This window comes from Felis catus, chromosome B4, assembly GCF_018350175.1.
Source record: "Felis catus isolate Fca126 chromosome B4, F.catus_Fca126_mat1.0, whole genome shotgun sequence".
NCBI lineage: Eukaryota > Metazoa > Chordata > Mammalia > Carnivora > Felidae > Felis > Felis catus.
Genome location: NC_058374.1, coordinates 132651318 through 132720027, shown reverse-complemented (window position 1 = coordinate 132720027; position 68710 = coordinate 132651318). Strand labels below are relative to the sequence as shown.

General features: G+C 56.1%; 1 protein-coding gene, 3 long non-coding RNA genes and 4 other non-coding genes across 11 annotated transcripts; 6 read left to right on the top strand and 2 right to left on the bottom strand.

Moving 5' to 3' along the window:
* The first annotated feature begins 21804 nt into the window (after positions 1-21804).
* RPL3 (ribosomal protein L3) lies at positions 21805-28465 on the top strand. The gene is made up of 10 exons (XM_003989271.4): positions 21805-21961; positions 22919-23111; positions 23645-23813; positions 24374-24509; positions 25625-25811; positions 26377-26537; positions 26979-27080; positions 27551-27646; positions 28040-28159; positions 28365-28465. Exons 1-10 carry the CDS (start codon positions 21908-21910, stop codon positions 28407-28409), a joined length of 1263 nt encoding a protein of 420 aa, XP_003989320.2. The 5' UTR covers positions 21805-21907; the 3' UTR covers positions 28410-28465.
* Positions 22454-22517, top strand: LOC111561565. The gene has a single exon (XR_002744207.1). It is a non-coding gene; the product is annotated as a small nucleolar RNA SNORD43 (small nucleolar RNA).
* Positions 24319-24373, top strand: LOC111561586. Its single transcript, XR_002744228.1, has one exon. It is a non-coding gene; the product is annotated as a small nucleolar RNA U82P (small nucleolar RNA).
* Positions 25861-25954, top strand: LOC111561581. Its single transcript, XR_002744223.1, has one exon. It is a non-coding gene; the product is annotated as a small nucleolar RNA U83B (small nucleolar RNA).
* On the top strand, positions 27340-27433 carry LOC111561580. Its single transcript, XR_002744222.1, has one exon. It is a non-coding gene; the product is annotated as a small nucleolar RNA U83B (small nucleolar RNA).
* Positions 28466-41212: 12747 nt separating the features above from the next.
* On the bottom strand, positions 41213-42084 carry LOC123386847. The gene is made up of 2 exons (XR_006601291.1): positions 41824-42084; positions 41213-41716 (listed from the first exon to the last, which is right to left on the bottom strand). It is a non-coding gene; the product is annotated as an uncharacterized LOC123386847 (long non-coding RNA).
* Positions 42085-42793: 709 nt separating this feature from the next.
* Positions 42794-50115, top strand: LOC109501805. 4 transcript variants are annotated; one of them, XR_006601134.1, is made up of 4 exons: positions 42794-44220; positions 44946-45314; positions 46901-47079; positions 50008-50115. It is a non-coding gene; the product is annotated as an uncharacterized LOC109501805 (long non-coding RNA). The 4 variants fall into 4 exon arrangements; XR_006601135.1 differs by having other exon boundaries at positions 42794-43970; positions 44071-44220; positions 46901-50018; XR_006601133.1 differs by having other exon boundaries at positions 43669-44220; positions 44946-45085; positions 45244-45314; positions 46901-50018.
* A 4-nt stretch (positions 50116-50119) lies between these two features.
* Positions 50120-52406, bottom strand: LOC102900613. Its single transcript, XR_440818.5, has 3 exons — positions 51929-52406; positions 51480-51648; positions 50120-51142 (listed from the first exon to the last, which is right to left on the bottom strand). It is a non-coding gene; the product is annotated as an uncharacterized LOC102900613 (long non-coding RNA).
* Between the last annotated feature and the right edge of the window lie 16304 nt (positions 52407-68710).

Below are 68710 nucleotides of genomic sequence, written 5' to 3'. Positions count from 1 at the left end.
AAAACAGATCAATGGTCGCTGGGGACTAGAAGTGCAGCTAGGGGGCACATTTTAGGATTTACTAGTAAGGGGGGGAGGGAGAATTGGGGGATGATGGATTTATTTTAAATTTTTTTTTCAACGTTTATTTATTTTGGGGACAGAGAGAGACAGAGCATGAACGGGGGAGGGGCAGCGAGAGAGGGAGACACAGAATCGGAAAGAGGCTCCAGGCTCTGAGCCATCAGCCCAGAGCCCGACGCGGGGCTCGAACTCCCGGACCTCGAGATCGTGACCTGGCTGAAGTCGGACGCTCAACCGACTGCGCCACCCAGGTGCCCCTGGATTTATTTTATAATTTGTGGTGATAGTGATACAATTGACTATATGTCCATAAAAAGAGTGATTTTCATTGTATGTAAATTATACACAATTTTTTATTAAAAATTTTTTAAAATATTTATTTATTTTTGAGACAGAGAGAGAGCTTGAGCGGGGAGGGGCAGAGAGAGAGAGGGAGAATCGGAAGCAGGCTCCAGGCTCCAAGCTGTCAGCACAGAGCCTGACGCGGGGCTCGAACCCACAAACCTGAGTCGAAGTCGGGTGCGTAACTGACCGAGCCACCCAGGTGCCCCTACACAAATTTTTTTTTTTTTTTAATGGAGAATAAATCTGTGTGAGTGTGATGGGCCAAATCAGTAAATAACATTCACTCGCTTATTCTTCCAATAAATCTTTATTGGAAGCCCACGTTACACAAGACTTTGTGTTAGACACGGGGCGCACCGGGGTGAAGAATTTAGAGACTGTTCCTAATCCTTCCAGCTTAAAGATTTCATCACACCAGTGAATTTAAATCTCAGAAAGGGTGGTGCTTAGGAACCGGAGCGTCAGACTCAGATATTCTTGGACGGAAGTCTTGGCTCCCTCCAACAGTCACTGAGTCACCTTGGCCAAACGGCTTCACCTCTCTGGGCCTGTTTCCTCGTATGAAAATGGAAATAAGCAAAAATACTTTATTATAAATAAACCTGAGGATTATGGTCAGGATTCAATGAGTGCATGCACAAAATATACCCAGCATAGTGCTGGATATATATAAAGAATGAGCTTAGTAACCATTTTTTTAATTAAAAAATTTTTTTAGTGTTTATTTATTTTGAGATGGAGAGAGAGAGCAAGCGGGGCAGGGGCAGAGAGAGAAGGAGACACAGAATCTGCCACAGGCTCCAAGGTGTCAGCACAGAGCCCAATGCGGGGCTTGAACTCACAGAGCCGTGAGATCACGGCCTGAGCCGAGGTCGGACGCCCAACCGACTGAGCCACCCAGGCGCCCCACGGGCATTTTCTTAGAAGCAGGAAGTTGTAAATGACGGGTAGGTTTCCAGGGTCACTCATGAATCTCTAACTCAATACCTATCATTGCGCGTTACGGAAACATCCTCCTTTTCCTCTTCCACTGCTTGTGTTTGTGATCCCTGTGAACGGCAAGGCCAAAGGAGGAAGTCAGGCTGTTCTTCGCGTGTCAAGATTTTGCAAACCCAGAGCTTCCTGATCTTGCCCTGCCCTGTCATTTGAGCTCCCGGTCCGGCCGGAGCTGCAACTCCTCCTCTCCTGCCCCCTTGAGGCCGCTTTGGTGTGGAAGGTGTCAGGTCTGTTTTCTGCGGGAGTGTGGAGCTGCCTGGGCAGAGGGGCGACGCTGTTCGTTGGCTTTGAGCGGATGAACCACAGCAGAATTGTGGTCTTAAAAAATCTGCTTCAGGTATCTTTCTGGAGAGCTGCTTGGCGGAGTGTTTCAGCTGACGTGGCAATCCCATTCTCTTCTCAAGGACGGGATGAAGGAAGTACCCACAGACCCAGTTAGCTCCGAGCCTCCGTACTAAATCCATCTAGTCATTTGCTCAACACATATGTGACACCACTGTGTGCCAAGTCGCTGAAAACCCTTGGGATCCAACAGCATATGGTCTCTCACCTGAAGGATCTCGTTGTCCAGGGGAAAACATAGCCTAGGGTGGCAGATGAACTATGGCCACAAATTCTGTGATCCTCTTCCCATGGCAAGCAGGTGCCTATGTCTCCTCCCCTTCAATACGGGCAGGCCTGTGATGGTTCATCAGTTGATCCGTAGAATGACATTTTGCCATTTTCCTAGCCCAGGCCTTAAGGAAACATAAGTGTTCACTTTTCCCGTCTGCTGGAACACAGCCCTACGCTGTCATGTAAGAGTCTATGTTGGTGGGGATGCAAGCTGGTGCAGCCATTCTGGAAAACAGTATGGAGGTTCCTCAAAAAATTAAAAATACAACTACCCTACGACCCAGCAATTGCACGACTAGGCATTTATCCACGGGATACAGGGATGCTGTTTCGAAGGGACACATGCACCCCCATTTTTTTTAAATTTTTTTAATTTATTTCTTTTTGAGCCAGAGAGAGACAGAGCATGAACGGGGGAGGGTCAGAGAGAGGGAGACACAGAATCCGAAGCAGGCTCCAGGCTCCGAGCTGTCAGCACAGAGCCCGACGCAGGGCTCGAACCCACAGACCGCGAGATCATGACCCGAGCCGAAGTCAGACGCTCAACCGACTGAGCCACCTAGGCGCCCCTGCACCCCCATGTTTATAGCAGCACTATCAACAATAGCCAAAGTCTGGAAAGACCCCAAATGTCCCTCGGTGGATGAATGGAAAAAGAAGGTGTGGTATATATATATACAATGGAGTATTACTCAGCAATCAAAAAGAATGAAATCTTGCTGTTTGCAATTACGTGGGTGGAACGGGAGGGTATTATGCGAAGTGAAATTAGTCAGAGAAAGACAAAAATCGTATGACTTCACTCCTATGAGGACTTTAAGAGACAAAACAGATGCACATAAGGGAAGGGAAACAAAAATAATATAAAAACAGGGAGGGGGACCAAACAGAAGAGACTCCTAAATGTGGACAACAAACTGAGGGTTACGGGAGGGGTTGTGGGAGGGGGGAGGGGCTCAATGGGGAAGGGGCACTAAGGAATCTACTCCTGAAATCACTGTTGCACTAGATGCTAACTAATTTGGATGCAAATTCAAAAAATAAAAAATAAAACAAGTTAATAAAAAAAAAAGATCTATGTTGGGACCACCAAGACCTCATATACCTACTCGGGGCAAGAGCCCCAGCTGAGCCCAGCCTTCTAGCCATCGCCGCCACTGTCCCAAACCCTCCAGACTGACCCATGGCCTCAACGCTACCAAGTGACCTCCGTTAGTGCCACTTGGGAAGAAAGAATCAATGCCCAAGTTCCTGACGCAAAACATCACAACGTATAATAAAATGGCTGTCGTTTGGGGCCACTAAGTTTCGGAGCAATTTGCTGTACCGCCACAGATGATGCCCATAACAAGTCAAGAAACACTTCTCCACCATACACAGAGCCATGGTGACCCAAATACAAGACGGGAAAATTTAACCGACCCATCCAGGCTCAAAAATAAACAACCCTGTGCGGTAGGAGTACGAAATGGGGAAAGGGTCGAAGCCGCGGGCTCTTGGACTCTGGATCCACACAGCCACTGAAGGTTTGGCTTTTGTAGAGTAATAGAGTCTAAGATGTTCCACAAGAGACAGAACCTGAGCCAGGCTCCTGCGTGAAGCCAGCTAGGGGGGTGGCGCTCTGTCACTGGGACAGGACGCAAAAGCTATAACTGCAAAGATCCCTCCCTGGGACTCTGATTTAGAGACAGTGGTGGATCCAGGGAGGGAGGATAAAGATTTATGGGGCGCCTGGGTGGCTTAGTCGGTTAAGCGTCCGACTTCGGCTTAGGTCATGATCTCACGATTCGTGAGTTCGAGCCCTGCATCGGGCTTCATGCTGACAGCTCAGAGCCTGGAGCCTGCTTCGGATTCTGTGTCTCCCTCTCTCTCTGCCCCTCCCCTGCTTGCACTCTGTCTCTCTTTCTCTCTCTCAAAAATAAATAAACATTAAAAATTAAAAAAAAAAAAAAGAAAAAGATTTAGCTTGCCCCCAGAATGCCAAGCAAGCCCTCCACTGGCTTTTCAGCTGAGGCTTCGGGGTCCCCTATACGTCCATCGAAGGAGCCCTAAAATATGAGATCTGCTTCTGGATTGTGCTCCTGGAAGCCTGGTAGAGGCAAGTTTCCTGGGCACAGAGGAAAACAGAAAGCGTAGGAAAAAGAAAACAAAACCCTTCCACTCCCAATAAAGCTGCAAACCAAAAATCCAGAAGCCTTATTGAAACCCTATAGGCAACAAATTCACCACTCACGAGCAGAAAATGAAGTCACTGCAGATGGGATGATTTATGGAAAGTGAAAGACTTTATCTTTTTTTTATTTTATCTTATTTTTTTAAGTTTATTTATTTTGAGAGTGAGAGAGAGGGTTGGGGTGGGGGGAAGAGAGAAAGGGAGAGAGAGAATCCCAAGCAAGCTCTACAGTGTGGAGCCCAGTCTGGGGCTTGAACTCAACCAACCATGAGATCATGACTTGAGCCCAAACAGAGTCAGACGTTTAACTGACTGAGCCACCCAGGTGCTCCCGGAGACTTGATCTTTAAGTGTTTGGAATCCTCAAAGGAAAAAATCTTTATAAAGAAAGAGAAAGAAAGAAAGAAAGAAAGAAAGAAAGAAAGAAAGAAAGAAAGAAAGGGAAAGAAAGAAAGAAAGAAAGAAAGAAAGAAAGAAAGAAAGAGAAAGAAAGAAAGAAAGAAAGAAAGAAAAGAAAAGAAAAGAAAAGAAAAGAAAAGAAAAGAAAAGAAACCAGCAATATGGATGGCCAAAAACCTAAAGTGATAGAAAAAAAAGAACAAAACAGAACAGGAATGGACCAAAAAGACAAAAAAGAAGGAAGGCTTGAACCCAGAGGGATGAACAGGCCCTGAAGTCAGAGCTTCCCTAACATAGCTCTGCTCCTTGGTGCGCTGAAGTTTTATTTATTTTTTTATTAAAAAATTTTTTTAATGTTTATTTATTATTGAGAGACAGAGAGACACAGAGCGTGAGCAGGGGAGGGGCAGAGAGAGAGGGAGACACAGAATCCGAAGCAGGCTCCAGGCTCCGAGCTGTCAGCACAGAGCCCGACGTGGGGCTCGAACCTACAAACCGTGAGATCATGACCCGAGCCGAAGTCGGATGCTCAACCGACTGAAGCACCCAGGCGCCCCAAAGCTCAACATTGTAAAGGTCTCAAGTTTTCCCAAGTTGATGTATAGAGTCAATGCAATTCCTGTCCACAAATCAACAGGATTTTCAGTGGAAGTTGATAAGTTGATTCTAAAATTCTTTTAATTATTATTATTATTTTTAAGTTTTTATTTAAATTCCAGTTGGTTAACATAGTATAATATTAGCTTCAGGCGTATAGAATTTAGTGTTTCCACACCTACATATGACACCCAGTGCTCATCAGAAGTGCTCTCCTTACTCCCTATCACCTGTTTCACCCATCACCCACCTCTCCGGTAATCATCAGTTTGTTCTCTATAGTTAAGAGTCTGTTTCTAGGTTTTCCTCTCTCCCCCCACCCTGCTCATGTCTGTTTTGTTCCTTAAATTCTGCATGTGAGTGAAATCATATGGCCTTTGTCTTCTGTGACTGCCTTATTTCGCTTAGGAGCTGATTCTAACATTCTTATGGAGAAACAAAGGGCCAAGAACTGCCAATCCGATTTCGAGGAAGAAGAGGAAGTTCTATCAGACAGAAGATGTAAAGGTTTGTTATAAAGCTGCAGTAAATTGGATGATAGACAAACAGAACAACGGAACAGAATGCAGAGCCCAGAAATCGAATGATGAACATTTGGAAATGTGATATACAGAAGTGACCCTGCAAACGGAAGAAGAGCCCATTTAGTACACGAGCAGTGCTGGGGAAAGAAATGAGGTTGGGTTCCTACCTCACACCGTTCACACAAATTAATGCCATGTGCCGGTTGGAAGTTGAAGTCAGCTGCGCTCCGGATTCATTCACTCACCCGCCTCTCCAAATTAGCAGGAGGCAGAAGGCCAGCTAGGAGACTGGTTCAAGGTGCAACCATGATTACCTGGGGGCAGTGTCAGCCAGAGGGAGTGCTTGCAGCTGTCTTGTGGACCCTGGAGCTTTCTGTCCCCGCCCCCCATTTCCTCTGCTCATCTTCCCCTCTATGTAAATTTCCTTGGGACTAACACACCCCAGGAACTGGCCTTTTTCTTCTCTCAATACACACAACCAGATCGAATAACTGAGATCCCTGTACAGAGGGGAGAGGAGCTCAGGGGCTGAAACGACTAGATAGCTGAGCCGTACAACTCCCTGAACACGCAGGTACCATTTGAAGCAGGGGTATTAGGACAAACAAACCAAGCATTTGAAATAAGCACGACGTGGAGACAAGGGAAGAAACTAGCAACATCAAAGAGGAACAAAAAGGAGGGAAAGCGAATCAAGCAGAAGAAATGAAAAATATAAATGTCGAAAGAAAGGTGGAGAAAACGGGAGCGTGGATACAGCTAAGAGACGAGTTCGTGAGGTGGGTGCTCCGAGCGAATAAATGCCTTGGTACAGCTCATCGATGGCTGTGGTGCCCAGTTGTTTGGTCAAACACTAATCTAGATGTGGCTGTGAAAGCACTTTGTGGACGTGATCAACGTGTACAGTGTGTTTGCTACGTGAAGGCGATGACCTTCAAGAATTGGGTGGGCCTCACCTGGTCAGTTGAAGGCCTTAAGCAGAGGCTTCCCCAAATGGAGACAGTTTGGACTCCAGACTGCAACATCAACTCCTTCCTGAATTTCCAGTCTGTCGTGCCTGCCCTGCAGGTTTTGGACCCAAGCCTACAACATCATCAACTCTCGCCTGAGTGTCAGTCTTGCTGGCCTACCCTCCAGATTTCAGACTTGCCAACTCCCACAGTCACATGACCTAATTCCTTAAAATAAATCAAATATCTACACACACACACACACACACACACACACACACACACACACACACACACACCATAGGCTCTGTTTCTCTGGACCCTGACTGACACAGTGAAAAATGGAATCTCACCACCGCAGAGGTTCCTCCACCCTCCTACTTTAGGTTATGGTCACATGTGTCACCCCCGTATGCACGGGAAACCCCAGCTGTGGGAGTTTCAATAAACTGAGGGGGGCTGAAATGGAGAGGTTGAGGAGGGACAGGGTAAAAGTGGAGGCTGGAGAGGCCTGATTGGCCTGTTTTCTCATGATTGCGCTTACATGGGACATGTGGACCTTAGCACATCACAGATGATGCCATGAACTTCAGGAGGGACCCCATGCCAGGTTGTCCCACCATGAACGTTGCCACTTGCTGAAAAGTGGTCCCCCCACCGTTGAAGTACACTTTCCCTTCGGAATGAGTAAGGAATCTGTACGTAATACTTTGCATGACTATACTGTTTTCTTTTTCTTCTTTTTTTTTTAATGTTTATTTACTTGTGAGAGAGAGACAGAGACAGAGTGCAAGCAGGGGAGGGGCAGAGAGAGAGAGGGAGACACAGCAGTGAAGCAGGTTCAGGCTCGGAGCTGTCAGCACAGAACCTGACATGGGACTCGAACTCACGGACCGCGAGATCACGATCTGAGATGAAGTCGGACGCCTAACGGAATGAGCCGCCCAGGCGCCCCTATACTGTTCTCTTTCTTCTTCTTCTTTTTTTTTTTTTAGTTTATTTATTTATTTTAAGGGGGAGAGAGGGAGAGAGCTGGAGGGATAGAGAGAGGGGGAGAGAGAATCCCAAGCAGGCTCTGCAGGGTCAGCATGGAGCCCGATTGTAGGGCTCAAACTCACAAACCGTGAGATCATGACCCGAGCCCAAATCAGGAGTCGGGAGCTCAACCGACTGAGTCACCCAGACACCCCATGACTATACTGTTTTCTGTGTTTCACCCAATGCTTTTAACATCTCTTGGAGATGCTCGCCTGACTCAATTAGGGACGACGAAGGGGTGATTTTCTACTTTTATTCTGTATTCAGTAGCGGGACAGTTATCTGGTGGTTTGTTTTTTTAGCAACATAGCAGTTAGGTCTTAGTTGGTTGGATTAGAAACACAACCCACTTAGAATTCCGCCTAAGTGGAAGGGACCTGGGACCATCCAGTAAAGAGATTCTGGTCCAACCCTCTCATTTCCCAAAAGAAGAGACTCAGACCCAGAGATGGGAAGGGATTTGCTCAGCGCCTCCCAATCAGAGCCGTGTGATGTCCCCACAGAGCTTTCTGGTGCACAGAAAAGACTTTTATAATTACTTGCATTTTCAGTTTAAGTCATTTGCCCCAACTTTCCCTAGTTGAGTGGTGCTTAAGGGGGGTGTGCCCGTCAGAATTACCTGGAGTTCTTTTACCACCTGGCTGTGCCTCCCCTGCCCCAGCTTCTGATTCAGCAGGCCCCAGGGCGGTATCTATATTTTGAAGAAGTCCAGATGATTCCTGTTTTGTTTCTTCTCAGCAGTTCTCTTTGATTTTTATTTTTAAAAATTGCGCAAGTAATTAACAATGAGTACATCCTCGTGAAGCACACAGCAGGCTCTACGGGACCATCTGGGAAAGCCGTCTTCACACCCACCCCTTAGGCCCACCGCGCTCCTCAAAAGTAGCCACAGTTTAAGCCACCTTCTGGTTGGCTGTCTATGAATTTACTCACTTTGCATGCGTGGACATGTATCTCGTTTTCAAATAAGTAGGATTGTAGCGTTTGTGATGTTCCCATGACTTGCTTTTCCCCCTTGACGATGTGTCTTGAAAGTCTTTTCACGGCACTCTATATAGAGCTACCTAATTCTGGCTAACAGACTGCAAACTATTTCACTGTACAGAAATATCATTGAAGGAAACTAGAATATGACACCCCAAAATATGCCTCTTTGACATAAGAATTATTTTGAGCTGAAGGCAATTAAAAAGTAGCAAACGCAGGAAGAGCTCTCTCCCCCTTCTTCCTTTCTAGGGTTTAACTTTTCCTTTACTGGAGACCGCTCTGGACTGTTATGAGCCCAATGGGAGCACGAGAGGAATCTGAAGATAAACCACATTCCATTTGATTCCCCCCCCCTCCCATATATTCCCTCTCCCATCATTTGCCACCCTTGGAAGCCTAACCTTTGCCCTGTCATTCTCTACACATGTGTTTATTCTTTGTTGAAGATGCCAGATAAGCCCAAGTTTTAATCGCCTCTTTGAGCTACCCATCCCTGGGTTTTCCCCACGTATACAGGAGATGTAGAGTGTTAACACAATTCTGTTTGCTTTTCTCTTGTTAATTTGTCACTTATTACAGAGCCCCAGCTGAGAACCTAGAAGGGTAGATGGAAGGAGGCACGATCATTTTCTTTCCCTACAAGCAGAGGTTCCCACGTGTGGTGTGCATCAGCCTCCCAGGGCGAGCTCAGAAAGAACGTAGAGGCTCAGGGTGGTGACAGGTGGGGCCTGGGCATCTGTGTTTCTACCATGTTCCCCACCTGATGCCGCTGCCCACGGCTCTAGATAGAAGGTGTGACAGTTTCAGATAAAGTTTGTTGAAGCAACTACTCAGGTTACGATGGTTGGTCTCCATTCCGGCTGTGAATCACTCAGACCGGGGGATTTGTGTGGCTGTATCTTTCAGGAAGTCGTGCATGAGGCAGCAAAGAAGTTTCTTGCGGCTGATGTTTGTTCAGGTGTCTTTAGCTTAACGTAACCCTAATGCCACTGGAGCGCACTTTGGATCCTTGCAACTGCATGGTTGACGAAGCCAAAACGTGTACTCTCTGGCCCCTTCCAGAAAGCCTTTGCGGACCCCGGGTTGAGCGCCCGCACTTTGGTCCCTGCCTCCGGGAGCTTGAATCTGTTGTCAACACTTTCAAGTGTATCTCTTTCTACGGCTCTGGTGCTCCATGTACTGACGTGCGGATACGCACAGCACCAAGAATGGTTGGGTAAAGAGGCGTAACATTTGGAAACACACAGAACAGTGCCAGGCACCTAGTGCGTACTCTGTGAGCGTTAGTTGTTTACAATGTCCTTCCCTGAAAAGCAAACCTTACTTTTGACACAGCCTAATACAATCATTTCCTCCCCCTCACGATTTGTGTTTCTAGGGCCTTATTTAAGACTTTCGGCATCCATAGGTCACAGGGATTTTTCTCCCATATTTAAAAATGACCTTTATCGTCTTTTTTTAAGTTTATTCATTTATTTTGAGATAGAGAAAGCGCATGCGAGCGGCGAAGGGGCAGAGAGAGAGAGGGTGAGGGAGAATCCCAAGAAGACTCTGCCCTGCCAGCACATCGTGACTGATGTGCATTTATTGTTTTTCAGGGGATTCTGTGCCCAAGAAGCACACCAGGGTAACCCTAGGTCCTGAGAAGCCTACCCGGCAGAAATCACCCAGCCCAGGAGCCTATAGGGCAGGCCACAGAAACCTTCTCACCTCTGAGGAGAGCTGCCTCCTTCTAGAAGACGTGCCTCACCTCCTCTTCCACCGTCAACCCTCTCCCACCTCTCCAGGTACCTTGAATGAACACCAGATGGATTCACCCCCCCAATCCCCCACCCCCAGGGCAGAACTGGGCACACATCACCAATCTGGAAGAGATTGGCTGGCTGGGCAACTGTTGAAACCTACCAACTCGACCCTCATGTGGAATTCTTCAATCCTGTGGTTCTCAATCTTGGCTACATTTTAGAATCATCTGGAGAACTTTTCCAAATGCCTCATGCCTGGGTTTCGCTCCCAGAAATTGCAATTTGTTGCGTTATAAAACAAAAATTCAACTGAGTACCTTTGGAGATCTAATTGGTTTAAAAAAGATTTTTTTTTTTAGCATTTCTTCATTTTTTGAGAGGTGGAGAGAGACGGTATGAGCGGGGAAAGGACAGAGAGAGAGGGAGACACAGAATCCGAAGCAGGCTCCAGGCTCCGAGCCGTCGGCACAGAGCCCGACGCGGGGCTCGAACTCGTGAACCGTGAGATCGTGGCCTGAGCCGAAGTCGGTCGCTTGAGCGGCTGAGCCACCCAGGTGCCCCGAGCCTTGCTATTTAAAGGGTGCCCCAAAGAGCAGCAGCAGACCTAGTCTTCATGAATCAGACCCACATTCTAACAAGCCTGGTGATTGGTTTGCATATTAAAGTTTGAGAAGTCCTGGTGTAAGGGATTCTGAAGATTGAGAGAATGGATATTATAATTATACAACGAATTATATGTAATGAGTATAACTGATGACAGAAAAGCTCTCTAAAGTCCTGAGACACGAGGGAAGCCACTTTAGATTTCCTCCTACCATTTGCAACTACGTGGATGGAACGGGAGGGTATTGTGCTAAGTGAAATTAGTCAGAGAAGGACTAATTAAATAATAAAAAAAAGATCTACTTCTAAGTCAGCATGACTGTATATAAACTTTGTTCAAACCAGAAGCCTGATTTATGGCCCGCCACACGTGTATCGGGCAGCTGCTTTGTGAATGAGTGCCCGAAGGAAAGCCATCTTGTCCTTTAAAAAAAAAAATGTTTATTTATTTATTTTCAGAGAGAGAGAGAGAGAGCGAGAGAGCATGAGCGGGTGAGGGGCAGAGAGAGAGGGAGAGGGAGAGAGAGAGAGAGAGAGAGAATCCTGAGCAGGCTCCACACGCAGCGTAGAGCCCAATGTGGGGCTCGATCTCACGACCTCGAAATCACGACCTGAGCTGTTATCCAGTCAAACGCTTAACCGACTGAGCCACCCAGGCACCCCATTTGAGATATCTATCAATGCTCCCACTCCCTGCATTCCTTTCGGATAAAACTTGGGATTCCCACCTATCTGCTAACCTATAATCTTTTGAGCTTTTACAAGATGTAAAAAAAAGTACATAACCCTGTTCATTCTCTGAAACACGTTCTTCCCTCTGAAGACCCTGTTTCCCAGGCAGCTGTCCTAACTGGGGCTTGAATAAAATTCTCTTTCTTACTTTTAGAGATTCTAAATTTGTTCCTTGCACATCAACTAACAGAATCTGGTGTGTAACAGGCAATCGATCCTACGTATTCACTGAATGAATGAATGAACGAATGAATGAATGACCCCTTGATTCAGATGTGATTCTTTCTACTTCACACCCGAGGAAACAAAGACTTGGGTGGCTATTAGGTCAGCTGGTCAAACGAGGAAAATGCTGGGGGTTCTGGGGGGAGGGGCTTCTCACCTTCATGTTCCCCCAGGGAAGAGAAATACATTTTGGTTAGAGGGACCCAGGATGTCCAAACCTGAGGCTCCACTGATAATATTTACATATCCCCAAACAAACAGGCTCACCGCACATTCATCCACAAGTATTTACGAAACCTGCCTATGTGCTCGGTGCTGTGCAAGACAGAGAGGCACCCTCTTTAAATCAGCTGACAGTGACCATTTAAAATCTGCAAAGAGGGGGTCACCTGGCTGGGTCAGCTGGGAGAGCGCCTGACACTTGGTCTCCAGGTTTTGAGTTCAAGCCCCAGGTTGGGCCTAAAGCTTACTAAACAAACGAACAAACAAACAAACACATAAATAAAATCCACCATGGGGGATAAGGTCTGAGGAGGGGAGGGAGACGAGATTGTACCATCAGGTGATTGGAGGAGGCTTCCCAAGAAGTAATGTATAAGGTACCATCTGAAGAGTGGAAGAAAAATTTAATTCCAAAAATTTATTTTGGAATAAGCAAACGAGATCGCTGGCTGTCCTTTTTGTTGCTGACATGCTCAAAGCTTTGGGGGATTATCTAGTTTGATGTAGTTTAAAAGGTTCTTCTTTGCTGTGAAACTGTTTTATGGCTCTGTGGATTGTAGATAAAGTGCAGCTACGAAAATAACCCTTATCTATACGTATGCAAATAAATCCGGTCCAGTGGAAGGACACCCTCCCCCCCCCCCCGGGAGAAAGTCAATTTTACATCTGTTTGTAAATTCATTTCGACATTTCTTTACTCCATATGAATGTGTGGTTCCGCATCTTTTCCTTTGAACCAGCTGTGGCATCTGTCTAGTTCTCTCATTAATTAATGCACTAAATAAAATCTTTGATATATGTTCCTTTTATACCTGCACCTGCACAAGAGTCGCGATCTTATCATCTCTTAACATTTATGCTTTAACAAGAGTGAGTGGAAGTCAGTCGGGCAGCCCGTGTTCCGGGCAGGGAGAGCAGCAGGTTCAAAGGCTCTGCTGCAGGGAGGGCGGCAGGTGGAATGGGGGGCGGGGCCTGGATGGGGCCCCTCCCCCCCGGGGGACTCAGGGATGCGCCGGGACCCAGCCCGGCTTCATACTATGGGAAGCCAGTGGAGGGTCTTAATCAGTGAAATAACTTGATCTGATTCACAGCGTGAGATCTTACCCCGCCGCCTGCAGGGCGGAGGATGGATTTTAGGAGCAAGGGGAGGACAAAAAAGGATGCTCCCGGAGGTCGGTGCAGTAATCCAGGCAGGAGGGGACAGTTGCCTGGATTTAGCATTGAGGGTTGGGAGGCAAGCAGGCTCTGTAAACAGCAAACAAGCAGGAATAGCACAGGCAGAAGTCTAAAAGGGGACACTGGCATCTGATGTCATTCATAGGATCATATAAGCATATATACGTATATATGAATAGATACGTATATACACACACGTATATCTATGTATATACACACATATGTACATATATACACACATATCGTATGCATATATATATATACACTCTTGGCCTGGGGACACAGCAGGGAACTCAGTAGAGCCTGTCTTCCTGACACCTCCATGCTAGTGGTGGCAGTGAAGGAGATGCCACAGAAACCCTGGAAAGAGCTCATTCTGAACAGGGATGTGAAGGCTAGCGGTTGAAGGTGTGAATTCTGCTGTGTGACCTCAGGAAGTTACTGAATTCTTTTTTTTTAAATAGGTCAATTTTTTTTTAATTTTATTTTTTTAATTGACATCCAAAGTGTTAGTGTATAGTGCAACAATGATTTCAGGAGTCGATTCCTTAGTGCCCCTGACCCATTGAGCCCCTCCCCCCTCCCACGACCGCTCCCGTAACCCTCAGTTTGTTCTCCATATTTAGGAGTCTCTTCTGTTTGGCCCCCCCTCCCTGTTTTTATATTATTTTTGTTTCCCTTCGCTTATGTGCATCTGTTTTGTCTCTTAAAGTCCTCATATGAGTGAAGTCATATGACTTTTGTCTTTCTCTAATTTCACTTAGCATAATACCCTCCAGTTCCATCCACATAGTTGCAAATGGCAAGATTTCATTCTTTTTGGTTGTCGAGTAATACTCTATTGTATCTATGTACCACATCTTCTTTATCCATTCATCTGTCCATGGGCATTTGGGCTCTTTCCATACTTTGGCTATTGTTGATAATGCTGCTCTAAACATGGGGGTGAACGTGTCCCTTTGAAACAGCACATCTGAGTCCCTTGGATAAATGCCTAGTAGTTCAATTGCTGAGTCGTAGGGTAGTTCTATCTTTAATTTTTTGAGGAACCTCCATACTGTTTTCCAGAGTGGTTGCACCAGCAAGTCTTTTTTTTAATGTTTGTTTATTTTAGAGAAAGACAGAGCATGAGTGGGGGAGGGGCAGAGAGAGAGGGAGACACAGAAGCCGAAGCAGGCTCCAGGCTCCGAGCTGTCCGCACAGAGCCAGACGTGGGGCTCGAACCCATGAACGAGGAGATCATGACCTGAGCCGAAGTCGGATGCTTAACCGACTGAGCCACCCAGGCACCCCAGGAAGTTACTAAGTTCTTCCGGGATGGTTTCCTTAGCTCTAAAATGGAGCTGATAGAAGAGTGCTTTCCTCAAAGGGTTGACTGACTGAATGAAATAAAAGATTCTTCTGCCCTCAGTGAAGGGCAGCTATTTCCCAAAGGCTAAGAAATGCAACTGGGCACATACAAATCATTGTAATAACATAAATAATACCCATCTGCATTGTACAGAGCCTCAAATTTTTTTGGACCTTACGTATAGAGCTGAGACGCAAAGTAAGGGTCTGTATTCGTTTCCTGTGGCCGGCTGTAGCAAGTTACCGAAAGCTTGGTGGCCGAAAACAACAGAGATTTACTCTCTCGCCGTTCTGGAAAAGTCTGAAATCAGGATGCTGGCAGGGTGGGCTCCTTTTGGAGGCTCTGAAGGAGAAGCTGTTTCATGCTTCTGATGGCTGCTGGCAATCCTTGACATTTCTTGGCTAATCTGTGTCTCTCTTTGCATGGCCCTCCCCTCTGTGTTTCTCTTTCCCTTAGTTTTTCTTATCAAGATACCCATCAAGGGCATCCGGGGGACTCAGGCGGTTAAGTGTCCAACTCTTGGTTTCGGCTCAGGTCATGATCTCACAGTTTCGTGAGCTTGAACCCTGCCTCGGGCTCTGTTCTGGCAGTGCGGAGCCTGCTTGGGATTCTCTCCTCCCTCGCACCCCCCTGCCAAATTGTGCTGTCTCTGTCTCTCTCAAAATAAATAAACTTGAAAAAAAAAAAAGATACTAGTCATTGGGTTTAGGGCCCATCCTAATTCAGGATGATCTAATCTCAAGGTCCTTGATTCAAAGAATCCTTTGCAAAGGACTTTTTCCTAAATGAGGCCGCATTGACAGGTGGACATATCTTCTGAGAAACACCTTCAATCCATTACAAGATCCATATGTATTTATTTTCTCCTGTCGTGAACCAATTTCTCCAACCCTTCTGCTGCATAATCCATGCTTTCATACTGGTTTGGGATGTCACTTTTTTCACGTATCGAGTTTCCGTGTGTACCCAGCCTATGTCTAGGGTTCTACATTCCATTCCATTCCATTCGTCTGCCTGTTTTTCTGTGCCTGTGTCACTACCGCATTGTTTTTACTGTTGTGCTTTGGTTATATGTCTTAATATTTGGTCAAGTAAATCCCCATCTTGGCTTCATTTTTTCAAAAAGCCCTAAATTTTCAAGGACCTTGATTTTCTCTTCTTTATGTTTATTTATTTCTGAGAGCACAAAAGACAGAGCATGAGCCGGGGGAGACCAGAGAGAGAAGGAGACACAGAATCCGAAGCAGGCTCCTGACTCTGAGCCGTCAGCACAGAGCCGGACGTGGGGCTCGAACCCATGGACCGCGAGATCATGACCTGAGCCAAAGTCGGATGCTTAAACAACGGAGTCACCCAGGCACGCCCAGGACCTTGATTTTCTATACACATCTTAGAATCGGTTTCTGAGTAGCCCCTGCCACAATCCCTTGGGATTTTGGTTGGAATCTCAATGACTGTATGGATTCATTTGGAGACAAACTGACATTTTTTAAGACATTAGGTCCGTCGATCCATGAACTGACTACATCACTCTATTTATCACTGTCTTCTTTTTATATCCTTTGATAGAATATGAAAGTTGTCTCCAAGGAGGTCTTATACATTCTGGTAGGGTCATTAAAGAAGGAAGAACACTCTACAATTTACAAATGGCCCATTTGTATATATCCCCTCTCCCTAGAGGCCTATCGTCTAATTTTTACAAAAAAGGAAACTGAGGCTAAGAAAGGTAAAGGAGCCTCCCCAGAGACACACAGTGGTGATAGAGCTGAGACCAGGTCCCCCAGCCTGAACACCTGGAGGCCATCTTGCTTGTCCTGCTGTTCTGGAACCTGGTGCTAACGGGCACCTCGGTGGCCCCAAAGCCATGGCCTCCTTCTCGCCCACGGGCATCCTTGTCCCCAAACACGAGGCACAGGCTGATGGAGGCCGGTGGGAGCCTGCTCCGGGTGGCTGGGTCAGGGCCAGGGATGGGGATGGCTGGAAGGATGGCAGTGACCGCATCCAGGTCTTTGGACTCTGCCCAGCACAACCTGGCCCACCCTAGAGGTTGGGCCCAGCACGGCCCGGCCTACCCGCCCCACGGCCGCCCACAGCCTGTCTAGGCAGCAGACCAGCAGGGACATGGCCACCTGCGGCAGCCCGGCTCATAGCGGCGGCTCCAAGGCCTTGTCATTCTCTTGGTGGAGGCTGGCCAGGCTGTAGGAGGCCCACTGGGCCATGGTGAGTAGGACCAGGCTGGACTCCCACTTGAAGTGTCACAAGAGCCGCGGGATGTGGTGGCAGGCTCCGAGCATCAGGATGGTGAGCTGCTGGGGGCCCCAGCCCCAGGCCACGGTCAGTGGCTGCCACAAGGCCCGTTGGATAGGCAGTGGCAACTTTATGCACAGCTTCCTGGCCTCACCCCCGGCCTACCTGCCGGCTACTGTAGCACAGGACACAGAGGCCCAGTAGATGGACTGAGAGGCAGTGGGAGGCCACGTTTGCTATGGTCACCTGCAGCCCCAGCAGGGGGGCGTAGAACTTCACCAGGCCTGCACCACACAGGGGAAGGGGCAGGAAATGCCACGCCCCCATGGCCAGCAGGCTCCCATTCTCTGGGGCATCATCCTCACAGCTGGTGGTGGAGGAGCAGGGATGTGGGGCCTCCATGGCCCAGAGCCTCTGTGCCCAGGCTCCTGCCTTGGGGACATCGAGCAGTGCTCATGCCACAAGCTCACATTAACTGACGCTCTGGCTCAAATACCCTCTCATCTGGGCCTGGTGGTTTTGCAACAATCAGTGACAGCACAAACGATCGGGGTGTGAGCTCATGTCAAAGAGGGGGCATTATTGCTTCAAGGGGACAAGGGAGGGAGCCTTTGAAAGTAAAACTGTGACGTTCTAGTTTGGGTCCCCCGTGTTCATGCCCTCACCTGACAGATGTGGCCCAGACCTCTGTGCTAGGCCCTGTACTGGGTGCTGAGAACGTGGGAACAGGATATGGTCTCTGCCTACAGGAAACTTCCGGTCCGGTGAGAGAGGTGGACGTTGAAACATCATGTGATCCCTGTTTGGCTCCTGCTCAGGTCCTCCTGACCTGCCACTACGGTTAGTCCACACCTAGAGCTTTACCTGGCCATACAGAACATCTGCCTGTTAGGTATTTGAGCAAAGCCTGAGACCTTTCTCTGCTGCTTATCAGAAGTTCCATTTTATTTTTTTATTTTTTATTTAAAAAAAAATTTTTTTTTCAACGTTTATTTATTTTTGGGACAGAGAGAGACAGAGCATGAACGGGGGAGGGGCAGAGAGAGAGGGAGACACAGAATCAGAAACAGGCTCCAGGCTCCGAGCCATCAGCCCAGAGCCTGACGCGGGGCTCCAACTCACGGACCGCAAGATCGTGACCTGGCTGAAGTCGGACGCTTAACCGACTGCGCCACCCAGGCGCCCCAGAAGTTCCATTTTAAAAAACAGTAGTGATGGAAGGCCATTTGTAAATAACATCATCCATTTCTTTTCAGACTCTGGATTTTATTTATTTATTTGTTTGTTTGTTTAGAGCCTGCGTGGGAGGGGGGATAGATAGAGAAGGAGAGAGAGAGAGAATCCCAAGCAGGTTCCGCACTGCCAGCACAGAGCCCGACGTGGGGCTTGAACCCACGAAATGTGAGATCACGACCTGAGCCGAAATCAAGAGTCAGATGCTCAACCAGCTGAGCCACCCAGATGCGCCTGGGTTTGTTGCTGTTGTTGTTTTAAGTCGGCGCCACACCCCATGTGGGGCTCAAACTCACAACCCTGAGATCAAGAGTCTCATGCTCTATCCACCGGGCGAGCCGGGTGCCCCACCAGGCTCTGGATTGTATCTTTGGATGAAACTAGCAATTGGGATCAGGTAACCCCACCCCTTTGTTCCGGCCTCTCGTAAAGCGCTCATACGGATCGTACTGGTGTGTTACCTTGAATTCATTGGTCTGCGCTGTGTGTACGTAGCCACTGTGAGTTCACTGTGGGAGGACGCTCGGGGCATTACCGACGACATCCCATGCTGGCCCTTCAGCCAAACATTTCTCTGTCTCCCCAGAGAAATTTCTTTCAAGCCTTATTTTAGGCACAGCGGACTCCTTCTACTTACCGGTTTGTTTTCATCATGCGGATATTGTGAAATGTGCTCCTAATCACATTTCTCTTTTTTACGTGGCTGCACAGAGGCCCGGAACCAAATGGAAGGACGACTCTGGCACAAACACAGAGTTCTATGATGCGTGTTTGGCGTGTGATCCCTTTCTGGTTTCATTTTCTTTCCCTTCCCTCATTTGCTTACCTTTTTCTTGTTGAGTTGCACATGTTTTGGTGTGTAACCTCAGACACGTTCTTGGAAGCAGAAAGGATACGCTTAACCCTATAAAAGAATCCCAAACCTACAAATCTTGCCCTTGTAAAAGTCGTATTTACCCAATATTCCGTAATGGGTACCGTGATCCTTGCCCTGTGTCTTCCTTACTTCATCCCACCTCCAACGACTCATGCCAATCGTTTCCAGATCTTGTCCATCCTAACTATCTCCGGATTTGGCTCCTTTATATTCACCTTACAGGTCACACTGGTCACGTCACCCAGGCCACCCACCTTGACGGGTGCTTTAACCCTTTTAGCGCATCCCGCTGCCCTCAGGATGAAGTTTCCTTAGATTCTAGGCTGGGATTTGAACTCTGTCTTCCTAAGCTTGTCTCCTGCCACTGTCCCCTACTCTCTGGACCATATCAAACCACAAGCAGTCCGTGAGCAGATCGTTTATTCTCTGTACCTTTGTACATATTGTTCCCTCTGCCTGGACAGCTGCCTTTTGGCCTGACAAATAAAAATCCTTTGCGGCCCAATTCAAATAACATCACTTCAGCAGAAGCCCACGACCTGGGGGGGGGGGGTTCACCAGTCCTCTCTTGTATTCCAATCATATTTTGCACAGGCCTCTGGTGCAGTTATGATGTCGGCAAACTGGTTTCTCCCAGGGCAGGTGCTTCATGTCTGCTGGATTTCTATGTTGCAGAGCTGGGCACAAGGCTAGGCAGAGCAGGCTTAGCACAGCACACATTTGTTAAATAAATGGATGAACGAATCCCTCATTTGACAGATGGGGAACCTGAGGCCCAAGACAATAACCCAGTGAGCTGTATGCACAAATGGAATGACAGAAGTCTCTTGATGCTCTCTTTTCTCCCTTGATGGTAAGGAGGGAATGCCTTTTAGGGAGAATAGTCTGTCTAGGACCTTTAGTGACATTGTCAAACCTTTTTAAACTCTCTTCGCCATTTTAATTTTTCAAAAATGTTTATTCATTTTTGAGAGAGGCAGAGCATGAGCAGGGGAGGGGCAGAGAGAGAAGGAGTCACAGAATCCAAGGCAGGCTCCAGGGTCTGAGCTGTCAGCACAGAGCCCAAGGCGGGGCTTGAACTCACGAACTGTGAGATCACGACCTGAGCTGAAGTCAGACGCTTGACCGACTGAGCCACCCAGGTTCCCCCGGTAAATATTTCTTATTGAATGATTTGGGGGCCCAGAGCTCTTTCCAGTGAGGGGGGTTACTGGACACCAAGTCTGATGCTGTGAAAACCGAAGCTGGAGTCAGACTTGAGCCCTGTCCTTCATTGATTGTGTGACTTTTGTCAAATTATTTCCTCTTGGCCTGAAACTTCGTTTGCTCTATAGGAGGGGACAGACAATATGGGTCATAGTCTTTCGTTTGCAATTCTGAAATTAAAAACAGAAGCCACTGGATAGCAAAAACCAAACCGACGGATCTTTTAGGCAGCAAAGTCAGCCTTGAACCGATGTGAAGCCGTTTATATTTATCCCACTCCATAAGAAGGTATCTATATCTGCATCTATATTTTTACAGAATTAATGTGTCTCATTAAAGAGTTTGGGGAGGATTACATAAGTATGTGCACCATATTGCATGATTTATTTAAAACATGAAAAATGCTGAGTTTGGAAACACATCTGGCCCCAAAGATTTCCCATAAGGGAAATCTTATTTCCAGTGAGGGAAATCGGCGCCGCGCCCACCCCCGACCCCCCAAGGGATGGTGTGAAGATGAAATGAATGGTTTTTTAACCAATGGTGTGAGCGTGCAATGGCCAGGTCCAGAATCAAGTAACAGGACCGGGTGGGATGGAGGTGCAAGGTGACGTATGGGTGACAGCGTGTGTGCCCTCCCCAGCAAAAAGGGTGTATCAGGCCTTTGGGGGGCAGCCTCGGGAGTTAATGCTTAATCCCCAGGAAACAACAGGGAGCCACGGGAAGTAACAAGATAACATGTGATTCTTAAAAAGATTTCGAGAGGCAAGCCTGGAAGCAGGGGGAGCAATTAGGAAGCTCGTGGGTCACCGTGGGTGGGGGGAGGCAGGCGGAGATCAGCAAGGGCTCCTGAGGCTGGAAGGGCGAGTCAGGGACGTTGGGCAGCTGGACCCGTGACCGCAGGTCGTGAGGCGGTTTTGTCGCCTCACTGACCATCAGTAGCAAGCGCGGGCCACAGCACCTGGACACCCGGAGTCATGGCCCAGACGGGGCTTGAGGGACGGGTGTCCGAAATCAGAAAGCAGTAAAGGCAAGTTGGTGTCGCGGAAGCAGCTCTGGGTTGGGAGTCAGGCGGCCCGGTTTTCGGTTTTTTCTCTCCAACTCTGAACGGGTGGGAGCGGGGCAACGCGTCCCAAGTCGGTTGCCCGCCAAACGGCCAACACCGCGGATCCGCTGTGTGGGACGGAAAGGGGATGTCACGTGTGAAGGCGCTTGGGCGCTGAAACCCACAGCTGGGTTATTCAATCCTGGAGGGGACGGCATTTCACATGAAAAAAAAAAAACCCCAAAAAACCAGACGCGGCCATTTAGCTTCAGCGTAACGGCGTGTGTCATCCAACTTGGCAGCTACCTAACGCTGAACGGTCGTTGCGCCCAATTCTCTGCCAACGTTTCCCTGGCGCTTCGCTAAGTTTGAGCCCAGTCGCTCGCCGTATAGTCTCTAATCCCCGCCCCCGAAACGGACGTCCAGCTCAGAACGAACTCTGGGCGAGGACGAGCGTGCGTGGAAAGGGCGCCCCGTACCCGCCCCACGACCCGGCGTCCGCCGCGGGCGCGCGCTCGCACGCCGGAAGGGGCGGAGCCAGGCGGGGCTTTATAAATGGCTCGCCGGCAGAGCCCCGACCTCTACCGGCAGCATTCGGCGGCGGGAATGGTATGTGTTATCATGGCGCTCCCCTCTTTGTTGGCGCGGCGGCACGACTCCATCCGCGGCGCATCGCCGCCATCCCAACTCGGCGGGCGCCGGGGGCCTGCTCGACGAGCATGGGAGACTCGGCGACATCCCCAACCAGGCCTATTTCTGGAAAGACCCGAGGCCTGTGCTTGACCTGGGGCCCGCCAGGCGGCTGGCGAAAGCCCTTGGGCCTGGCTCCGGTTTGGAGGCCCCGAGCCCGAAAATTCTCAAGAGCCAGATAATTTTCCGGATCTCGCCCTTACCGATTTAGTGTTAATCCGGTTTAGAGTCTGAGCACGTAGGCCAGGAGGCACTTGAGTGGGATCGCCAGGCACTAGTCGTGCTAACCTGGGAGGTGCAGAAATCCAAGTAGGGCGCGGGAGGGGAGCCTGGGGTAGGGGTGCCGAGGCCTCGGGCTGAAATGGGTGGGACGGTTCGTACAACCGTAAGGCCTCTGGAGTTCCGAGGAACCACAGATGATGAACTTATTGACGGGCGGACAGAGACTCTGTGCTGATTGTCATGTTCTGATTTGGCTCTGTCGGGTTCTGGTGGCCTCTACGTGTTATCAGTCCGGCCTGGGGAACCTGTAGTGCCAGCTGCTTGTCCCAGAAGTCTCTTTGTGGTCAAACTGTTGCTGACTCGACTATAAAGCCACCTGTGTGAAGTGATTTTAATGACCCCTCCCCCCCACCTTGTGTGTCTTTGTCCTGTTAAGAAAGTACGTTTGCTTGGGTTACAAAATGAGGTTTCGAGGCAAAGATAGAACTCGTTTAGGATGTGTGGCCCTCTAAGCAAGTGAACCCAGCCCCGCACGTTAGCATGTTTATTCATGGGGTCGCTGGTGTGGACTCAGCGTTCAACTGAGGCACGCTGGGCGTCGGAAGTGAGCTACTTAGATGAGCCTGAGTGCTAACATGGATTGTTTCCTCCTAGTCTCACAGGAAGTTCTCCGCTCCCAGGCATGGGTCCCTGGGCTTCTTGCCTCGGAAGCGCAGCAGCCGACACCGTGGGAAGGTGAAGAGCTTCCCCAAGGATGACTCTTCAAAGCCCGTCCACCTCACCGCCTTCTTGGGCTACAAGGCCGGCATGACTCACATCGTGCGGGAGGTCGACAGGCCAGGATCCAGTAAGTACAGGCTGCATCCTCGGAGCTGGTGGTGGGGGGGGGGGGTGGTTAGGAGCCGAGGATGGGGATGGACTAGAGTTGGGGCAGACCATCTCTTGGTGGGATCGGTGTCTCGGGCTGTAGATGGCTGGCATTGCTGTAGGTGGAGGGATGTGTTGAAGTCCGGGAACTTTAACGTGAGTAAGTTTTAAAAGATCCACAGCATAGGAGTATGCCAGTTTGGGAGATAGTTCCTGTGAGCCTTAACTCTAAAAGCCTGAATACTGCCCGTGTCCCTGGTTGTGAAGTGCAAAGTAGAAAAATCGCACTGCCTTAGAGTCCTGATACTTTTTTGAGTTAGAAACACAAAACACATGCGGGAAGTTGGCCCCTGGGAGTGCAGGTTGCCGATAAGGACCCCACTTCTGCAAACTTCCTGGTTACCTCAAGCACGTTGCCTTCTTTAATTGAAGTGGGCACTTGCAGACGCAGCGTCATAATCCCTCGGCGACTCTGGCTGTCCCCCTCCGGTCTGACCGCCCTCTCTTCCACAGAGGTGAACAAGAAGGAGGTCGTGGAGGCTGTGACCATTGTGGAGACCCCGCCCATGGTGGTTGTGGGCGTCGTGGGCTACGTGGAAACCCCTCGAGGCCTTCGTACCTTTAAGACCATCTTCGCTGAGCACATCAGTGATGAGTGCAAAAGGCGCTTCTATAAGAACTGGTAAGGGACAGGGACGAGGAGGCTATGCGCTCTGTGGGTCGGGCCCTGTGCGGGTTTTCTCTCTAGCAGGGGAGGAACTACAACTGCTCTGGCGTCTGGTTTAGTTGGTGTCCTGAGCAGAACAGTTCCTGGGGACAGACCTTGAGCAGCACCTCTAGACCGTCCTGTTCAGCCTAGTGGGTGTGGACTGAGAACTCAGTAGTTCTCGTGTTCTTTTGGTTGCTGGGAAGTGTGGAGAGTAGGGCTAGAGACTGAGAGAGTGCCCAACTCCCCCAGTCCTCCGTCCGGGAGCGTGGTCGGGTTAATGGCTAAGTCGGAGCAAGAATTAGTGAGCGTTTGAATGTTTGTGACTTGTATTAATTTTGTGGACCTCTGCTCAGCTCCGCTCGGCTCTGCCCGATGAGCTCCATCCGGGCTCCGCTTGCCGGTGGAAAAGGCTCCTTAGAAGCCGGCAATGAGCCCCATCCCTATGTGGCGCCAGCGTGCCTTCCGCTCACCCCTTGGAGGGGTGATGAAGGCCTGCGCCCCGCCCCCTCCCCAACTCTGCTCTGCCCCTGAAGGCATAAGTCCAAGAAGAAGGCCTTCACCAAGTACTGCAAGAAGTGGCAGGATGACGACGGCAAGAAGCAGCTGGAGAAGGACTTCAGCAGCATGAAGAAGTACTGCCAGGTGATCCGCGTCATCGCCCACACTCAGGTGAGCGCTCGGCAGGGCGCACGAGAGGGGGACTGCGCCAGTGCTTCCTGTCTAGGGAGACGGGGTCCTACTTGAACCGAGCCCCCCCAGTTCTCTTCTGACCTGATGCCTCACCTCAAATGGACTGTGTAGGGATTTTGGAGGGATGGTAAGGTTGGTTCCGGTTCCTTAAACTTGTCGACGGATGGGCCAGCGAGCAGCCCGGGGATTGCTTGAAGTGATGCGGCGACACGGTGCGCCACCTGCCCTGGATCCCCAAGGCCAGGCTAAGTCTATTAACCTGAGAAGGCAGCCCGGTTCCTCCAGGCCTAAGGGTTGGCTTTTCTGTCGCCAACAGAGGGCGCTGTGTCTCCAGGCTTTTTATTTGGGAAACCGGGCCCCATTTTAGGAAAAGCGGTGGAAGGAACTAGCGATTCTTTGACATTGTGAAATGCTTAACTGAAAATAGTAGTAGGTTACTGGCTGTTTGCGCTTCAAATCTGACTTGCCGTGACCCTTTGGCTGTAGAATGACTACGTCCTCTGCAGTTTGCTTGAGTTGTTATTCTGGGTATACACCCCTGATTGTTAAATTGTTTAGTTTCAGTATGGTTAAAATGACCATATTGGCTTAGATTTGTAGTGTGTGTCCGTTACTGAAGAAAGTTCCACAGGACAGCACTGGGCCACTCTTAATGAAACGCTTTAGGTTTGAATTCTTTTTTTCCCTAACTTTGCAGCTTATCTCTTGACTGAGGTGCTATTTCCACTCTCCCACAATGTGAGTGGGTTGTTGACGGTCAGTAGAGCCAAGATAGATGGCCAGGGTAAACGAGGGCAGTATTGGAAGCAACCAGAAAGCATGATGATCAGGAACATAGGGCTAGTTGGTCCCAGGATCTGGTCAGGTCTGCTTGTGTTGGTGTGGCCCGTGTGTATTAAGGATCAGTCCATCCTGATGGTGAACTCCGGCATCAGAATTGAAAAGGGGAATGGTACCCGGTAGGGATTTTAACACAGGAAGGAGCCTTTTCATTTTTGCCAGTAGAGAAACATGCGGTTCAAGGTTGCCAAACTGTTCTGCCACTGGAGGAGAGTTGAAGCTCAGGTACCTGAGCCGTATCGATTCCCTCCTAGATGCGCCTGCTCCCTCTACGCCAGAAGAAGGCCCACCTCATGGAGATCCAGGTGAACGGAGGCACGGTGGCCGAGAAGCTGGACTGGGCCCGTGAGAGGCTGGAGCAGCAGGTGCCTGTGAATCAGGTGTTCGGGCAGGACGAGATGATCGATGTCATCGGCGTCACCAAGGGCAAAGGCTACAAAGGTGAGCTTTGCAGTGGCCCAAGTGGTGGTCAGATGCGGTTTCAGGTCCAGATCTTTGGCGATGAGGCTCTGGAAGGAGCGCTGGGCACATCTCACGAGTAAGATGGCAGAAACTTTCCTCCCTGCCTTGTCTCTGGGAATAGCCCTGTGGCCAAGTGGCAGGGAGGTAGGAGGACTGGGGGTGATCTGGCCATACATCTGAACCTTTACGTGTGGAGCTCACTGCAGAAGGCGGAGGGGACTCGGAAATTGGGTCAGCCTCCGACAGCGTAGAACTTGGTGAATGCTGTGAAGTGCGCGTGTTCCCATTCTAGCGCACGGCCGGTTCTCCCAGGCCTCTTGAGTTGAGAACAGGTTTACGTCTTGGCAGGTGATCCACTGGAGCGAGTAAGAGGGGTTAGAGGGTCACGTGTATGTTAAGCCTTCCTGTCCCTCACTCACCTAGTCCATGTGGGTGTTGACTGTCCATACTCAAGTGTCGAGTGAACTCAAATTGGGCACTCAGTGGGAAAGGGCCACTGGCAGGCGTTCTAGACGCCCCGGTAACAAGCTTGTGTCTGTTCTAGGGGTCACCAGCCGCTGGCACACGAAGAAGCTACCCCGCAAAACCCACCGAGGGCTGCGCAAGGTGGCCTGTATTGGGGCCTGGCATCCTGCCCGAGTGGCCTTTTCTGTGGCTCGGGCTGGGCAGAAAGGCTACCATCACCGCACCGAGATCAACAAGAAGGTGAGGTGCCAAGGGGGTTCGTGTGGAGACTTTAAACCTGGAAGGGAGAGACGAGCCCAGTGTTGGGAGTGCAGTTTCCATTTCCTGTTAGCACTGCTCCGTTGTGCCGTAGCTTCCGGACTGCACTTGGACCGGAGTTGCTCACCTTGTATGATGGGGCACGGTTTTTGGCTCGTGGACGTCAGTGGTTTACAAGGTGCCATCGAAGGTGGTTCTGGTGCAGCTGACCCTTCGAGTGACCAAAGATGAGAGCCACGTCTGGCCTTTCCTTTGCGGTTTTGGGGGGGCCACTGTCTCCCAACACGTGGCGATATCTTGAGGCCCAGCCAGCCTTTCTTTCTGCTCCTAGCCTGGGGTGCCCTATCACTAGGACTGAGGCGATAGCTGCTTTCCTGGAGTCTGTCTCTCCTTTTAAGTTTCTACGGTCCATCTCTTATGTAGATCTACAAGATCGGCCAGGGCTACCTCATCAAGGACGGCAAGCTGATCAAGAACAATGCTTCCACCGATTATGATTTGTCTGACAAGAGCATCAACCCTCTGGTGAGTAATGAGAACTGTTTTCTCAAAGCCTCAAGTCCTGGCTCGGGCGGGGATTTCCTTCTTCTTTGTGAATCTGCGCCAGACCTCACCTGTGGGGTGGGACCCTGGTGCTCTTGTGTCCTGGCTGACTCACCGAGGCTGTGTTTTCAGTCTGTTAACTGGTCTCGCACAGACTGTATCCAGCCGTCTGTTCTTGTAAGTGGCACGTCTTCAATGCCCTGGTTGGGGCTGGCCGGTGAGAAGTGGGATCTCAGACCCAGCTGTTCAGTGATGAGGCTCTGGAATGAGCGCTGGGCACAGCGCCCGAGTCCAACTGCGGAAACGTTCCTTGCTGCCTTCCTTCTGAGAACAGCCCTGTGGTCGGCAGGTGGCAGGGGAGCACCTGAATCTGAAGGAGTCCTGTGTGTTGTCTGATCGGTCTCTAGCCTTACGCTTGCTCTGTCCCGATCTGATGGCTTTGCTCTTTCCAGGGTGGCTTTGTCCACTATGGTGAAGTGACCAATGACTTTGTCATGCTGAAAGGCTGTGTGGTGGGAACCAAGAAGCGAGTGCTCACTCTTCGCAAGGTGAGGCTGGCGGCCCTTCCTGGTGGTCAGGGTGTAGGCGGGGCTCGGGCCTCCGGTGGAGGAGAGTCGATAGTGGACACAGGGCCACACTTCCTTGGGGAGTTCAAAGAAATGGGGGACAGGGCTTGGTCTTCGCTTGAATATGAGCTTTGAAGTTCTGGGAGGAGGGATTTCAGTCTGGCCTGGCCCAGCTGTTTGCTTCTGTTTTCATGTGTTTCCTACATCGCTCTGGCGTCCAGGGGGAGATCCTTGGGTAAGACCAGCTAGAGTAGAGGTGGTGCGGGAGGGGGTTCCTCTGGGCTCTGGCGGGGCTGTGATTGAGACTGGCGATCCTCTGCCCTCGCAGATGAGGGGCCTGTGAACTGTAACTGACCTTTCCCTCTTGGCCCACAGTCCTTGCTGGTGCAGACCAAGCGGCGGGCCCTGGAGAAGATTGACCTTAAATTCATCGACACCACCTCCAAGTTTGGCCATGGCCGATTCCAGACCGTGGAGGAGAAGAAAGCATTCATGGTGAGCACCCGGACCCTGCTGCCCTCTGGCTGGGGCTGGGGCTGGGATGGTTCCCCGGGATGTCTCCCGTCAGCCTGCCCAACCGCGCTGGCTCCTGGGGGTCCTGAGCTGGTGACAGTGCAGGATCTCTGGTTCCGTCGGTGGGGGGATGCGTGCCGAGCTGCTTTCCTCCCCCTCTAACCTTGCCCCCTGCGCCTCTCCACAGGGACCACTTAAGAAAGACCGAATTGCAAAGGAAGAAGGAGCTTAACGTCAGGAGCAGATTGTGCAGCTGGTGGGATCTCAGTAAAACTAGTTTTCCAGTGACCCCCTGCCTCCGGTTTTGCTTCCCAGTCTGGCCGCTCCACTGTGGCCACAGGAGGGTTCTTGTGCTTTGAGAGTTGTTGCCCTTGGCTCCTTGGCAAAATGTCACGTTTTTTGCCCTACCATTTTATCTGGCCGCGTGCCTGGAGCAGGTGGGGCTTGATGGGAGCTAGAAGCGGAGCCCGGGTCTGCCCCTGAATTGTCGAAACTGGCCTGGGGCGGCAGGCTTTGTGCAAATGTGTCCTGTCACCCGGTGAGGCTCTGCTGTAGAGGGTGATTGTGTTTGCACAGCTTGGGTGGTAACACCGCACGGGGAGGGAGGCAGTGAGGATGTCATGTTCCCCGTTGGCTTTGGAGTTCTGATGGGCATGGCAGGGCCAACCCTGGCTTTGAGTATAAGAATAAGTAATTTAGTTAACTAATCCACATGGGATACATGGGATTGGATTCCAGTTGGGGCTTGTTGAGGTTCTTTTCTAACCAGCCGGGTTTTGACACGGGTGGGGGGGTGCCCCGCACTGAAACTGGTAGAACGTGGGAATGTACCCTGAGGAAGGTTCTGGTTAGTTGCTCCCCCAGCTTTGCTTTACAAGGTTGAGGACGTGGGCATGCAGAGGTGAAATTCTGCCCAGCTGGGAAGCCAGTGGGACCCTTCATTGGCCTAGAGTGGTTCAGCCTCTACCCTGTGTATCTGTCCTCCAGGCTTGGGATCCCCACAGTGGTGGGCAGTGGTGTGGCTGCTCTAATCTCTGATTTCCGACCCCCGTGACTTCAAGCCTGTGAGTTCTAGCACAGCTGGCAGTCCAGGGGTGTGTCCAGGGCCAGGTAAATTAGAGGGGGCCCAAGTTGTCCCTCTGGCTCTCGGTTAGCATGATGCCCGCATGAGTGGATGAGGCCGAGAAGAGCTCTAAGCACAGGGCCCTCCCATCATGTCCTCTGCCTGGCAGCTCTGGAGCCCGTTGTGAACCCCAGGGGCATGGCCTCGAAGCCGCTGGCTGATGGGAGAAGACAGCTGCCGCAGCACCGCCCGCCATGGGTCCTCAGGATCCTGGTTCTGGAGCTGCACTTCTGGCCAGAACCGCCAGGGGGGGGAGTGGGCAGCACCCTGCTGGACCGGCCCCTTGAGGCCCTGCAGGAGGGCCCCAGGGCTCGTCCCAAGACTGTGTCCTCTCCCTACCAGGGCTTCCTGACCAGGGTGCCCCAGTCTTGGGAGTCAAGCCCACGGCCGGAAAGGGTGAGGACCTGGTCCAAAGCCCCTAGTCCCCTCGGGCAGAGTCAATCTCCCAACCCAGTCAGGTTCTGGAGAGGATGGTGAGCTGGGCAGGACCACCCACCCCCTCTTTCCCTTGGCCTTGTAGCCTTCGGGCCTCCCCACCACCCTTAGGCCAGCCCTGGGCCCCGGCTGCCCACCCAGCCCAGGTAGGGAAGGTTTCGCTGGTCTGAGATGTCCTGGCTGGGCCTTGTTCCCCTGTCCCCAGGGCTCTGCCCGCTCGGAATGGCCAGGATGGCCGGATGTGGGTCTAGAGAACAAAGGCTCAGCATCTAAGGGCAGAAAAGTATCCTGTGTGCTCCTAGCCCGAGGACATGCGCACAAGCATCCAGCACCTTGCATACATCTCCAGGTGACATACTGTCGCCTTACCCTTCTGTGTCCCCAAACACATGACACAGGCACAGAAAGCCCTTTGCGGGGGCAGGCTTACTCGACGGGCTGAGTGAGCCCTTGGCTGTTGACCATACCCTCATGTCCCCATTCTCTTTGTTCCTGTCCTGGCCCTGGCCAGTGAGTGACCTTGAGCACATCCCAGAGCAGTTCCAAGCCCCCACCTCATCTGCTGGTGACTCACGATCTCAGTGGTTGTTAGTGGGACCAAATGGCAAAGAGTGTCCCAGTGGGTGCACGGAACAAGCTGGGGCTTTTAGGGTGAATAATAAGGGTCTCTGGGGCAGGGGGCAGCAGGAAGGGCCGGCCACACGTGTGGGGTCAGCTTCACTCCAATCCAGAGAACCTCCAGGCGCTGGGGGAGCAGTGGGGAACTGAAAGTCCCTGCTCAAGCTGATCTGGTGGGTGCGCAGACCGTAGACACAAGTAAACAAGACGGTTTTAGGAGTGAACAAAACAGGCCACTGGGCTACGCGGGTGTGGGGAGGACGCTCTGAGACAGGGCGCGAAGGATCCAGCCTTAGCGAGCTCCACGGACAGAACACCCCCAACAGCACAGCAGGTGCAAAGTCCCTGAGGTGCGCGAGCCTTCCATGCTCAAATCTGAACTCCGGAGGGAGGCAGGTCTGTGAAGGTGGGACTGGATCCCCGCTGCCTACCTGGCCAGGGCCTGGCATATAGTAGGTGCTCAGTAAACGTTCCCTGCGTCCGGGGACTCGCCCGTGCTTGCCTGTCGGGTGCCCCAGCACTGGTCTCCTGGCACTTGTGTGAGCCTGTGGTGGGTGGGACAGCTGTCTTTGTCTCCCGCAGTCTGCCTGCATGCCACTGAGGGTGCTCCTGAGTGCCTGTCGCTGTGCGCTTCCTGTCACCAGAACCCTCAGACAGGCCTCGCTGGAATCCTGTGGTGACAGAACAAGGAGTCTCATTCCATTCCTCCTGGAAAGAAAAAAAAAAAAAAAAAAAAAATACCTGCTGGGAATTTCTGAGCAAGTGGGAACAGGGAGGTGGCCGGAGCCACCATTGCCTTAAAAGGCACGACAGAGCTAGTGACTTCGCTGAGCTCACCTGGGGATGGCCTTGGGGGGTGGAGGGGTGAGTCGTTGGCTGCACCTCCTGGGCTCACCCCCAAAGTACTCCGCCTCCTCCCCAGATCCTCACGGACGGCCTTGCCAGCAAGGGCTGCTGCACTGCCTGGCCCGCTGGCCCTCCCGACCCCGGGGGCCCCAGCCCTGTGCCTCGCCCTCCCCCCATCTGCTCTCAGCGCGCGGCTACTTGTCTGAGGCTCCCGAGTCCCCGCCCGCCCTCTGTGCGGTGTCGCGCCGCATAGGCTGGTACTCGAGGCTCGCCAACCTCTCCAGCATCACGCACGTCCCCTCCCCGGGGCCAGACTCCCAGCCTGCTCCCAGGAAACCAGGTGGCTCTCCCCTGCCCTTTCAGCAGCAGGCTCAGAAGCCCGGGCTGGGGCTGGACTGCCGGGAGTAAAGGGCCCCGACTCAAACTCCGGGGGAGGCCGGAAAGTGACAGCGAGGGAGGCGGCCTCCAGAAACCTTCCAGGGCCTCGTAGCAGATCAGAACTGTTACAATGCAGAATCCTTACCATAGCTCATCCGTCGGTCCCCTCGACCCGCCCGCACAGCGCTGCCCGGGGTCCAGGCCCAGCAGCCCCTGGCTCGCGAGGAGCCGCGCTCACGCTGGCTTTGCCTCCAGGGGGCACTGCCTGGTGGGCAGGTGGTAATAGCCTGAATACCTCACCTCCTCTCAGGCACTGTGCTCAGTACTTTCCGCGTATAGACTCAGTCTCCAGGAGCACCACTTGACCCAGCTTCTGTTACTACCCCATTTTGCAGAGGAGAAACTGAGGCTCAGAGAGAGCCTCTCCACGGCGGATAACTGGGAGGGCTGGGATTTGAGGCCTGGCATCTCTTCGCCCCGACCCTCTGCTCCGAGGGGCCTGCAAAAGCAGCGTGGCTTAGAAGGAGAAGGAGGAGTACAGTACTCATTTGTGGAGCACCTACTGTGTGCTAAGGCTTGTGCTAGACCCTTTTGGAGTTACTCTGACCCTTACAACCATTAGTCCCATTTGACAGATGGGAAAATGGGGGTCCCAGAGAGACTCAAGAGAGTCCTCGGAGGTCACAGCGCTGGACTATGCTCTGGGGGGCATCTCCTCTGCTGTCTCCCTGAGCGGTCACGACAGCCCCGTGGGTCCGGGAGCTGGCGCCCCTGTTACCACCCCTGTTTTCGCAATGAGAAAACGCAAACTGCCTAGCGGCCCCTCGTGTGGGACTCTCTGGAGTGCTGAGCAGGGATTCAAATCCAGGCTCCAGAAGGTAAGCGTTAACCCCTGCACTGCGCTGCCCTCACCATGTAGGTGCCTGGGGGCTGTTGGTGAGGAAGGGGAGGGACAGTGTTTCCCAGCAGCGCCCATAGCACCAACGTCCCTCTGCCCCTGCCCCTCACAGACTCACACCACGGGCCGGGACAGATGGGCGCGGGGCGTGGCAGGAGGGGGGGGAATGCTGCCCACAGGGCCGCTGCAGACAGGTGGGGTCCTGGCCCCACGGCTGGCCTCCAGGCTACCAGGCTTCATAGGACTATGGAGAAGTGGCCGTCCCCGCTCGCTGCCTCCTGAGCCCCCGCAGCAGGCAGAGGAAAAGGGCTCTGAGAGGAGATGCTAAAGATAGCCCGCTTGCCACTTCCCCATCCTCGCTGGCCACCACCTCGTCCCCGATGGCTCCCAGCACGCACCACCCTTCCCGTGGCAGGCCCTTCCTCAGAGCCTGGGGCACAACACAGGGACCCAGGCCACGGTCACCGTCTGAAGACTCCCCAGGCACCGGCGCCGGGCCGGTCAGGGATGTGCCCCGTGCCGCTCAAAAACCTCCCCTCGACGGGAGGTCTATCGTCACCCCCGTTTGAACCACGGACACCCCTCCACACCGACACAGCCACACATCTCCACGACGGCGGGGGACCGTGACCACACTGGCACGACAACACCGAGGCTCACCGGGACACGCGGCGTCACTCATTTATCTGGGAGTCTGTCTCCACCCGCCCGGAAGGATTCACGTCTGGGGAAATCCACAAATGCTACACATCGGGGCCTTTCTTCCAGAGGGCCGGTGGTGAAGCGTTCGCGGACACGCCACGGCCCCCCTGCTGGCCACCTGCTGGCTGAACCCGACTGGCTGAGGTCGTCCCCAGAGGTGGCCGCAGAGGTCAGCGCCCTGGGGCACAGAGCGGGGGTGGACGGGGGGCTCCGGTATGACAAGCACAGCGAGCTGGCACTGTGCCTGCCACTTTGCCCTGCCTCCCCGGGACCAGCACCATCTAAGTCACTGTGCATTGACATTTACGCAAGGGCAGGCCCTCCCCCGCTCCAAAGCTTTCCGTGGCTCTGCGTTGCCCATGTCCACTTATTCAGACGTCGAAAACATTTATTAAGCGCCTTGTGTCGGGCACCTTGGGGTGGCATCCAAGACTCCTCCCCCTCATTTGGCCCCAGTCTGCCCAGCAGGTCCTCACGGGCTGCTGTGTCTTGACCATGTGGCCATGTGGGGCCACCAGCGTCGTCTGGCCCAGGCCTCCCGGCTGTGCCGCGGTGGCCCCGCGCGGTACGTGGGAGAGAGCTGGCCGGGGCCGGAGACCGGCTGTTTCTCCCCAGCGCTGTGACAGCCCTGGGAGGGCCACAGAGAAGATCCGGGTGGAGGATGTGCCCCGGCGGGCGGCTGCTGTCACCGAGTCCTCGCTCTCCGTCTGGCCCCCACTCCCCATCAGTAAACACTGAATGGGCGGACGGGCCCGTGGAAAAGGCAGAATCACTTCCATTTCCCAGACAGTCAAACCAGGGCTCAGAGAGGGCAGCGGACCCCGCCAGGCTCCCACAGCCAGCAAGTGGCCCTGCCTCGTCCTTGTCCTCGTCCCCCACCCGAGCCCCACCAGGCCAGGAGTGGCAATTGCCAGCCCAAGGGCCAAAGCAGCCCACAGCTGTTTGGGTTGGCTCTCGGCGTGAGCTGGTCTGCATGAGGCTCTGAATTTCGGGAGTTCACAGCTTCGCTTTCGTCTTTCAAATCCTGATCGATAGCAGAAACCTGGAAGCAATCCAAAGGCCCAGGGGCCTGAGAGGCGCTAAGCGGAAGTGCGCCCTTTCAGCTCCGGGGCTGGGCCTCTGAGAGCCGGAGGCCAGTGCAGAGCGAGGAGGGAGACTCCATGGGCTGCAGCAATCAGGGAAGCCTTGCTGCAAGAGGGAGGCTTGAGCCGAGCCGTGAAGGCCGAGTCATGCCCGGCTCACGGCTCACCTGAATGGAATGGATGGTTCGAGAAGGGTGGGAAAGCGCAATTCAAAGGAATGAGCTGGTTAATAGAGACATTTGAGGCACGGCAGGAAGCAGGTTGGGGAGGGACTTGGAGGTGGGTTGGGGGAGGTCTTCCCTGAGACCCTCCTCTGTACCTCACCGCAGGGAGCCCCGGTTCTCCAGACCAGGATGGGGAGGGTGGGGGTGGGGAGTTGGCCCGTGCACACTGTGTGCCAGGCACCACGCGTGGCACTCGCCGTGCATCGGCTCATCGACTCCTCGCATCTACAGGACACAGAAGAGGAACTTGGGCTTGACCCCCAGGCCCCCCTGGGCCCCTTTACCTGGAGGAGGGAACAGGAAGGAAGCCTTTCGTAGAAGCAGAGGGTTTCTGTGTAGGCTGTTCCCTGCGGAGAATCCTTTCCCTATTTTCTGCAGAGGGCAACGCCACCTTGCCCTCCGGGCTCCAGTGTCACCTCCTCCTGGAAGCCTCCCCAGACAACCCCTGCCCCCCAGCCCCCATCTCCCCCCCATATCAGAGTGCTCTAATGTCAGCTCTTCCTGCTGCCTCAGTTTCTCCCTCAGCATTAGTATTCCTGCTGCTTTGGGCTCCGTGTCCAACTTCCCAGCCCCATGGCCACCTCCTTGCGTCAGGGGCTGCCTCTGTGTCTGTTCTGTTCTTCTTGTGCCCTCTGCGTCCCCAAGTGCTGAGCGCTTGGAGGTGTTCAACACAACAAATATCTCTTGAATACCTAGTTGACCGAAGGCACGAATAAACACACGAATTTAAGAATGAGTGGACGGGTCTTCTCTGGGTCACCCGGACGGTCAGGGTGGCCCGGACTCGGTGGAAGCCGGGGGTCCTGCCTCTGGGACGGCGCCCCACCCTCTCTTGCCCTCTGTCTGGCTTCCCTGCTTCCCTTCTGGAGGCTCATACCTATTCTCCACTCAGCAGCCAGAATAATCCCGTTAAAGCCCAAGTTCAACTGCAGCCTTCGGTGCAGAGTCTCCATTTTACAAGAAGTGTTCTGTGCCGTGGATGGGGCGCTGGCTGTGCCACGTGACCGTATTTACGAACCCTGCACAGCTCCCATCGAGTGCAGAGCACCAGCCCAAGTCACCAAGGTGCCCGGTCCCTGACCCCACGTCCTTCACTCCCTGCACTCCTCTGGGCCTCTCCGTTCCTCTCTCCTGGCAGGTGTGCTGCTGCCTCAGGGCCTTTGCACTGGCTCTCCCCTCAGCCTGGAATGCTCCTCCTCTAGAAGCCTTCGGAGATGCCCCTTCCACAGCGAGGCCCCTCCTGACCTGACCCCCTAGTGATATCGGCAACCCGCTCCCCACCTGCTTTCCTGACGCCCCACTGTGCCCACCCCTTCTCTTCTCCAGGGCGCTCTCACTTGCCACCTCGTGTGCAACGGCCTTCCTCATCATCTTGACGGTTTCTCCCTGTTCCCTTGTTTGCGGCCCTGTTCTCCAGGTCCCAGAGGCGCCGGGGAGGGAAGGGATGTGGTCTGGAGCGCGTGAGGGAGAGGGGAGAGCTCCGGGGCGGCCACAACTTCCTCAAGGCAAATTTAGGAAACGCTGAAGTGAAAAAGGCTTGGGCAGCTGAGGGCTTCCTGCAGCTAGTTCCAGGGGCGTGCATGTGCCTCGGTGCATGTGTGCGTGTGCATACGAGCGTGCATGCGTGCGCCGTGCGTGTGCTGCTGTGTGTGTGTGTGTGTGTCTGTGCACTGTGTCCGTGAGAGTCCTGAAATGGGGGACTTGCCCCCTCAGGGCCTCGGGGGCTTGAGCGAGGAGGCATCGGGCTCAGCAGTCCCTGGTCCTGGCTCCCCAAGACTCCCTGGCAGGGCCCTGTGGCGCTCAGTGCTCTGTCCTCCCCCTCCCTGGGTGGTGTGACCTGCCGGAAGAGCGTGTGGCCTCTGGAGCCCGACTTTCAGGGTCCCCGGTCCCAGCTCTGCCAACTGATGAACCGTGTGACCTCGAGGAAGCAATGTAGTCACACTGTGTCGCAGTTTCGGAATCTGCAAAGTGGGGAGGATCGGACAAAACCCCACCTCCTTATTGTTGCAGGACTTGAAGGGCAAGAGCACGTGAGGGGCTGAGGCCAGCCGTGGGGACCTTGGAACTGGTCTCAGATCCGGCCCGTGAGACCCAGGCCAGCCGCGGGGAGCAGGCCCCCGGGTGGAGGCCACCATCGGCCGAGAAGTGAGGGCCGCAGAGGAAAAGTCCAAGGCTGCCCCAGGAGGCACCTGCACCCGGCAGGTGGTCTCAGCGGAGGCCTGGGGGATGAGGCTGCTTTGTCCAGGGGAGGAGGGAGGAGGGCCACGGGCTGCCCGGAGCAGGGCAGGGAGGGAGCCAGACGGCCTGGCGGTGCCTGCCAGGAACTCGGCGAGACCTATGTCCAGTAGGACCAAGGACCCCCGTCCCTGAAGTGCCTGCCTGCACGTGTCCGGGCATGGGGGAGCCACGGCAGGTGTCTGAGCAGGGGCGTGGAAGCTTCAACCCAAGGCTTCTGGTTCCAGGCCGATAGAGGGATACCACCATAGCATAGGCTGGAAAGATGAGACACTTTCTCGCAAAAATACTCAGAAAACAAAACCTGTAAGAACACAGCAGTGAGGGCACACTGCTCTGTGTGAAATGGTAACGTCCTAAGGGGCAAAGGGGCCGAGGGGAGCGCGATCTATAAAGCCTTCCTGGAGGAGGAGGCCCTGGAAGTGAGCCTTTGTGGAGGCAATAAGAAAGTATGCTGCAGCGTCCTGGGTGACTTTGGGCAAACCACTTCCCTCTCTGGTCTCCGCTCCCATCTGCCCTCCCAGCGCTGACCCAGGCCCCTCCCCTGTGGCTCTCTGGGCTCTGACATTCCTCCATCAGAGATGAGGACCCCTGGAATCCGCCGGGGGCGGGGAGGGGGGCGATTCAGGTTCTTGATTTAGACGGAGACCCCACCTGCCTCGGTTTCCCCTCTGCGCTGGCCGAGGCAGGGAAGATTATAATGCTTGATTGTCAAAGACCTTGCACGCCTCAGGGGCCAGATGCCAGGGATTGTTTTCCATTCCTAGGAGGGTGGGCCCTTCCTGCCAGGAGAAAATTCTAAGCTCCTGCAGCCGGGGAGGGGGTAGATCCTGTCACCACCACCACCACCGTCCCCCACCCCCACCCCCCCATGACCACATACCCGCCGCCCAAACTTGTGGCACCAACGACTTTCTTTCTCCTCTCCTTCTCTCTTGGCAAAGGTACCTGCCCAGGGCCCCGAGGAGAGGCCCTCAGCCTCTTCTGTTTGCTCAGAAGCACCTTCTCTCTTCCCTTCTCCTTTCCCACTTTGGCCATTCGCCCAGAGACACGGGCCCAAGGCGGGGGCCGTGCGGAATGACCCCCACCAAGGCCTGGCTCGTTCTGCTCCTGGATGTCTGCTCAGTCCGGGTGGTAGGAAGAACACGGGCTCGTGACCTCTGGGGCAATGGGATTTTTACTCGGGAATTTTCGGCTACAGAGGACCCTTGCTCCCAGCATTCCGTAAATCCATTTCCGCGGTTCTGATCTTCGGTTGCAAGATGCTGCATTTCTGAAATTATTGGGTTATAAGAGTCTTGGGCCTGAAATGATTTGGCTTTCAGAGCCTTGGGCCTGGAATGGAAAATGTTCCACTACTCGATGGCCCTGGACTTCTCTGGTTGTGAGAACCTGTGGTGCTAGAATGTTCTAGTTCAAAGGTTTTGTGCTTCTGGAAGTCTGGATCCAGGTGTCTGCAGTCCCAACACGGCGCTGTGGGTCGAGGGTGCCACGGGCGGGGGTGGGGGTGGATGGGAGGAGGGACTGGGCAGGGGGGTGGTGACGGGTGGCACAGTGGCGGGCCAGGTGCACCCATGTGGGCGTTGGCGGCAGCTCCGGTGCTGACAGCTGGGCAGGGGCCGCTGCCTGAGCTCATGGCACCTGGCCTTGACCCAGGCCCGGGAGGGGATGGGACGGGAGGGGGACCCAGGGGAGGTCAGGCTGACGGCCTTCCACAAGCTCAGCCACCTCCTTCCCTCCCTGGGCCCTCCTCCTGTCACCCACTGACCTCACAGGTGCCGAGAGTGCCGAGCCCACCTAGGGCAGCCCCTCAGGGACGCAGCTAGGGAGGGCGGGGCTTTCCGGGTCCCACCAAGGTCAGGGACAGCCTAAGATACCCCCCACCTCTCCCTGCCGGTCTCATGTTAACCAGCCCCTCAGACACCCCTCTTCTTCCCTGGATGTATGGTGTCTGGTCACAGACTGACCCCCCCACCCCCACCCCCACCCCCAGCTTGCGCCCCAACAACGGCCGTCAGTCCCAGATCTTTGGGCTGCGAAGAGTCAGGATCTCAGAGCCTGACACCAGGGGGCCTCAGTCTTCCCATCTGGACACTGGAGGAGGTGAGCTATCTGCCCTCGGGGCCCCGACCGCCTGTGTCCACTCTGACGGTCCACTTCCTCACCCTCCACTCCCAGCCCTTCCCCGGGCTCCCCTGTGCCCTCCTGGCTTCTGGGAAGGGGCTCCCCACCCCTCCCCGGCCCCGCTTTGGCACGCTCCCAGCAGGCTCGTGGGAGCTGGAATTCGGAGCCGTCCCTGGCGTGTGCGCACTGCCTCCCGCCTGCCGGGGCGCCTCCCCTGACTAGGGGCCAGGAATTCCTCCCGCTTGCTCCCAACAAGCCCCTGGGGAAGGAGGAGCTGTGGGAAGGGGCAGGGAACATACTGGAAGTCAGGACTGAGTGGGGGGCTGGGAGGCAGTCCCGGCCTACAGACACCCAAGGTGGGACAGGCAGGGGGGCGGAGAGGCGGGATGTAGGTGAGTTGTGACCACGTCCTCCGACCTTGCCTGTAGTCCCATCATGTGCGCCAATGACGGCAGTTGTTAAGTCGTCCTCTGCCCTTATATAGATTTGTTCACTGGTTCAGATGTTTCCTGAGCACCTACTAGGTGCCAGGCATCCCGTGAGGTGCGGGGGACACAGCCACGAGCGGGGCAGAGACAAATACCACCCACACGGGGCTTCCATTCCGTGCAAGGACAGCTGATAAACACAGAGGCCATCTGCGTTGGGCTCCTGTGAGCCCCTGGGAGCATGGGCCACCCAGCCTTGCAGGCTCTGGGTGTCTCTCCCGAGCATAGCCCTCTTCCACTGCTCGGGCCTCCCCTCCGGCCCTCATCCAACCGGGTACCCGGGACCATGGCCCTTGGCTGGGCACAGCGTCCCAGGGAGCACAGTCAGAGGCCGGAGCGCCGTGCTGGGTTCCTCCCAGGATTTGTTCTTCACTTGCTGCGTAACCTTGGGCGAGGTGCTGCCCTCTCTGGGCCTCAGTTTCCCTTGCAAAACGCGGCACTGGGACCAGCGGTAATGGGCACCTTCCCCACCCCAACGGCCTCTCACTCTAGTTTTCAAGGCACACGGGGGCCTGCCATCTGCCAGGGGGCTTTGGCCGCTGATGGGGGTTGCCCCAGGGTGGGTGACGCACTTCCAGCTGCCTACCTGGCCCCGCTTCAGCTTGCCTGGTCCTCCAGCTGTGCAGCCCAGAGCAGTGATGTCACTGCTGGGGAGACGGTGACTTCAGGTGGGGGTTACCCTGCCCCGGGCTCGTCTGGCCTGTTGCCAGATCTGCTTCCCACGGGGAGGCTTCACGGATCACCCTGGCGCTCTGCTCACCCCGCCCCCAGCCCAGCCAACCTGGACCCTCACCATGGTCTAGACCCTCATTCGGATTGAGTCGGGTCTCTCCAGGCCAATCTGGTCCAGGCGGAGGGCCGGGCAGGGGCCTCCTCGGCAGAGGAAGGCTTTGTGGCTCAAGCCTAACCATCTGTGTGACCTTGGACACGTTACTCTCTCGTGCTGGGCCTCAACTCCTCTCCTGAAATACGGGTCAGTTTCCAAACAGGGTCCTCCAGGGGCCCCCCAGTGGAGAGCAGGTGGGAGGCCTGACCCAGCGCAAGGTGGCCCTGACTCTGAGGCAGTGAGAGATGATTCCGTCCGTAACACGGGCAATTCAAACATCCCCCTACCCTCCAGCTTTAGTGGCACCAACAAGCTGATGTTGCCTTTCGTGACCACCTCAGTCCTGTGCCGGCTGCCTCTTCCATGGCCCCAAAGAGAACACTGGATCCCCCCTAACTGCTCCTCCCTGGCCTCTCCAGCCTGGAAATGGCACCACTGTTCACCCACGTCCGGCCCACAGCGACACGGACGAATCTCGCGTCGGGAGCAAAAGTCTACCCACGTCTCGCAAAGGAGCTTGTGTTGTGACTCCGTATACGCGAGGGTCAAGAAGGGGTGGAACAGGAGGGTGGTTCCCCTTGGAGGTGGGGTGGGTGGGTACCGGCCCGAAGGAGAAGAAGGGAGCTTCTGGGTCCAGAAATGATCTGGGTCTCCATCTGGGAGCCAATCTTACGGGTATGTTGAGATCTCAAAAAATCTAATCATCAGTCTTGATTCGTCTACTTTCCGCGGCGGGGGACAAAGATCCCAACGGCCATGCGCATTCCAGTCTACAGGGGCGGCGTGGGGGGCAGCCGGTAAGCAAGAGGAACAGGCAAATATGTTGTAGATCGGAGGGCAGGAAGAGGTAGGAAAGGAAGTAAAAGGATAAGGCCGGGGAGGTGAGCCCCGGGGGCAAGCGAGGGAAGGAGCCACGAGGCTCTTGCCCGGGGTCCCAGGGAGGGATGGCATGTCCCAATGCTCTCAGGAGAGAAATCAGGACACACATATGGATATGTACTGTTGTGGGTTAGAAGAGGTCGCTGTGAGCACTCATGAGAAACAGAAACCAGAAAATGGGGTTTGGAAGCTGTCGTTTTAGGGGTCGGTATCGAAAGTTGACACGCTGAGGGGTTGCTCTTTCGGGATAGCGTAGCCCTGGGTTGTTTTGTTTGTTTTTGTTTTTTTGTTTTGCCATCAGAGCCCTTATCTACCCCATCTGCGTCTGCGGGTCTCTCTGGAACACGCTCCCAGCTCCCGGAGGGCTGTCCTCGCCCTGCATCCCAGCTCCCAGTGGCCTCGCCCCCGGACCTCGGCCTGGGTACCCGGATGAGCGAACAGACTTTGACAGCCGGCCCTGCCTTTGTGGGCCAGGAACACACCCTCGCTGCGGGGATTTGTTTGGACGCCGCGTTGCCCCTGGGTGTTCTCCCCGTGCCGCCCACCAGGCCTGCTCTGTTCCGGGCTGTTCCCTGCAGGAGGTGGAGAGCGTGGGCTGGGACTCACGGCCTGGCCTCATCTCAGTTGCTCCTCCCTGGGTGGCCTTGGCAGGCTCCTTCCTTCCTGCGTTGGCTTCCTGGACTATAAAATGGGGATATTCACACCCGGGCAGGGGTCTGGCCCAGGGGGGGCGAGCTGGGATGTCCAGTGGCTCCCTGGGTATAGGGGTGCGGAAGAGGAGTTCTTACGGTGGGGGTGGTGTCCAGGGATTTGGAGTTTGGCCTGTGTGACTTGGGGCAGGTCGCCTTCCCTCTCTGATCACTGCTCGGCTCCAAGGTAACTGGCATGGCGGCGCTTTGGGGCTGGGGACGGGGACGGGGCGCTCTGGCTCGTGGAGCCCCACCTGGCGATAGGAGGGTGTGGGGCGGTGTCGGAGGCCGGGGGCAGCGGCAGCCTCAAAGTGTCTGGGGCAGACAATGGGCACTGTGTGCAGGGGGGAGCCGGGCGGGGCGGTGTGGGTGGCACAGTGGCACCCCAGCAGGAATGTGCTGGCCTGTCTGGGAATGGGAGCGCATCGCTTCCCTCGTGGCCTGCCCCGCCCCCCGCCCCCCCCCCCACCACCGTGGCCTCGCGCCCACCCTGCCGCACGTGGTTCAGAGCCCGGGATGGCCGAGGGAGGCAGTGGCAGATTAGGAATTCCTGGGTCCCTGCAAGCCTGAGCAACCTCCCGGGTCTTGGAAGAATGATGGGGGCGGGCGCACGGAGCTTCCCCAAGCCGCTGGCTTTGCCGGGTGGCCTTGGGCAGGTCCCTGCCTCCGTCGAGGCCTCAGCGTCCCCATCTGTGTAAATGGTCTCTGGTGGCCCCGTAGGGACTTCCTTGGGTGACAACATCTCTCGTGGCCCGATCGCCTCCCTCACTCTGCCCCACTCTCCTTCCACGGGGTGGGGACTTGGTCTGGTCTCGCCAACCGCTCGGTCCCTTGGCCCAGAACATAGCCTGGCCTTGGCTATGCTCCGTAAGCATTTGCCGGATGAAGGCATTTTCATTATTATTTGCATCATTTTCTCCTTGCTGGCCCCAGGTCCTTTCTCTGCCCTTCTCATCCTGTCCATCGGCCGCCCCGCCCGGAGGGTTTTCGGGCTTCGCTCTCAGCGGCACTTGGGGGTTCAGCCAATGGGAGGCACCGGAAGAGGGGAGGGGGGGGACAAGCGAGGAGGGGTATTTCTCCCCTGCTCTCCTCCTTGGTCCAGCCAGGGATGCTGGAGCTCCTGTGTGTGTGGCCTTCCTCCCTGCCTGTCCTCTCACTGGCTTTTCCCTCAGGAGCTCTGGGGACGCTCCCGGCAACTCCACTGTGTCTCTGCCCAGCTCAGCTGTCCAGCTCAGAGCGGCCTTCGTGCAAGGTTGCTTCTTCGAAAGCCCCTCATATCGCTTCCTGCCAGGGCGCTGCCGCGGGAGCTCATTTTATCCTAGCCACTGGGCCAGCGGCCAGGTGGCTTCCGTGATCCCCATCTTACAGATGAGAAAACTGAGGCCCGGAGAGGCGCTGTGAGTGACTCTAAGCCTTCTGGCCGGAGAGTATCAGATTCTGAACCCAGGTCTCTGTGACTCTGGTGCCTGGGGCCTTCGGTCCTGGGCCACACTTGATTTTCAGCTTTTCTGACAGTCGAAGCATTAAAAGCTTACGATGCTCAGGTAGAAGGCCCGCCAAGTAATAAAAGTGATCAGTCCCGTTCCCTAACTCACTCTGGCCAGGCCCCGGGCCCCGGGCCAGTGGCTTGTTAGAGGCACTCCTCCACTGCTCCCCGTGGCAGAGCTGTGGGGAAAGGAGGCCGGGTGGGCCAGGGGACCGCTCTGCCAAGGCCTGCGGTCGGGCAGGGAGAGTGGGGGGCGGGGAGGGTGCCGGACCGCCTCCATCTGTCGGCAGACAGCCCCTCCCCGGGGAACTCCCCGACCGGCCGGGGAGCCCAGGGTCCAGACAGCCTCGTGAACTCCCGAGGTGGCCACTGGATGACTTCATGGGCCTTTCCCACTCCTGAGTCACCACAACTCACTCGCTGACCCCTTGGGCACCTTTGGAGGGAGGAGAGTGGGCGGCGGGGCTGGTGGGCAGGGCAGGGCCGTGTGTTACCTAACAGTGCAGGGGGGCGGTGGGGGAAAGCAGGCTGTGACATTACCTCTGCTGTGCGAATTAGGGGGCCTCTCTGCCCCTCTCTGGGCCTCAGGGACAACATCACCCCCTCCAGGGGGGGGGTGCATCGAAGCCCCCCATTCCAGCTTGGGCCTGCTAGAACTGGCCAGCTTGGGGCTGTGGATGTAGCTGTCCCAGAGTGAAAGGAGGAAAGTGTCCCTGTTTCTTCCCTGCCCTGCCCCCAACGCAGGTGTGAATCAGCCCAGGTGAGGAAACTGACTCACCTTCCCACCTGGGCCTGGAGAAAGGGCCACTTTCCCTTCCCCGGGGTTGGAATCAAACTTGAACTTGACTGTTAACTTCCAGAAGAGAGTGACTCTGACGCGTTGGCGGCGGGTGGGGGCGGCTACAATGCAGACTTGGGGATGTCAGGTCCTTGGAGGAAGACACCGAGTGCCGGGCTCATGGTATCCACTTGGCAGACATGACCTTAGAGGATCCTTGAGCCACCTGTCGGTAAGTACCCTCAGTTAGGGAGGCCGAGGCCCAGTGTGGGGGGTCACTCACCTCAGGTCACGCTGCCCGGGTAAGTGCCTGTGGACGGAGATCTGACCCAAGCCTGGGATTTTCGTTTCTGGAGGAACCTTCTTGCCCCATCTTACACCCCCCAGCCCTACGCTGTGAGTTCGCCCCCCGCCCCGCCTTAGAGACCAGGGGAGGCTGGGAGGGGCCGAGGCAGGGGGAGCTGGGGGTTCGCACCCCCCACCTGTGTCACGGGGTCCAGGGGCCGCCAGGGAAACGGTGGACCCCTCCTCTGTGCCCCCATCACGGGTTAAGTCTTTCCCCCAACATTCTGCTGTTGTTAATCGTTAAGCGGCCTGATGATTAATTAATTACCAAGACCCACGGGGGCTCGCTTGAGTGCACCTGGTGCCGGTGACCAGGGCGCCCTCTCCCCGGTGCCCTGTTCCCCAGCCACCAGTGTGCCCAGAGAGACACATGGGTGAGGGCCACGAGACTCAGACGCAGACGGGGGCAGCACTGTCACCACCGGGGGCAAACCCTGCTCTGTCCTGAGCCCTGGTCACAGCACGGCCCGCGGCTGGCAGGGGACGGGGTGACAGGCAGAGCGAGAGCCGCCAGAGGAAGGATGACAGAGCCCAAGAGGCCGGACAGGGCGAGGAGGGCTGCTGGGGCCTCCTCCTAGCCTCGCTTCCATGGGGTCTGTTTGAATTCCACAGGGCACACCGGGAGCGGCCCGAATCTTTGCGTCCTCGCCGCAAGGCTCCGAGGACCGTCTGAACCAGTGTGGGTTCTACCCCTTCGCCAGCCCGAGCCTCGGTTTCCCTCATCTGCCTGCCTGTCCTGCCTGCCTCCCAGGGTGAACTGAGCTGAAGGATTCTCTAGTGGAAACACTGGGGGCAGCTAGTGGGTGTGGAGGAGACTTGGGGGCAGGGTTCTTGCTGAGAAGCAGTAGGACAGGGCACAGGACTCCTAACTCAGGGAGTGACTTTGGCCAAATCCTTTCTTCTCTCTCAGCCTCAGTTTCCCCATCTATAAAACAATACGGCCTCACCGAATGCCCAGGACCTTGGGGGGACCTCTAATGGGTGAGTGGGTCATTGGCGCCATGAAGATCCCCCTTCCCACTGCCCCCCCTTCCCCCTGTCCCCACCACGCCCCAGGGCGTGCACCTCACCACCCCCTCAGGAGGTGCTGGGCTGTGAATGTCAGCAGGCCCTCTCTCCATGGACCCGGCGAAGGCACATTATCTAGAGCTCTAAGGACCCCAGGTCACTTCCAGCCGGGTCTGCCAGGCCGTGTAGGAGAATCTCCAGCCTTGCGCATGGTGACCATTTTTACCTCATGTCTGAGGGGCCTGGCCTCCCAGACAGCCTGAGACGCTGACCCTGGGGAGGCAGGGGGTCTCTGAACACTTGCGGTCATCTGGGGTTTTAGAATTTTTGAAAATTAAAAGGAAACAACACAGATAATACAGAAATCCATAAACACACTCTCATCATAGGAGGGCATATATTCAGGGCGCCCGGGTGGCTTCGTCGGTTGAGCGTCCGGCTTTGGCTCAGGTCACGATCTCATGGCTTGTGGGTTCGAGCCCCGCGTCGGGCTCTGTGCTGACAGCTCGGAGCCTGGAGCCTGTTTCAGATTCTGTGTCTTCCTCTCTCTCTGCCCCTCCCCCGCTCGCACTCTCTCTCTGAAAACAAATAAACATTAAAAAAAAAAAAAAAAAGGAAGAGATATATTTGCCTTCCCACCCTGTCAGGGTTAAATAGAGTCCCCCCCCCCCCCAATTCATGTCCACCCAGAACCTCAGAAGGTGACCTTGTTTGGAATGAAGTTTTCTGCAGATGTAATTAGAAAAAGGATTTCAAATTAAGATCATAGTGGGACTCGGTGGGTCCTAAATCCATCAAGAGTGTCTTTACAAGAGAAAGGAGAGGAATAGTTGAAAATAGAGACACAGGGGCAAAGGGGTCACTTGAGACAGAGGCAGAGACCGGGGGGGACCAGCCACAAGTCACAACGCCCGGAGCCGCCAGAAGCTGGAAGAGGCAAGGATTATCCCTTGGAGCCTTTGGAGGGAGTGTGGCCTTGGTGACACCTTGATTTCAGACTTCTGGCCTCCAGGACAAAGAGAATAAATATTTGTCTGTTGTTTTAGGCCACCCAGTTTGTGATGATCTGTTTCGGCAGCCGCGGGATACATACCCGGGTCCCAGAGCCCTCCCCTGTCTGTTGTCCGTCCCCCTGGAGCTTCTCTCCGCTCTCCACACATGTCAGAATCTTATACAGGGATTATGCTTTAAACATTATTTTTAAATGTTTATTTTTGAGAAAGAAAGAGGGAGGGAGGGAGGGAGACCGAGCAGGAGTGGGGGAGGGGCAGAGAGAGAAAAAAATGAGGCACAGAATCGGAAGCAGGCTCCAGGCTCCAAGCTGTCAGCACAGAGCCCGACGCGGGGCTCGAACTCACAAACTGTGAGATCATGACCTGGGCCGAAGTCAGGCACTCAACTGACTGAGCCACCCAGGCGCCCCGAGATTGTGCTTTGAAAACTCAAAGGGGTTCACGCTCCGCAGAACATTCGTGAATGGCTCTCACCCACCCATCCACGCGCGTATCAGGCGAGGGTCCTGATTCTTCCTCTACAGCTGACTTCATCCTTTCTACTAGTCCAAGTGTGACTCTGCCGTCCTTCATTCGACGAGCCCTCGCTGACGGACATGAGGGCGTTTCCAGCTTTTCTCCATCAGACACAATGCCACGACGAACGTCTTTGCCCTGTCCCTTTGGCACCTGCTGGATGGTTCTAGAGCATAGAAGTTGCCTTAGGAGAGTTACTGGGTCAAAAGGTAAGCTCGTTTACGGTTTGATTGGTTTCATCAGATCGAGTCAACATGTATTAGAAATGTAGACTATTCGGGCACCTGGGCAGCTCAGTTGGTTGAGCATCCGACTTCAGCTCAGGTCATGATCTCACGGTTCGTGAGTTCGAGCCCCCGCTCGAAGTCGGGCTCACTGCTGTCAGTGCAGAGCCCGCTTTAGAGCCTCTGTTTCCCTTTCTCTCTGCTCCTTCCCACTCACACTTGCTCTCTCTCTCTTAAAAAAAATATGTAGACTCTTGAGAAGGAGAGAAGCATGGAAATAGGCTTTTGGATTTTATAGTGTTGGATATTCCCAAACCCGGAATCAGATGACTGGAAGGCATCGGGAGAGGATCCTGGAAAGGACATCTGTGCTGGGGTCTCACTCAGGGGGAGCCTTGAGTAACCTGTCCCAAGCCCTCTGTGGGTTTCTGTCCCCTGGGGTAGGAGAAAGCAGAGGAGATGGGACCGGGGCCCCCTCTGTGCAGCTATAGCCCCCTACCACTCCCACCACAATGTGGGTCTCGCTGTGTAGTCACGGCCTGTTTATAGCTCCCAGGCTGGGAGCTCCTCGAGGGCACCAGTAGACGGGCCAGCAAGTGGTTGAAGTGTCCAAAGTATGCGTGCACACCTGTGGGGGCTGCGGGGGGGCTTCTGCAGTTGAATACAGCCTGGGTGTGCACTTGGGTGGGTCCTGGGTACAGCCTTCAGTGTTCTGGCAGGCCCGTGCGATGTGCGTGTGTGCGTTATCTGTGTGCACGTGAATGCTTGTGTGCGTGTCTGTAGGTAAACGTGGGCATGTCCCTGTGTTGAGTGCATGGCTGCATACCTGTGTACCCGCCTCTGTGGGTGCGCATGGTCATTTGCACACACTCATGTATTTGCACGAGTGCCGTGTGCGTGGGTGTGTCCGTGCATGCGTGTGCGTGCACGCCGTGTGCATGGGTGTGTCCGTGCATGCGTGCGTCCGTGCATGCGTGCGCGCGCACGCCGTGTGCATGGGTGTGTCCGTACATGGGTGCGTCTGTGCATGCGTGCGCGTGCGTTGCTTCCGGGGGCAGGTTGCTGCCGTGAAAAGCCTCCTTGTAGCAGCTGCTACATGTCACTATTCCTCATTTGAGAACTAAAAATAGCCCATGCCCAGCTCTGTCCCAGCGGGCAGGGGGCCGCCGGGCAGCCCCACAGGGCACCCTGGCCAGGCTCTTGCCCTCCTCCCTTCTTGGGCCACCGTCCTCCTTGCCTGTCCCGGCCGCGGGCTCCCATGAGCTCCTGCAGGCCCTGATCAGCCAGGGCAGGGAGGGGGTGGGGAGGTGCCGAGGCCCTGCCCATGTCCAGGCGGCTGGACTCGAGCAAGGCCTGATAAGGTCAAGCATGGAGTGGGGTCCGCCCCCTCGCTCCAGCCAGGGCCAACCGGACGGACATGAGTCAGCACAGGGGGCATCGGGCAGCGCAGGCCTGACCACTGGCTGGTGGCAGGGAAGGCCTGGGGGTGGGCTCTCCCCCCCTGGGCAGGGCAGGAACTAGCCAGGAGGAATCACCTGCTGGCGTCGGCCGAGCCCTGACCTCATTCTCCATCTTGAGGAACGCCGCCTTCTCTTCCACCCAGAAAGCCCCTCTCCCAGGCCCCCGGTGGGCTCCCTGGCCTGGCCTGGCCATATCCCTTAGCATTCAGAGTGCTGACGCCCACCCTGCAGAAGGGCGGTTCCTGGATTAGCTGCACTGCCCTAGGGCCTTGCATACACCCCCTCCTTGGGGAAGTCCTTGCTGACCCGCAGGCTGTGCTGGGGCATCTTCTGAGCGCCAGCTCCCTCCCTGGGAGCCCCTCACTCTCAGCAGGGAAGAGTATCTTCTCCATCCCTGTGTTCACATCGGGTCCCTCAATGCTTCTCCATCACAGCCTCGGAGGTGTCATTCTGTCCTCTTCTACAGCAGACGAAGCCAAGGCCCCACTGGGATGTGACTGGCCCAAAGTCCTCATTTGCTGTGTGACTTTAGGCTAATGGCCTAACCTCTCTGGTTTCCTTATCAGAGGGATCAACGGGGCACTAATCTCCTCCTGGTGATGCTGTGCGCTGTGTAAGGGGACGGACGCCGTGAATTCTTGAGGCCTACTGCAAATCCCACCTTGGGCAGGACTTACCGGGGGATCCCCAGGCACAGGCTCTACTGGGGGCTGTGCAGCCCCCAGCTGGACCAGAGGTTCAGGGGTGGAAATGATTCTAGCTGGAACCCAGGTGGTCTTTGGCCCTGGGGTTGAGCCATTCCCGGAAGTAAGCCAGCAGCTGCTCTGAGCCCAGCTGGATGGATGGGAGTGGGAGGGTGTGGATGGGGGGCCCCGGAACTGCCCCACTAGCTCTTGGGAAGAACATGGAGAAAGTGCCTTTGGCCTGGGGCCTGGATCGGGTGGTGACAGACCCCGGGCTTGGATCCTCCGCTGAGAAAGGGGCAGATGTGGAGGAGGAGCAAGGACACCCTGAGATCTGGCCCTGGTGCTCTGAGCCAGCTTCCCTACTTCCTAGTTGCGTGACTCAGTTTCCTCATCTGCAAAGCGCGGTTATAACTGCCTCACCTCGCAAAGTTGTTGTGAGGACTGAGTGGCTCGTGCGCCCAGGGGTCTGGCACACAGTAGGCCTCACCTGGGGCATCTCCCCTCCCGCACCCTCTCTAGCTCCCAGGCACCTGCAAATCCCCCCTCTTTCCCAGGCTCAGAGAATGACACAAAGGGGGGAAGAAGGGACAATTAAAACAAACAAAACCCCTATATACTTGCTAACAGGCTCACAATCAAGATCAAAGAGTGTGGAGTGAAACGTCCCCCCCCTCCCACCTCTTCAGTCCGTTTCTGGAGGATTGTCCCAGAGATGGCCTAGGCAGAAACACTCAAATATATATTTCCTTTTTTCTCTACACCTTCAGCACGCGTCCGCACCTTGGAGAGCGACCCACATCGACACACACAGGGCTCCCTCACCCTTTCCCACGGCTGAGGTGTGTGGCGTCCCACGGCTTCTTTAAGGAGACCGCGGGCGGAAGTGTAATTTATTTATTTGGAAAAGCAAGGGAAGGGCTTGACGAGAGCGTCCTTCCTCGCATCTGCGGCGGCTTTGCGTCTGGACGCCACCACGTGCCACGTGGGGGGCCTCGCGACTTGCTGCTTCTCTCCCAGCCCCAGGTTCCTTTCCCGGAAGAGGGTCATTGTATCCGGGCCCCAAGACATTTTGCTAACTGGTAGCCCGCGGGCTGCCTGTACCCTGCTCCTGGATGCGTTTTGCTCCCCCCGAGTTTTCCAGAATCTGGAGAGTTCACGGTGAAACCCCGGCTTTGGAAAATTCAAGTCTGGCAAGAGGCGGCTCACAGCCCTTTGGACGGCGCAAGGGTACTCCGCTTGGCCACAGGCCCCACCATGCCGCAGTGACCATTTGAATGTGCTCCTGCCTGATCTTATCGGCCTCGTCCTCAGGGGGCTCTCGGGCTGCTGGCGTTAAGACTTGGGCAAGCATAATGGGGGCTTTGTGAACTCCCCAGGGTCAGGGTCCCCAGCACCCTGCCCGGGGCCCAGCTTCACCCTCCAAAGCGTCTGGGATTCGGTGGCCGGAGCCACGGCTAGTGCAGACCTGGGGCCCCGAGCAGGAGGCTCCAGAGAGTCTCCCCTCCCAGAAGGGAAGAGGGAGTGCTGGCACCACGTCTGGGAAGGGCTCCGGGCTCTGAGCCAGGCAGCTGCGTCCCAAGAGGCAGTGGCTAAGTCTTCTTCCCTAGGCTGGAGCCGGAAGCTAGTCCACAGGCACCTGGAGTTTCCATCTCCTGGTCCCCAGGATGCGAATTCCTGCTCACCACCCCCCACGCCTTCCTCTTCCTCACCTACATTTGGCAGCCGCATCCTGTAGGTTGGGCCAGGCCTAAAGGGGAGGCAGGACGTGGGTGGGTTCCCAGGGGAACCTCAGTGGCATCCTTTCTCCAGGGCGGTGGAAATCTCTTCTTGGCCCCCGGGGTGCCTTGAAACGCAGTTTGCAAACCACTGATGGAGCTCTTTTGACAGATGGCAAACAGAGGCCTGGAGTGAGGAAGGGTGGGAGGGTCAGACCTTGGGGACCCTTGCGGTCCTCCCCCCCCAGCCCCCCCCCCCCCCCCCCCCCCCCGTCTACATCAGAGCCTGGCATTCATTCATTCATTTATTTACAATAGGCTCCTGGCCCAGTGTGGAGCCCAACACGAGGCTTGAACTCGTGGCCCTGGGATCAAGGTAGGAACTGAGATCAAGAGTCAGACTCTGAACCGGCTGAGCCACCTTGGCGCCCCCTCCTTTTAGATTGTCCCCGAAAGAAACCCGATATTCCCCCAGCAGTCACTCCTCATTACCCTTTCCCCAGGCCCCAGAGCTACAGGCATACCGAGTGGATGTGTCTTCTCCTCTGGACGTTTCGCATAAATGAAACCATACGGAGCACGTGGCCTCGGCGACCGGCTTCGTTCGCGGAGCGTCATGTTGTTCGTGGCGCGCATCGCGACTCACGAATCACGGTGTTCGTCTTTCTCTCATGTACGTTGTTGGAGCAGTGTCTGTTCCAGGGCATGGGCGACGGTGGGGATGAGGAGGTATTAGGAGCCCCGCCCTGGGGCTGCAGGAGCACAGAACTGAGCCCTGAGTTCCACTTCTGTCTGCCTCTGTTTCACTCTGTGACCTTGGAAGAGACACGTCCTGCTCTGGGCCTCAGTTTCCCTATCTAACGTTCATTCTGCTGTGAAAGCCAGAGCCGGTGCTACAGGTGACTTCACTGAAAGCCAAGATGAGGGGCTTGGAGCTTCCACACCCCCCTCCCCCCCTCCGGGGGCGGCTCACCTCCAGTCACTGGGCTGCAAGGGCTCTCCGTGCACAGGGGCCTCTCCGTGTCCTGGGTCTCGCGCCAGCCCGCGCTCTTAGGCATCAAATGCCGGGAAGCGTGGGTCTGCGGGAAGGCCTTGCTCGGGCTGGTGGTGAGCGGAGAGCAGGTGGTCAGTCCCTGGGCTGCCAGCCCGTGGGAAGCAGCACATTTGTCTCTTGGCTGAGTGCTCCTCTCCGCTGTCCACCTGTTGCTTCCACCTGGGGGCGGGGGTGACGCAGGAAGCTAAAACGGGGGAAGAGGAGGGTCAGGCTGGGGAGGAAGCCGGGCTGAGAGCCCCTCCTCTGGCAAGCAACGGGGCGGATCGGCTCCGGCGCTCACGCATTCATCCATCAGTTGTTCCCCCAGCCCTGGGCCGGCCAGCTGTGCCTTCTGGATGGACGCGCCGACCACAGGACGGTCACTGGCTCAGCAGACTTGCCGAGAGGGTGGACGCGGAAGCCTGGGACCGGGGCTGCCCTGCCCCCCACAGTGCTCTGTTTGAGCAGGAGAAGAAAACCACAGAATCACGTCAATTCCTTAGAGTGTTTGCCAGGGTCCAGGCGCCGCCCCAAGGCGCTCGAACAAGTGGAGTCTCTCAATTCCCTATGCAACACTCGTATGGCAAAATCGTTATAATCTCTGTTTCTGCATGGGGAAACTGAGGCTTGGAGAGGCGCAGGGACTGGGTCAAGGGGTCCCAGTGAGTTAGCTGCAGAGCTGGGGGCCGAGACCCGGTGTCCCGCTCCCAGGTCTGGGTTCCCTCCCCACCGTGCAGCTCCGTCCTCTTTTCCCCACCCCACCCTCTAGCACTCAGACCTGGTGCCCGGCACCCCGCCCCCTGCCCCTTCCCCCCAGTATCTGACCGGTATTCGAGAAGGTGGTCCGGTGTGCTGAAGAGAAACTTGCAGCAGCCGGGGGATCTGGGCTGAAGTCCGCACTGTGACCTGGGCAAGACCCCCACCTTCTCTGGTTCCAGGCTCTTCCATGGGCCTTTGGAAGGAGCTCTGTCTAGGGCGGCTCTGGAGAGCGTGGGGTGGGTCAGGGTGGGCTCCCTGGCGGGGCCTGGGTCGAAGCAGCCTTGGGGAAGGGTGGCTGCAGCCTATGGGTCATTTCCCAGGGGACACCGGAGTCTTGTCCCCCTCCCCACCAGCTCTGGCCGGCTTATCATCGTCCGTCTCAGGCGGTTCTTCCGAGCGGCTCCTTAGATTTCAGCCTGGAGTTTGTGATAGTGGGATCGTGGGGGCACCCGGGGGGGGGGGGAAGGTGGGTGGCCTCGCCGCTCGTAGGGCTCCGGCACCCCGTCTCCCCTGGGTTATCTCCGGTCTGGGACGGGCTGGGAAAGTGAGAAGCTGTATTATCTCCTCCACTTCCCTCCGGAGATAGGGCTGCCTCAAAGCGCTCTTGTTCTGGCCCCCTCACACCCGCTGGCCCCCCCGGAGAAAGCGGGGAGGCACCGTTGCAGCACCGAGGCCACGGCGGGGGCCGCTGAGTGGACTGAGCCCCGGGAGGGGAGCCTCGGGGGTTTTCAAGCCCCTCCTTCACTCATTCACCCCATACTCACTAAGCACCTACTATGTGCCAGAGCGGGGGAAGAGGGGGGCGGTGCAGGACCGGGGACCCCCTTCTGGGACAGGGGGGGCCCACTAGGTGCTAGTTCCTGAGGAGGTCCGGGGGTTCTCGGGGGGGGGGTTCGGGCAGGTGGGGGGCACGTGGAGGCCTGCAGCAGAGGCTAGATGTGTTGATTTGGGTGTATTTCAGGATTTTCGCCGCCTCTAAGTCCTGGTGACTCCCAGCCTGGAGCGTCAGGGGGAGGAGCCAGGGGCGGGGCGGAGACCCCTGGAGTTCTCGGCTGTAAAATGGGTCTGGGCGGGGCTGGCTCTGTAAGGACAGTTGCTGTGGACGCGAGGACCTTCACGCCGGCTGCTGCAGGCCCCGCGGCCCGTGCCCATCGGGCTGACCCGATGAAATCGCTGCTATGGGCCCGTCTGTGACAAAAACGACAATTTCCCAGGCTCAGGCTGCAGTGAGTGCCGATGAATGTAGGAATTCACGTTTCCTGAGCCTCCTTCTAGGTGCCGGGGACACAGCAGGGAGCAAGATTGGCTGGGGGCCCACGTCCAGCGGGAAGACGGGCCACCGCGGGCTCGTGGTGGCTGGTGGCTCCGAGGAAGCGTGACACACAGGACAACAGCTCCCCTCCCCCCCTCCCCCCAAGGATGACGTGTAGCCTGAGCCCCGGAACCTGTGACTGTGTCACCACACAGGGCGAGAGGGACTTTGCCGTTGAGGATCTTGTGGAGGATTATCCAGGTGGGCCCAATGTCATCACAGGGTCTTTATAAAAGAGACACATTGAACTCTACATTTAAAAATGGTTAAAATGACAGGGGTTCCCCGGGTGGCTCAGTCGGTTGAGCGTCCGACTTCGGCTCAGGTCGTGATGTCACAGTTCGTGGTTTCGGGCCCCGCGTCAGGCTCTGTGCTGACCGCTGGGAACCTGGAGCCTGCTTCAGATTCTGGGTCTCCCTCTCTCCCTCTCTCTCTCTCCGCCCCTCCCCTTGCTCATGCTCTGTCTCTCAAAAATGAGTAAATGTTAAAGAAAAAAAATTTTAAGTTTTAAAAATGTTTCTAAGTTTATTTGTTTTTGAGAGAAAGAGGGAGAGAGAGAGAACAAGCAGGGGAGAGGCAGAGAGAGAGGGAAAAGAGAGAACCCTAAGCAGGCTCCCCAGTGTCAGCACAGAGCCCCATGTGGGGCTCGAACTCACAAACCGTGAGATCGTGACCTGAGCCAAAACCCCGAGAGTCGGGCGCTTAACTGACCGAGGCACCCAGGCGGGTTTAAAATGACAAATGTTGGGGCGCCTGGGTGGCGCAGTCGGTTAAGCGTCCGACTTCAGCCAGGTCACGATCTCGCGGTCTGTGAGTTTGAGCCCCGCGTCAGGCTCTGGGCTGATGGCTCGGAGCCTGGAGCCTGATTCCGATTCTGTGTCTCCCTCTCTCTCTGCCCCTCCCCCGTTCATGCTCTGTCTCTCTCTGTCCCAAAAATAAAAAATAAACGTTGAAAAAAAAATTTTTTAAATGACAAATGTTACGTTAGATGTATTTTATTACAATTTAGAAAGTTAGTAACGCGATCAACCCCAAACCAGAGACTTGCACACTTTAAATGGCGGAATTGGATGGCATATGAATAGTGTCTCAAGAAAGCTGTTTGAAAAAAACAAGTGGAGAGACGTTCTACAAAACGCCCAAGCAGCACCCCTCGAGTGTCAAGGTCGGGAAAGCCTAAAGAACGTCCCCTATGAGAGCAACAGAGGTGTCATGAAGGCCAAATGCCCTGTGGGATCCTAGACGCATTCTGGAACAGGGAAAGGACATCGGCGACAAAGCTGGTGACATCTGAATAAAGCCTGTGCTTTACAGGGTTGTATCCCTGTTCACGTCTTCGTTCTGATAAATGCAGCGCAGTTACGCGGGATGGAGTGTATGGGAGCTCTCCGAATGATATTTATGACTTCTTTAATTTTTTTTAATGTTTATTTATTTTTGAGAGAGAGAGAGAGAGAGAGAGAGAGAGAGAGAGAGAGCAGGGGAGGGGCAGAGAGAGAGGGAGACACAGAGCCAGAAGCAGGCTCCAGGCTCTGAGCTGTCAGCACAGAGCCCGACGCGGGATTTGAACCCACGAACCGTGAGATCATGACCCGAGCCGAAGTCGGATGCTCAACCAACTGAGCCACCCAGGCGTCCCCCAGAAGGTAAGGGGGCACCACTGATGGGCCTTAGAAAGGGCACGGCGTGTTCTTGAAGAGCTTTATGGACGTTAACTCAGTTCATCTTCAAACACCCCTCTGCAGAGGGATTATTACCACTCCCATTTTAGATGAGGAAACAAGGCACAGAGAGGTTAAGGAACTTGCCCAGGGCCACACAACTGGAGGTGGCAGGGTGGGATTCTCAGCCAGGCAGGTGCCGGCCCCTTGCCTGTGTAGCCGCTGCCCTCACTGCCCGGCTTTCGCCTTGTGTGTGAATTCTGACCCCACCCGGTCGATGTTAGACCCTTTACAGAAAGGATTTGGTTCCCTTCATAACTACCCTAGGGGCTAAGACGTTTTTGTCATTCTCCATTTTACAGGTGGGGAAACTGAGGCCCGGTGAGATGGGGGCCCTTGCCTGAAGTCACAAGGGCCAGGCTGGAGAGGGGTCCCCCACGGACGAGGCTGCTGCCTCCAGCTGGGGCCTGGGCCGCTCTCCTGCCTCAACTCCACATTCCCTGTGCTTCCAGAATGGAAGTGGCACCCTCTTGTCAAATGTCCCCACACCCCTGCGTGCCAGAGGCTGAGGGACATCCCGGACCCATTGTTCGGGCCAGGAAGCTACCCCCTTCCTCAATGGCCAAGGGAGGCGGTCTCTGGGGGGAAAGTTCCTTCCCAGAGAGGCGAAGGCCCGGGGAGCAGACCCTGGTTGGGCCCAGGACAGAAGACACACGCTGGTCCTTTAAGGGAGGAGCGGGGGTGGGGGCTTCAAGCCCGGGTCTTTTCTTATGAGAAACCCTTTCTGGGGGACGGGAGTGGACCCAGGACCAAGGAGGCTGGTGACAGCAACTGGGATGGGGCTAAGGGGCTCTTGTTTAAGGTATGGCCTCCTCCCTCTCTGGGCTCGGTTTTCTCTGCTGTATAGTGAGACAGACGGGCAGGGGCTCTCTAAGCCCCCCGCGTCCTGTGAGCTCGCGACCCCCTGGGTGCGTGTTTCCTTGTCCCTTCACGACACAGTGAATGCTTACTGGGGCGTCCGCGCCAGGCCTGCTTCTGCTAAGTCTCACAGTGATGGTGAGCCAAGCCCTCCACTCCCGTGTGCTTCAGAGGTGAGGAAACTGAGGCACAGAGAGGTTAAGGAATGCCCGAGCTCAGCCGGCCGGTGGGCGTGAAGCTGGGATGTGCCTGGGAGTCAGACTGCTCGGCAGCCCAAGACGCCAGCCACACTCGCTGCCCTGGGTCGGGGTTCACTCTCCCTTTCTCTCCTACCCGCCCCCCAACACCCCCGCTCCAGTAGCAGAGGGTAGGGGGGTGCTGGATCAGCGGTTGGGGCTTGGGGAGCGAGGGTCTTCTTGTGGGAACTGAGAACGCGGACGTTGCCGACGTTCTCGTCTCTCCTTGTCCGGACGAGGGTGCCGAGCCAGCTGCCAACCCTGCCCTGGGTCAGGGGGGCTTCTTGGAAGAGGTGGCGTCTCAGTGGACAAAGCGTAAGCATTAAACAGCTAAAGGAAAGGGGAGAGGGCATTCTGGGCGGGGGGAACCTCAAGTTCAAAGAAACGGAAAACCTCCAGCCTGACGTTTCACTTCCAGCTCCCAGGTGCCGTTGGGAAAAACTGCTTGCGGGGGGGCCCGTCGGACCTTCCCTGGCAGGGCTGTTGGCCTGCGGGGGCCTCTTGGGGCCAGTCTTCCCCACTGGACTGTCAGCCACATGTGGTTAAGGACTTGCACTCAGGCGCCCGACCGTCCCGCTCAAATCCTGCCTCTGTCACTCTCGGCTCCGTCACCTGGCCCCAGTGACTCCGCCCTCTCGCAACTTGTCTCCATGTTCCTCCCACCACTGGTCGTAGAGTTGAATCCTTCCAGCCCGGCGCGCGTCACAAAAGGCTCACGGACTGCATGTGTGCGGGAAATGTAACCAGGGTGCTGAGCGCAATGTGGGGTGAGGTGGCCAGGTGGGGTCTGGGTAGCGGGGGGGTCCCCCGGCATGGCCACATTAAAATTCTCCCAAGTTTCAAGGGGAGGCCACATTTTATTTGATTATTTTATATTTTATTTTATTTTTTAAATGCTTATTGTTGAGCCAGAGCGAGCGGGGGAGGGGCAGAGAGCGAGGGAGACACAGAAGCCCAAGCAGGCTCCGTGCGCGCGCGCGCGCGGTCGGTGCGGAGCCGGGCGTGAGGCTCGAACTCACGACCTGTGAGATCATGACCCGAGCTGAAATAAACAGTTGGACGCTTAGCGGACTGAGTCCCCCCAGGCGCCCCGGGGAAGGCCAAATCTTAGAAAACGACTTGGGGTCGAGGAAAACTGGGCAGGAGGGGCTGCCGGATGTCCCCCCTCTCTGCCTTCTCCCCAGCCCAAGATTCCGATACGTAAATAAGCACCTCGATTTGCGGACGGCCAAGTCCAGAGGCAAGGGAGAGTATAGCCTGCCTGCCCTCCCCCTGCTTGCTCCTTCCCTCCATGCCTTTGGGGTGGAATCGTCTTGAGGGAGGGGGTTTTGTCTGTTTTGCTCACTAGAGTATCTCCAGGGCCTACACCTGCCCCTGGCACACAGCGGGTCCACCTTACCTGTGGAATGAATAAGTGAATGGTTAGAGGGCTCGTAAAGACAGAGGTAGACGAGGTACAGAAGAAGGATGGAGGGTGTCCCCGACCGGCTCAGCGACCGTGGACAGTCCAGGTCGCCTCTTGGGACCTCTCTTTGTTCATCCGGAGAGTGGGTGCAACTCAGGAGCTTTGGAAAGCAACTTGACCGAGTGCGCCACAAACCTGTGTGACTCACTGACCCGGTCATTCCATTCCATGCCAGCGCAGGAGATATCCCTAAATATGGAAACAAGAACAGCTTTCGGTACCTCGATCTACCAAAATACATTATTGATGATGTTGGAAAACTGGAAATAGCGGAGACGTCCAACCATAAGGGACTGGCTACATAAACTGTGGAACTGCCTCTTGACCAGATATCAGGCAGCCAATGAAAATGGAGCTCAGCGAAGAGGAAAAAGAAACGAGGTTCCAGAGAGAGAACCAACCAGAGAAGGGCCCGTGCTCTAACGGCAGGTCAAAAAAGGCAGGATACCACCGTTGTGTTTTTCTTTCATTACACACTATGATCTCAGCCATGTTTAAAAAAAGTCCCGAAACAAAAAACTATGGAAGGAAATACATCAAACCCTAACAATGATTGTCTCTGGATGGCGGGGCCGTGGGTGGTGATTTTTCTTCCTTATTTTGACTTTTCTGCATTTTTCAGATTTCGTAAGCGAACGTGTATTGTTGCTCTTACAGCGAGGACGTTAAGCAGGAGAAAGAATTAGAACGTGGGGGTGAGCGTTGATGCTAAGATCTGCCCGGGGCTCTTAGGAGGTCAGACTTGCCGCCTGGGCAGCCGGGAAGTTTCTGGGCTTGGGATTGGCAGCCCAGGTGTCAGAGCCACGGCTGCCCGCGTGACCCCGGGGCAAACCTCTCTGCCCCTTGGCACCCCAGTGGTGTTACCTGTCAAATGGGGCCTGGTCCCCTATTTCACGGGGCTGTGGCAAGAACAGGACAGGAACCAGGCCCTGGAAGGCCTTCGGGAATTCCGACTGAATGCACAGAAATTACCAGTTCATTCCCAGTTCCCGGGAAGGCCAGTGGCCTTTCAGGCACCTTGGAAAGATGTCAGCATTCTTGTCAGGAAGCCCCTGGGAGTATTTTTGCCCCCCCCCCCCCCCCACCAGGTACAGATGTTCCTGACTCACTTTGCAAAGTAGAGCTGGGGTGATTTCCAGAAATGTATCACCAGGCAGAGGAGGAGCACAGCTGGGGGTTGGAGTCCTGGGATCTGGTCCCCGCTCTTCCCTTACAGCCGTGTGACGTTGGACGAGTCTCTCAACCCTCCTGGCCTCGGCTTCCCTGATGCCACGGGCTCTGGACACAGAGATCCCTAAAACTGCTAAACTCTCGCTGTTGAACCCAGGCCATAAGGGCAGGGACCCTGGAGTCTGAGAGGCAGCCCCTGACAGCCTGGGGTCCCCAGAGCCTCCCCTGGGTGACTGGGGCCTCACTGCTTTCCCAGAGCCCCGACCTGCTTCAGACCCCTGGATTTGGGGAAAGAGCTCTTTGCACACGAATGCGAGGGGGCCTGTCTGTCATCCCTGACTGCTGGGCGCTGCGCGGTGTTCGCCACACAAGCGGGGGGATGATTGGCTGAAGGGACCCAAATAACTCTTCACTCGTTCATCCATCTACTGAGATTCTTCTCGGGGCCCTGCGGGATAGGGGTGAGCAAGACCCATCTGCTGCTTATAACTCAGGGACTTCCAGGAGGAGGTGACAGCTGAGATTTGGCCAGAGGGAGGAGGGAAGAAAGGGTGTTCTGGGCCCGGGGGACGGCTGATGCGCGGGGGAAGCCCCGAGGTTTCTGGGAGGTTGGCAAAGGGGAAGGAGAGGAGGCTATGAGGGTCCAACGCTGCCGGGGCCGGTGGGTGGGTGAGGGGGGAGGCAGGCGGGGAGTCCACAGGGGGTCGGCCACTGACTGCCAGTCCGCGCTGGGAGACTGAGGCCCACCCCCGGGGAGGGGAGATCCAGTTGAGGAAAGGATGTGGTTCCTGACTTCCTGGATCACAACGGGAAGGGGAAGTGGGGGTTGGGCTGGGTGGGGCTGAGGTCACAAGGCAGGAGGGGCCACCGTCCCAGCAGCGCCCCAGCCGTGGCACCCCAGCGATGGCCCGGGAGGCTGTTCTGCAAGTACTCATCTCCCAGAGGCGGGAAGGGGGAGAGGGAAGTGGACCCGGCTCCCCGGGCCTTCTCTGACCACAGCCCCCGGCTGCCTTCCTCACTCACGTCTTCACTGGCCTTGCTGTTTCTCCAAGTATCCAGCTCATTCCTGCCACAGGGCCTTTGCACCTGCTCTTCCCACCGCCTCGTAATGGCTCTCTTGTTTTAATCAGGTACCTCTTCAAACGTCACCTCCTCAGAGAAGTCTCCCGACACCCCTAACCTGCACTGCCCCCTCCCCACCCACCTTTCCTGCCCCAACACCACTCGATCGTTCGTTATAGCCCTTATCACCGTGCGCCACTCCGTGCCTGTGTGCTCCCTTGTTCATCCTCTGTTTCCCGTCCCGGGAGATAAGCTCCGGGAGGACAGGGGCTCGGTCGATCCGTTCATCACTGAATCCCCAGCTCCAAGCACAGCGCCTGGCACGCATCAGGCCCTCAGCAACACAGCACCCACACACGGCCCTACGGGGAGTAACGTATTTAATGCTGAAAACCCCATGGGGAGGCAGGGGCTAGTCCTGGGCTGGTGGGGCCTGAAGCTGAATAATCTTGGGACCTGTCAGGAAAACACACACGGTTAGGAATATAAAATAGGAATTTTCCACATGCCTTGGAGGTGCTGTGCACAGGAGCGGTGCACGTTCGCTTTCAACAAATGAGTTACCCTTAGTCTCCTCATTTGGAGCACGAGGATGCGCCCCGAACGGGCAGGAGGGTGGCCCATTTCGAGGGGCTCGATGCCCCTCCGCTCGCCCGTCAGGGGTTTGGGCTGAGTGGAAGGATTCTGGACTCATTCGTTCATTGAGCCACTCATCCATTCATTCCAGGGACAGCTGAAGCGCGACCACGTGCCCTGCCCCTGAGGACAGAGCTGTAAAGAACAAAGTCGCGGCTGGCAGATGACAGTGGAGGAGGGCAGCCAACGGAACATCGAGATACAAGGGACCAGGAGGCGGGGGAGCCAGTGGAGAAAAATAGAGCAGGGAGAGAATGGGGAGTTTCGGGGGCACGGTGCTGGCGGGGAGGCCTCACCGAATCGGTGACAGCTGAGCTGGAAGCTGAGGGGTGTGAAAGCGCGCTGGGCAGACGTGTAGGGAAAAGGAACCTGAGGCAGAAGGAACAGCATCAGCAGTGGCCCTGAGGAAGTAATCGCTGGCTGAGTTTGGGGACCAGCTAGATGCAGTGAGCGAGGGGCGGGGGGAGAGCTGAGGTCAGGGGGCAGACGGTGTAGGGCCTGTGGGTCACGGTCGGGACTTGGGGGGGAGACGGGAGCCACCGGAGGGCTTTGAGCGGAGGTGTCTCTGCTCCGCAGGCTCGCTCTGGCTGCCGTGTGGAGAAGGGACTGCAGGCTTGAGGGCAGAAGGAGGGAGACCAGTCAGGAAGCTACTGCAAGCGTCCAAGCAAGAGATCATGGTGGCCTGCATGAGAGTGAGAAGGCTCATGGAGGCGTGAGAAGAGGTTGGATTCTGGATTGTTTTGAGCATCAACCCAACACGACTGGCAGCGGGTTGTGTTCCAGGGAGCTACTGGTGTGTAACAAACCCAAACTGGGCAGCTTAGGCCAATCAGAATCATTTTATTATTTGTCATGGTTTCCGCAGCTCGGGGATTTGGGCTGGGTTTGGCTTGGTGGCCTGGCTTAGGATCTCCTGTGCATTGCTGTTGGTGGCTGGAGCTGGGACGGCAGGGTGGAGGGGGGGGAGCGGTGTGAGCTGGGACGTGGTGGGGGGGGATTGGTGTGAGCTGGGACATCGGGGGGGAGTGGTGTGAGCTGGGACGGGGGCGGGTGGGGGGGAGCGGTGTGAACTGGGATGGCAGGCGGAGAGTGGTGTGAGCTGGGACAGCGTGGGGGGGGAGCGGTGTGAGCTGGGACATCAGGGGGGAGTGGTGGGAGCTGGGACAGCGGCGGGTGGGGGGGAGCGGTGTGAGCTGGCTGGGAGTCTTTCTCCCCCTCAGGTACTGCCAGGGCCTCCCCATTTGGTCTGTGGGGGCTCACTGCGCTTCCTCACAGCATGGCGGCCCAGCGCTCCGGAAGCCAGTGTCCCAAGAGAACCAGGCAGAAGCCACGCTGCATTTTCTGACCTAGCTGGGAAGCCACAGAGCACTGCTTTTGCAAATTCAAATGTATCCAGATTCAAGAAGAGGAGCACGGGAGGGGCTCCGTGAGCGTGAGCTTCCCCTGCCCATTCTCCTCGCCAGCCGTGTTGGCCCCACTCGGTGCAGCCCGGAGAGGCTGTCTTCCGCGGGGGACTTGGAAACAGGCACCGAGAGGCTCCGCCTCGTGGCGTCCGTCAACCACACGCCACCTGCCCGGGCAGGGACTGCCCTCCTTGCGTGTGCCTGTGTGCGTGCGTGGGTTCACGTGCGCTCGTGTGCGCGCACCCGTGTGCTCAGTGCCTGTGGGCGCATCCCTCCGCCAGCCAAGCCGTGAGGGGCGTCCCAGCCTCCAGCCAGCTGCTCCAGCAGGAAACCTTGCCTTGCCCACCACAGCCGGAAGGTCATCTGGTCCCGAGAATTCCTCTCCAACCTAGTTATCGGGATGCCCCCCACCCCCTTGACTTTTCTCGGCCACGCCTGTCATGGTGGCCTCCGCCCTGCTGGGTCGCCGGGTCCCTCCACCTTCCTCGGGCCCCCTCTCCAGAGCCGCGTGGGCAAAGCAGACAAAACCACGTGGCAGGGGCAGACGAAACACCTACGGGAAACCTCACGGGCGGCGATGCTCTGGGGAAAAGCAAAGCAGCCTAGGGGCCAGGGGAGACCAAGCCCGTTTCGAGGTCCTCAGTGACCAGTCCCCTCCCTACTGTCCCCTCCCAGAGGTCTCCCCTTGAGGCTGTTCCTCAGCAGCCCAGGTGGGGCCAGGCTCTGGGATGGGGTGGGGTGGGGGGCGGGGCTGATGGCCTGTGCTTCCACGTGACCAGGTGAGGACAGGGGGACACACTCGTGCTCTCATTTCAATAGCAGGATGAGGGGACATAAAGGGTTCCAGGTCCTTGGGAGCACGTCCTCGGCACACACGTGCCCCAGGCTTGGGCACACACACTGTCCTCGGACATGGGTGCCCGTACCGGGCCACTGGACTCGGGCCGGCGTGCAAATCCCCACCCCGATTCTGGTGCCTGTTTTCTTTTCGCGCACATTCTCCAGGACGCACTCTCCGTGCGAACACACACGTCCATCGCGGCTCCGCCGGGCACATGGTAAGAGCGAGTGCTTACTGAGTGCTTACTCTTAAATGTTCTGTCTCGAGCTTCCCAGCAGCCCTGTGAGGCAGGTACGATCAGGATCACATTTTACTGGTGGGGAAACAGGGGTGCTAAGGGGTAGTTACCGCCCCCCAACTCTGCGACTGAGAGCGGAGAGCTGGGATCTGAAGCCAGGCCGTCTCTGGCTCTGGGGTCTGGTGTGTGAGGCTCTCCGTGGAGACCACCAGGTGTTGGGGACACCTGTGTGCAGTGTCTCCTGCTCGTCAGGGGCCCCTGTGCCCCAAGTGTGCACAGCAGCTCAGAGGTTATCAAGCCCTCTCCCATCCTGAGGGGGGAGTAGGGCGGGGTAATTCTCCCGGGTTCATGGAAGAGGAAATAGAGGGAGGAAGGACAGTGATGGTCTTGTTCAAGGTCACACGGGGGCCGATGGCAGATCCAGGACTAGACTCCACATCCCTGGTCTCTTGACCTTGTCCTGCCCTCCAGGAGTGTTCAGCTGCTGGTCACTGCCAGGTGCACCGGCCTCCCGCTGCACAGACTCAGGACTTTTCTGACGAGCTGTGAGCAAGGGGAGGTGTCAGCACATCCCTGGCACCGGGCAGGACGGGAGCCCTCTCGAGGAGGCAGAATGTCCGGCCTGGTTTTGGGGGGGGGTTATGGGGGCAGAAGGGGAGTCTGAGGGGCCAGATGTTCTGGGTTCCGAAGCCACTCTTCGGACCGGCCCCCTGCAGGGGAGGAGGGGCCGAGCACCGCAAGCAAGCGTGTCTCATCCGTGCCTGTCTGATGGGGGCGGCTCATCCCAGCCAGAGGACAGGCACTCTAGAATCTGGACCATCCCCCGCCTCCCAGAGGGACAGCAGTGTCAAGGCCAGGGACGAGGGGAAGTAAGCAGGGTACCTGTCTGGGACGAGGCGTGTCGGCCCAGGAAGTGTGGCTCCCAGCCCATCCTCGCTCTCTCCGTCCTCCGTAGGAGGCTGTGCCGGGCCAGGCATTGTTCGCAGGTTTAAAAATAAAGGCGTCTTGGCCTGGGCCCTGCTGGCAGAGGGGCGGAGGGGGTGGCCCTGCCCCAGGCCTAAAGGGCATCTGGCTGGAAAAAGAGGCCTCACCCAGCTTCACCACCAGCATGGCTGGGAGCGTGGGGGGTCCCCAGAGAATCGCCAGCCCCTCGGCTTCTGCCACGAGAGAGGCAGGCCAAGGGGGCTGTAGGTGCCGGGCGCCCGGTCCTCGCTCCCGCCGCTCAAGGCTGCCCGGCCCCCTCACCAGAAGCTTCCAACAACCCCGGGCCACTGGGGAGACACGAGGCTCCCCCACAGCACCCTCTTTCCCCCAGCGGCTGATAATACTAACAGTGACCGCTGTGTCCCAACAGCCCCGGGTGGGGAAGGGATTGCTACTATGGTACTGTCATTAGTTTCCTTAAGCAAATGAGAAAATGAAGGCTCAGAGAGGTTTAGTAACTTGCCCAGGGCCACAGAGCCGGCCAGTGGAAGAGCCAGGGCTCAGACCCAGGTGGGTCTGACTCCTGAGCCAGGATCCTCACCAGGTCCCAGGCCCTCCCCCTGGCCAGCAGAGGCGAGAAGCAGTCTACTTCTCCTAGGTGGTCAGGGAGGGAGGCAAGAAATGGATAAGGAGCTGGAGTGTGCCAAGGCCTGGGGCGGGGGTGGGGGCGGGCTGGTGCCGCTGTTACCACATTCAACCCTTTCTTTTTAAATGTTTATTTATTTACTTTTGAGAGAGGGAGAGAGAGAGAGAGAACACGGGTGCTTGTGCAAGCGGGGAAGGGGCAGAGAGAGGGAGAGAGAGAATCCCAAGCAGGCTCCGTGCTCAGTGCAGAGATCACCACGGTGGTGGCGCTTGAATTCACCATGAGATCATGACCTGAGCGGAAATCAAGAGTCGTACTGCGGGGCGCCTGGGTGGCTCCGTCGGTTCCGCGTCCGGCTTCGGCTCCGGTCACCATCTCGCGGTTCGTGGGGTCGAGCCCCGCGTCGGGCTCTGCGCTGACCGCTCGGAGCCTGGAGCCTGCTTCGTATTCTGTCTCCGTCTCTCTCTCTCTGCCCCTCCCCTGCTTGTGCTCTCTCTCTCTCAAATATAAACATTTAAAAAATTAAAAAAAAAAAAAAAAGAGTCGTACTACGCTCAACCGACTGAGCCACCCAGGTGCCCCAACCATATTCAATTCTTACATAGGGGGGATTGTCTCCATTGTGTAGATGAGGAAACTGAGGCCCAGAGAGGCAGTCGCTGTCGAGATGGGGTTTGAACCCAGATCATCCTCAGCCCCAAACCCTTTTCTCCACACTCCGCGTCTGAAGGGTTAATAGGAATCTCCAACACAGAGCGCTGCCTCCCCCCACCCCAACAGGGTTCAAGTATAAACCAAGAAGCCCTGAGGGTGTAGATAGCTGGAGGGGAAGGGCGTGATGGGGGGCACGGTCGCTAGGGAAACAGCTCCCCCACTCCAGGAGAGATGAGCCAGCAGGCGAGTAGTTCGGGGAGCCCTGAGGGGGGGCTCTGGTGTCGTGTAGATGCCCCCACCTGAGATGTGACAGGCAGGGCCCTGCCCTTCCCCGGTGGTGGCTCATCGCTGCCAGCCTCCCCATTCCAGACGAGATCCGGTGTTCCCCCGTCCGCCCCCGAGGCCTCTGCTGAGGTTGGCACACCGGTGTTGGCACCGGAAAGCGACATTCCAGAGCCCCCCCCCCCCCAACTCCCTGCCAACCTTGGATTCTTGGCAGAGCAGGGGGGGAGGGCTGCGGTTGGGGAGGATTGTGGGAGGGGCCAGAGTCGGAACACCTGTCCACAGGATGTGGGAGGAAGCGGGCCAGAGAGGGGCCAGACCCCACCCCATCCCCCAGGAGCTATGCCTCTCTGGCCGGGTCACCGGCCCGGCAACAGGAGCCTGGGCTGAGGGCGGTGTCTCATCAGACGTGGGGTTGGCGAAAAAGACACATAGTCTTCAGGTGGCAAAGTTCCTCTTCCACCTTCTATAAAAGGTTTTCCAGGCAGACTTCCCATTTGCTGTGTGACCTTGGGCAGACACAGGCTCTCTGGGCCTCAGAGCCTCGGGAGAGGGCCAAAGCAGGTAAACCTTGAAGGTGCCCTCCAGCAACCGGTGTTTAGTACCCCAAGGTACTGTGACTTCAGCCTCCTCCCCGGGCTGTCTGCTGACCCCTGGCCACACAGCAGCCCACAAATCGTCTTAAATCTGAGTCAGGCACTGGCTCCCCTGCTCATCACCCCGGGGAAGGGCACCTCCTCTCGCTCGGGGAATACTAGCGACCCCGACTTCCTTCCCCACCTGGCCCCTGCTGCCTCCTGACTCCCTCCTGGGAGTGGACCCCTGGCCTCCAGACTGCCCCAAACCACCAAAGTGTCTTCTCTCCTTAGAGTCTGCCCTCACCCTCTTCTGGCCCGGAGGGCTCAGCCCCACCCAGCTCTTCGAATAGTTCTTTCTGGTCATCCAAGACTCGGCTCAAATGTCACCTCTCCGAGAGAGGCCTCCCTTGACCCTTTCTCTAAATCGGGGCCATCCACCCCACCGGGGTTTCGCCGTCAGGTCCCCTCCAGTTTATTTCCTTCAGAGCATCTGGCAGGACGAAAATGATCTTGGTCATTCACAAGCTCATCGGCCTCCTTCTTCTATCCGGCCCGCTCCGAGAGGGCAGGGTCCCCTCCTTCCCGGGCGCTGGGCCCAGCCTGCAGCCAGCGCTCGGCCAGGGGGGCAACCAGGCCATGTCGTGTGTCTTCCAACATGCCCAGACCCCTGGTGCCTGGCCATGTGCTTCTTGCCCGGAAGCTCTCCCGCCCCTCCCTCGGGGGGTCGCTGCTAAAAAGTTGCTGCAGACTCAGCTCTGGGCCCAGCAGCCCGAGAGGCGAGGTGGCGGGACAGGCAGGGAGAGAGGGTAGACCCATGGCCCCTACCCCCTGGCAGTCCACTCCCCAGGAACAGGAGGGGAGCCCTGGACGTGGAAACCCCCGGGCCCGGCTGCTGGGGCAGGCAGTTCCGGGGTGACCTCATCGCCTTGAAAGGAGGGCAGCAGGGGCAGGAAGCAGAGGACGCATCAGATGGGCTAAATTTAGAGCGTTTGATTCAGCTCAGGCGGGACAATATTCCTGGAGTCCTCATTGTTTGCGAGGGGCCAGAGGGCAGGCCGTCCGTTGAATGGCTGGGTCTGAGCCATGCCAGGCTGTCTGGGCAGGCAGAGGTGGGGGGGTGGGGTGACCTGCCCCTTGCTGGGGGAGAAGCCAGGCCAAGGGTCCCAGGCCAGGCTCTGGAGCTGCTGCCCTTGGGATTAAGGCCCGAGGCGGGAAGGGAGACGCCTGATAGATGAGGGAGGGGGCTCTGGGTGATCACTGCTCAGCTCGGGGACCCTCACACCCGAGGGTCCCACTAACGGACAGCCATTAGCCCCCATCCCAGTCCGGGAGCCTGAGGCTCAGACCCAGGAACCGAGCTGCCCAAGGCCACACAGACGCCGGGTGTCCTGACTCGCAGCCTGGGTCCGCGGCAGTCACCTGAGCCCGAGCCCGCTGCCCTGCCGCCGGGACACCACGACACCGGGACACCAGGACACCGGGACAGGTGCTGTGGGCCCTCATCCCGGCAAAGCCCTCGCTCCCCGCGAGGCCGGGCAGCTGCGGGGGGACACGAGAGGAGGGTGGCTCCGCGTGCGTGCGCAGGCTCCAGAACCCGTTGCCATGGCAACCCAGGGTCCAAGCCTGCCCGGCTCTGGAGGGGAGCCTGAAGCCCAGGCGAGCGGGCAGGGGCTGGAGCTCGCTTCTGACCCTGCCTGCCGGCGCCCTGGGGACCGGCCCCGCACACGGGCTAGGCCAGTGGTCCCTAACGGTGTCCTGCTTCCGTATGCCCCACCTCATGCCCACGCTGTGGCCAGGCAGCCAAAGGAGGGTGGGGATCGTCCTCCACTGAGGGCCACCCCGGAGGGAGAAGGCACCTTTTCCCCCACCTCGCATGCTGCGACTCCTTCCCGCGCCAGTCCCACGGGAGCCCAGGGGACTCCTTGGGGCACCTGCCT

Bases quoted from the DNA above. Each gene is read 5' to 3' on its own strand.
- RPL3 (XM_003989271.4), top strand. From the start codon at position 21,908: ATGGCTCGCCGGCAGAGCCCCGACCTCTACCGGCAGCATTCGGCGGCG. The intron at 21,962-22,918 runs GTATGTGTTATC...GTTTCCTCCTAG, and splicing joins AGCATTCGGCGGCGGGAATG to TCTCACAGGAAGTTCTCCGC. The intron at 27,647-28,039 runs GTGAGGCTGGCG...CTTGGCCCACAG, and splicing joins GAGTGCTCACTCTTCGCAAG to TCCTTGCTGGTGCAGACCAA.